General features: G+C 42.5%; 1 protein-coding gene across 1 annotated transcript; it reads left to right on the top strand.

Annotated features, from left to right (window-relative positions):
* Positions 1 to 33,252: 33,252 nt before the first annotated feature.
* On the top strand, positions 33,253 to 60,261 carry POLR1D (RNA polymerase I and III subunit D). Its single transcript, XM_069202211.1, has 3 exons — positions 33,253 to 33,431; positions 55,552 to 55,626; positions 57,132 to 60,261. Exons 1-3 carry the CDS (start codon positions 33,337 to 33,339, stop codon positions 57,406 to 57,408), a joined length of 447 nt encoding a protein of 148 aa, XP_069058312.1. The 5' UTR covers positions 33,253 to 33,336; the 3' UTR covers positions 57,409 to 60,261.
* Positions 60,262 to 72,089: the final 11,828 nt, after the last annotated feature.

The raw sequence follows: 72,089 nt of genomic DNA, 5'->3' as shown, positions 1-72,089 counted from the left end.
CTGGTTGAGATATTATGTGTCACCAGCCAATATAGCAGCTTACCAGATTTATCCCCTGCCTTGTAGATTCGGTGTGTTGAGGCCTTCCAACATTGTTTCGTCTCCTCAAGAGAAACCTGCCGCAGCTCAGCCCTCAGGAGCGCCAGTCGGCATTGCCTCTCCTCGGTATTAGGATGGCGGGGTTGGCACTCCAGGTATTTTATACATTCTATGTCAGTCACCCATTCTCGTTGCAGCTACTCCTGTCGCCTGACATATCCTTTAATCTTCCCTCTCCTGGACGGTTTACATACTGCCCAAAGTGCCATCTTGGATGATACCGAGCCAGTGTTAGCCCGGAAAAAGGCTTGGAGCTCAACTTATATGAAGTTCACATATTCAGGAGCTTTCAGGTGACACAAACTGAAACATCACATTGGGAGCAGGGTCTGTGGTTGGGTGTTCCATTCCATTATAAGTGGAGCATGATCAGAGAAACCTTGTGAGAGAATTCAAACAGAGCTCAGCACCCGGGGGGTCTGTCGCTGGTAGCCACATCAGGTCAATTCAGAGCTTCAGTGTGATGAGCTGTGGACTGATGGGAGTATGCCCTTAGTCCTGGGTGCCAAGAACGCCATGCGTCACTTAGGCCCAAGGAGTCAGCCCAGGTTGATACACACGCCAAGGGGGCTTGCCGTCTGGACTGAGGATCAGCAGAAGTGTCTCGCTCGTGTTCAGGGACTGCATTCAAGTCTCCTCCTGTCATGGTGGTCCCCTGAGGGAGTGCCACCAGTAGGGCTTGAGGTGCTCAGAGGGTGGGCTGTAACAACTGGGGAGGGACATAGCAAGAAATCAAGTTGTATTGCTTGGCAGACGTACGGCCCTCTATCCCAACATACCTCGCTTGAGGGTCTTCATGCTCCTTGCTGGCCGTCATGGGCAAGGATCTGTGCAACATGAGGGCGATTCCCCTTGAGTTTCTGGTAAAGCCCGAGTGAAAGACTCTGTCAGACCCAAATCAGCCAAGAAAGTGGCATTGGATACCTACCAGGTGGGTTTCCTGCAATAGGAATGCTTGATGTAGTGCAACGCTGCTGATCTTTTGATGCAGTCTAGCAGACCGTTAGCGTTCCATGAGAGTACTGTAATCATGGGCAGGGGTAATGTACTGAAATGATGTCTGTGGGAGGTCTCAAGGGGCCTGAGTTGCCTGCGGACAGGGACCCTGAATACCAGTCAAAACACCTATAGGATCATAATGGGGTATTCACTGTATGGGCATGTGGAAAGTAAAAATAGGGTTAGAACAGATAAACCAAATCAACATATTCAACTGAAATCCTACCCTCCAGCTCCCCCCATTCCATATTTCTTCCCCTGAAACATCTGTCACCCCTGACCAAAACATATTACTCTAGGGAGAAAACTATAGTCAACTTAGGGGCGACCCAATGGCAGTGGTCACATCTCATAAACGTATACAATGCCTGACAGCACATAAAGGTTCAACAATCTTGTGAACCAGCAAATTGGTCTGGTGAAGTAGCATGAGACCTAACAAGTCTCTGGTCTCCTTCCCAGGGATCCATATAGTATGGCCAGTGACATATGTTTTCAATACCGGTAGTTTTATCTGACCTCATGCCACCTCATATGTCCTGTTCATCACCTAGATGGTCATTCTAATGAGGCCGGGATGATGTTGAGAAAACAAAAGAGTTGTGGAGTGTCCACAGCGGTTGCATCTGACCCGTCTCCCCCTGCAGCTCCTCAGCCAGTATGATGTCTAGATGGTTGGTCAGCTCCTTCCAAGCGGGCCTCATCGTCCGAAAGTGAGAACATTTCTTTCTCGGATGGAAGGTGAGGACGGGGGGCAGGGAGGCCCCGCTGTCAATGGTTGCAGTACCCTCTTTTTCAGGGGCAGGTCCTGCTTCCCGCCGTCTCCCGCTGCAGAATATATGGTTCTCAAATGCAGGTTGCAGTCAGCTGGCTTCAGGAGATGACCGCCACCTCTAGGGAGATCTGACTTGGTATGGTGGTGCAATGCAGCCCACTACCTGTAGTCCCTCAGGTCTTCGGGTGTTTTCTGGCACAAGCTCCGCCCCCCAGGGAGCTGCGAGAGCTCGCTGGCAGGCTCTTACTGCAGCATGCAGGGCAGTGTTCTTGTTAAGGGTGCCCTCATAGGCTGCATGTGGGAGGGGGGAGAGAGGCACTCTACCGCCCCCTCTCCGGTTCGACAGCGGAACGGATTGATGTGTTTAGGAGGGCCCAGGGCTAAGACCCACCGAGCAAGCCGCTGCGTGGCTGCTCCTCACCTCCTCGTCTTGCGGACCGCATCTAGCCGCCGTCATGCTCCCGGCAGCTGGTTGACATCCTGTGGGGCTCTGTTCTGTGCAGTCCTGGGTCCTGCTGTCACATCACCAGTCAAGGTGACAAGGCTTCATTGTGCCATTTTTGTCACCATTTTTAACGCCTGCTGAAAGAAGGCGTTAAAAGGACACACCCATTGGAATCAACATGCCTCCTTGCACTTTGCTCTACTAGCGCCAGACTTTTTGATGCTAGTGGAGCAAAACACCACAATAGCATCAAAGGTTTTGAAGCTATTGCTCCTGATACTGCCCTGGTGCACCGTATCTTAAATACGGTGCACACGTGGTGGCTTTAGGGTGATACAGGGGAGGGCGCAAGAAAAGTGCCACTGCTTATTCACATCTTAAATTTGGTCCTAAGTACTGTACATCTTTTAACATTCACATTTAGAGAGCTCAGTCTCATAATAGGTTAAATATGCATTGGTCAAATGTTGAGTTTTGGTCCTAGTAAACCTCTACAGAGTGGGGAACAAAAACAGTCAGAGGATGACCCATGACAATGCCTTCACACTGTCAATTGGTGACACCCAAGGCTGAAACTGATTTTAAACAGCCAGGCAAATGAGCGGCTACGGGATCCAGTGTGGCAGAAAAATTGGCCACTGGTCTGTTGACACCTCCATGTAACTGCATCCAAATAGAAAGTGCACAACCATTACGTTCATGGGAAAACATTTATTGTAATCTGGTATTACCAGAGTTGGTTCTCAGCACAGCCTTTCTCTCAGCTCAGTGAAGGCTTTCAAGCATGTGTCATCAAATGGTACCGGATCAGAAATCTCTTTGTGTGTCAATTTTTGTAAGGGCTTGGAAATCATGAAAAATTCTGAATCCATTGACGGCAGTAGCTGACCACTGCCAGAAACATTCTAACATCTCTCTGCGTCACTGGTGGATTCATTTGCATGATTGCTGCAACTCTCCCCTGGGACACCTTCCTTGCTCCCTTCTCTATTTGATGAACCAAATATTTCACTACTTTTTCACAATACTGTAATTTTGTGGAGGAAACGTTATGCCCACCTTCACCTAAATGGTTCAATAAAGCAATGGCATCTCTCTGACAGGGTTCACGTTTGCCTGATGCGACCATCAAGTCATCAATATATTGAACTAAGACTGAATGAAATGGCATGTTCTGGGACTCTAGATTACTTTTCAAGATCTGTTTAAAAATGGATGGGGATTCCGTATACCCCAGAGGAGTATGACACCAGGAATACACACGGCTTCCAAATTTAAATGAAAATAAAAATTGACTTTCCTCGTGGAACAGAAAAGAATGCCGACAGAAGTCAATGACAGAAAACCTTTCTGCCTCACAAGGGATTGTAGTAGGCTGGCTGTCTATGTAGTGTGCAAAGCTAGGCACACTGTGCAGAGAGTCCGTGCAACCACACATTGATTTACAGAGGTAAAAACTAGACCACCTAATGCTCTAATTTTTATGGCAGCTTTGTCAAGCAGTTAGGCTAATCTGGAAAAGTGCAAAGCATTTGTTGTACTTACCGTATCAATAATGTAACAAAAAAATGTTTTGGTCCCTCCAGGGGAAGCATATGACTTAACCTCCACGACAGTGGTTGTATCATAAAGTACTGATAAAGTTGGTGAGTAATATATCACATTTATTAGAAACTTAAATTCAACAATTTAAAGTAAAGTAAACTCCTGTATAACGGCGCTGTGTGAGTGAATGATGTGTTAGTATAAGTGCTGCAGTACTGTTTACATGAAAACTAAAAGCAAACTGGTTGAAAGCATGAGGTATCAAATAAGCACCTATAACCATAGGTACTATGAGCCTGCTGAATTTTTCAAAAGCCAACCCACATTTTCTAATACAATGTCAACGTTTCGACCCCAATTAAAGAATTTAATTCAGACAGGTCATCATCAGGACAGAATATTGAAATAGGAAGCACCCCTATTTGATTGTACTCAGACACATCCTAGTCGTGTTAACAATAAAACTATACCAATTTGACTTCCATTTCATGTAGCCCTGATGTGTTGTTAATAATACCACTTTTTTACTTTACCATCTAATGGCTTCAGGGAGCTCTTAGATCATTCCATGAAATGAGCCAATTGTTTAAAGTCCTTTTTAAAACATGTTTGCGTGGTCCTATGTTAAAGTTAAGGATCTGTAGCCCTGATTTAATCAGGTTAAATGCTTTGGCTGGTAGTTCAGTAGCACACACTTGAGACCAACTTACAAAAATACTTCGGATTTTTGTAAACTTTTTAAGAGCAAGATCATCAAAATCAGGTAAGTACTTTTTAAGCTATGGATTTTTGAAGATCAGCAAAAAAAATATTTTTGTGCGTAGTTACACACCACAGAAATTAATAGAGAAATAATTAAAAAATGTATATAACATCAGGTAATGTGTTTACCAATGTCTCCTTTTGCAGGTACGTCAAGGTTTTGGGTAGGCACTATGGACCAGCTGAAGAAGTTCAGGCGATTCCCGGTTCTGACGGGAGCAGCTGCAGAAAGTCATTGGAACTGGTGCCAGGCCACTGCAGGGAACCACTTGGAAAAGCACTGCACAGGTGGACTTAGAAGTACGTCTGGAGGGTCCTGTTGAAGTGTCGAGGTCGCAAGGGGTGGAGGACCCTTTGGCACAGCTGGACCTACGGTGCAGGGCACAGGGTGGCGGGGTCAAGAGCAAATCGGTGAGCCAGGGGCTGTGCGCAATGGTGCCCTTGGAAGCAGGAGGTAGGTCACTTTGAGGGTCACTTGCAGGTCATAGGACAACTCTGGTGGGAGGTTCCGGTGGTTTCTGAAGTCTCTCAACTGGGGTTTCCTCCTGCTCCTTTTTCAGTCCGGAGTGGACTGTCCTTCTGGATGTCTGACATTAGGTGACAACTACCTGGGGCAATGGTGCAGTTCGGCTGCTTGAAAGTGCAGTGCCACCAAACATGGCACACTTACAGGCTTTGTCTTCATTGTCCGTCTGGTGGAGTTTGGTCTGGCAGTATTGTCCAGTGCCTTGGTCAGCAGCCGGTCAGTGAAGTGGCCATCACTGATTCTTTGGTCTTTGTTGCAGGAGAATGTTGCCCTCACTCTGAAGGGAGATATTTGGTGGTTTTCAAAGTGTAGAGGTCCTTTGTGGGTTTGTAGAGTCCATCCAGTGTCTAAGCAACCCCTCAGTGGCGATTGTCGAGTCCTGGGTGCAGCAGGCAGGGTTTGGCAACCTTTTTCTTGGTGGAGCAGGACTTCAGTTCTCAAGCCCTGGGTCCTCTTTGTTGCTGGTCTTCTTTTGTCCTTGGAATCGGATTTTCTGGTCTAGGGATGCCCACTAAATACTGTATTTAGTGGGTGTTTAGGGGAGTACCCAGTAGTGACCAATGGGTCATCTACCTTAGGGTGGCTACACCCACTAAGTGACCACTTCCTGTGGGCAGAGGTCACTTCCCCACACCTGATTGGCAATTTTTCTTCAATACCAGATAGAGGAAAATAAATGAAGGGGTCACCTCGCATGCAACACCTTAGGAGTGGTGCAAGCTGGGGTTGACCACTCCTCATGCCCTCTGTGTGTTTTCCCACTGTTGCTCCTGCCAAAAGTGGGGGTTTGCAATGGGGTAAGTCATCTGCTGGCAGCAGCAGGCTTGAGGTTTGAGTTTCAAGTGGGCTAAGCCCTTTGAAGCTCTCTAGCAGGGCAGTGCACATTTCTGGGGGGAAGAGTGATAGCACCTCTGCCCAGGAAGAGCTTTTTTCTGAAAGCAGGATCTCTCACCCAGGGTTCCAGAATCTTGCCTCCTGCTGGCAGGCTGGTTGTGACCAGCTAGCAACCATGCCTGGGAAGTTTGCTTTTGCAGGGGGCATCTCTAAGGTGTCCACTGGGTACATTTTGGGATAAATCCAATTCTGGTACCAGCTGGGATTTATCGTTCTGAGTTGTTTCATACCAAACAACCCAGGGTTCAGAGTAGCCATTGTGTAGCTGTGAAACTCGTACTGACCAGTGTCCAGCACATGTATTAAAATTGCTGCTCTGTTCACTTACTATGTTGCATGTTTGGCAGGGACACAGTAGGGGCATATTGCTCATGCATCTATGCCCACACTTACAGTATAGTGCACCCTGCCTCAGGGCTGGAAGGCCTGCCAGAGAGGTGACTTACCTATAATGCATGCAGTATGTAGTGGACAGGGCACACAATCTCTGTGCCATGTCAAGTTTGCTTTTGGGGATTGCATCAGAACACTCAGCCTGCAATGGCAGTGCTGGGTGTATCTGGATGCATGGTCCTTGAGGGTGGCACTATCTGTGCTGCTGCCCTCAGGGGCCCACCCTTACTACCCACAGCCCTGGGTACCTAAGTACCATTTAGTAGAGACTTACAGAGGCAGCTAAAGGTGTTGCTAATTGTATCAATACCTTTTTAATTTTTAGGGAAAGAACACTGGCACTGGGAACCTGGTTAGCAGGATCCCAGTGCATTCCAGTCCAAGCTGCATCCAACCAGGCAAAAAGTAGGGGGGTACTGCAACAGGGTGCCAGTTTCCCGCAGGGATCTGAAATGAAATCATAGCAGGGTGTGGTACCACAGGACAACATGGAACAACAATTGCATTCATTTTTCTCAAATCTTAGACTATGCAGTATTTTCCATTGGGTTTCAGCAGTCCCATAATAGGAGAGTTACACAGACGTCCCATGACTTCCTTCAAAACTCCCTGCTCAACAAAATTTGCTATTACAGGAGTAATTCCTTCAATTACGTCTGGGGTCATATTATACTGAGGGATCTTGGGAAACACTGCATTTGGATTTACTGTTATTGTAACTGGCTCAACACCTCTGATGATTCCGATATCTTTTCCTGAAAAATCCCAAACCTTCACCATCACTGTTTCCTGTAATTCTTCAGGCAAATCATTAATTGTCATCACTGGAAATAATCAAATGAGAGGGTACATCTGATCAATTTTGCTGGGCATCTCATCATCACTATTTGTCTGAACTGCTATTCCATTGTGACTACAACTAATGGAACAGTTTATTTTGCACAATAGGTTGCATCCTAACAGACTCACAGGACTTGAATTGCAAACCACAAATTTGTGCAAATCTTCTAAAGGACCCTATTTTAATTGAAACATGTTCTGCAATTGAATTTGTCAAATGTTGATTTGCTACTCATACCACCTGTACTTTTCTCCATGACAAAGGCACATCTGGAACTTCAGTGGTTCTGACAGTGGAACGTGTTGCTCCAGTGTCAACCAGGAATGAAACATCACGTCCCATCACATTGGCATTTATATAGGGACCATGCTGACCCACCTCTAAGGATGTAGCCTGTACACATTCTTCCTCATCTGAGCTATCACTGTTATATGTTTCTGGGACTTCATCACTGTAATTGATCAATAGATCTTGAGTGATTAACTGATTTACATTTGCATTTGCTCTCTGATTCATATTTTTCTGAGGAACCATCACTTGTTGCATCAGGGCTTGGGGAACCTGTTTTTGCTGAGGGACTTGCATTTGTTGGGGGACCCACGTCTGTTGCGGAACCTGCATCTGTGGAAATCCTGTAGGAACAGCCACATTTTGAATTCAGGGTCTTTGGACTCTCTGAATTTGAACTTGACCACTGTCCACGGTTTGTGCAACACTACCATTCTGTACCAAATTATTTAAATTGCTGTATGGACACTCTCGTCTCCAACGTCCGAGATTTCCGCAAGCATGACATGGAAGCATTTTCTTCATTGACTGCATGTCGACCACATTACCACTCTGATCTATTTGAGCACTGTGTCCTCTACCTCTGAACTGAGGCACATTGTTACCTGCTGTTGTATACCATGCATCCCACTAGTGTTCACTAGTCATAGCGGACTCTGTTTTCCTGCTTGGGCAGATTTGATTTGCATCACCGCCGCTTTCTCCTTTAACGTTTTCTGCTTCAATTCAATTTCATCACTACAGTACCTAGCATATTGCAGCAGTTCAAATCTGTTTATTCTGCTTGCAAATCAAATGCCTCTGGATCATACTGCTAATTTCATGTTTCCATCCCTGCACAAATATGAACACAAAATGACTTGCGTCTTTCGACTCAATAATGTCTGAACCACTGTGCTGTTTAAATATTTGCAGCAGTCTCTCAGTAAGCTTGAATCGACTCCTTTGTTTCCTGTTGTGTCCTGTCAATCCTTTGCCAATCAACATCTTTAGGGGAAACTCTATTCTTCAGGAATTCAATCACTTTATAATACCCTTTCATCACTTCTTCAGATGGCGCACCTCTTAATGGATTTCTCGGTGGTTCACAAGTTGGCCAATCAACACTCCGCTTACACTCAACCCACAAATCAACTGGACCCACAATGTCAAATAAGGTGTTCAATTCTTCCTACAGGCCTTTTTATCAGTTCACAAACCTCTCTGTCTGCTGGTACCATTCTACTGGTTTCTCCCTCAATCTCCGGTAATCATTTGTAAATGACAATGTCACTTCTGCTCCAAGGACCATGGACATAAGCTCCACCTGGTATCTCTCTCATTGGTAGTTTTTTTATACTCTCCTCGGTTTGTGTTGCTCCAACTGGAGGCAATTTCTGCTTGTCTTTCTTTTGCTCTCTTTTCTTTGTCTGTCCTCCTTCCCATTCATATAATGCTCCCCATGTTTGAATATTCGTGATTAACTCTTTAATGTGCATTCTCATGCCAGGTGACCTCATTTTTGCAATGTCCTTTGAACTGAATTCTAATCTGCAACTCCTCTTTTGAGGTTTTGACTTCTCCAATTCAATCTCATATTTCACTGCTAACTCAGCAGATTTCTCAAAAGTCTGTCCTGCTTAGTGTGTTATATCCTTGCACATGAAGCATAGTCATCCTCGGTGCAATTATCTAATCTTTCCAACTCAAGTGTTCCTTCAATTAATTCATTTAAATCTAATTCTAATCTGGGAACATTCTGTCCTATCTCTCTCTGAGGTCTCTTCTGCTCTGACACTATTGTTTGTTACACCTGTTGCTCCACTCAGACTGTCCATCCCCTCAGTCAGTTGCTATGATGAAAATTCCTGCAGACTAATATTGTTTCCCTGTCTCAAATTATGTGGGGTATTGCAGGGTACTCTCATAACCTGTTCTGGTGAGGGCATATGTGAAACTGGAGTTCCTGGAGGACATCTCACATCTATTATCGGACCTGTCCGATCTAACGTCTGGTTGGGACCTGTAATTTGCCTGGGTGTCATACCCGGAACAGATATAGCTAACCTTCCATTTCTGAATTAATTGAGTACGGTGAAACTACTCCAGACACAGGATTTGGGGTCTGTAGGCTACTCCCAGTATTTCTTGAAGCATACAGTGGCGTAACTGGACTTATTGTTATGGGAACTGTCAACACTTCTGGTCCTATCAAATTCGTCTGATTTTGTGGAATCATCATCCCTGCACTTGGTCCTGCCAATATTGTATCAAAGGTCTGTCCTGATTGATTCAGGCCATATTTGGGGTCCTGAAACTGCAGAATACATGGGCATGGTTTGTCTCTCGTTGAGATTCTGTGCAGATGCTCCCACATTAGGTGTTGATTCCATTTGAATCACACCTGCATTTGGCACTGTCTGGCTCACAAGTGGGGCTGTAATATATTGTGCTGTGCTAACAACTGGAACAGCTGGATAAATTGCAAGCACTTTTGTCACTGAACAGGCAGGTAAACTTGGAACTACGAGAACTGGACTTTATGAAACTGGAGCTCTAGGCACCCTCTGGGCTACATTATGTGCTGTCCTTTGAACTGCATGATATAGCTGGGGATGATTCATCAAGGTGTGACTTGTGCAGATGTCTTTCTATTTCTCACCTGCTTTCTGCTCTGTTTTGTCTGTCGGCTTCTTTTTCACTTTGGGTCTTGTACTGTTATAGCTGTTATAGCTGGTCACATTTTTACTCCCTCTAGCATGTCTGATCTCCAAATTTTTGGTTCCTCATCTCATCTAGCTTCCGCTAATGTATTTTCTGTTCTCCTCATACTATTCTCAAATCTCAGTGCTTCCTTTTGTCTCACCACTAGTTCCCAAATAGCAAGAGCTTCAAACTGTGCGTGTCTCTGAGGTGGCTTTAATTTACACAATATTATCCTCAAATATTCTAAAATCCTCAAATTAAAGGTTCTGTAACATGGAAAAGCCAATGAACCCTCTTTCTCAGTAAGTTTACTTGATTCAAATGCATGCCGAAACTCCTCTTGCTTCTATCACCTCATATGCTGGGGATCCCTTGGGCGGTGTTAGGCTCACCCTCCCTAACTGGAATAAACACATCTCCCTTCAGCGCACTTCTTAAAGCTTTGAAAAATTTCATTTTTATACTAATTTCAATTTACAAATATGAATTCTTAATAAACCAGGATGTATTTTTCAATCCTGTAACTGACCAATCCCAGCGTGGACCAAATGACATCACCCAACAGCTGCAAGTCCCTTCGCAACTGCCTCTTATACTACTATGCATACACACTCTAAATGCAAAATACTGCAAGCAATAAGAACCCAAAAACCTGTCTGCTCACTACGGGTAGGACTCACATGCTTTAAAAGCTGTACGGACTACACTTCCGATTGTGGCTTTCAAATTTACACAAGTGAAACTTAACCAGCAAATCTCACCCTGATTGATACAGATCCTCCCCGTGCACTCAGGATTCACCTAATACCAACCAACAACTCACACTCACTCAAGAACAACTACTGGTATTGTCAATGGTACTGGATGACCAATACCTCACTGCAGACAATAAATTAACCAATTGTCTCCATACACTTGTGCGTTACCCCAGAGTCTTAGGCCGCAAGGGACCCGTAAACAACAACAACCACTGTGGACATTTTTTAGCACAAAGTGGCACAATCCCTTCTAGTATGATGACACCACAAACACCTCACAACATCACACTTCACCTTAATTTTAGAAAAAGCACCACAAGAGCAAAACCCTACTCATACAAATACCATACACTTGCAACACAACACTGGAATTTCATCAACCTGACAAACTACCCATAGAACAACCCACAGTGTGGAATACAATCACAACTACCCCTCCCAAGGGACATAACCATCACTCTACTACCAAACGTTGTCACTACTCTTAACACTAATCAAAATGTATGGTTCTCCCATCCTCATGGAACAAAACCATAACTCTGCTACCAAGAACTGAGAGCGCATTTTCTCCTCAAGGTCAGGATTCGAAAACACTTCAACCGAGGTCGATGGAATCGTTGGACCCAGTGAAGAGTGTGGTTAACCATATACAATCATTCCAATCTCAATCGATACAAGAGCAAATTTAAACACCATAACCAATTTGGCCATGGAAACAAAACTCCAATCAATGAGAAGTTTCAAAGTTTTATTACAACACAAAGCCAATGTCATATAAATAGTGCGCAAGACTAGGTTATATAGCTAATTGAAAACCATAGGCTAACCAAATCTGCGAAACAAACAAAGGGGACAAATTACATTGCAATTAATTATACCTCTCACAGCATCAGTATACAATTCAGATTCGTCAGCAGAACACTTCTAATTCAGCAGAATTCATCAGGAGCATCATCAGGGGAAAGCGCAGAACACGAGCGGCATATCGGGAACATGCATGGGACAAATTAACAATGCAATTTTTTTAAGAAGGACTTAACAGTAGAAGCATCAGGTGTGGGTTAAGTAAAGACTTCACAACGTGAGAAGCAAAAAGGGACTGCCTAAAATAATTGCTAGAGTCTCTGCCTAATTAGAAATGACCAAGACATTTCAATTGGTTGATTGAGTATGACCATGTTGTGTAATAGGATAATATCCAATTAAAATTAGAACGCCCATTAGGTTTGCAACATTTCCAGACTCTCTCTTGGTAAGTATGCAGTCACCGCTCCTCCCTTGTGACACCGGCAATAGCTAGTAACTCTGTACATTAGTTGATACATTCCGAAATCTTCCCACTGCTCACAACAGTTCCAACTATTCACGTGGGACCAAAATGATTGAGCAATGGTGTCTGTCTTAATGTTAAAATCTCCAGCTCTTGATGTACCATTTCCAAGGTGAGTGGGGAAAAGACTTACACATAATAAAATAGAACCCTTTGCTAAACATGTGGGACGACCTAATGGAAAAAAATCAGGTTAAAGAGAAAGAAGTGATTCAGCATTTCATTACTGCTACAGATGTAAAACTTCAGGCCTAGTTATGCTAACACAAGAAATTCAATAAATGTATATTTCTATTAATAAAAAACGCATAATATGAAACTTACAAACTCATCTCATTATTAATATATCATAAAATATGCAAAACATTTTAATAATAATTACAATCTTTATTAACAAATTACACTAAATATGACTGTGATGTGCATTTATTTTTCTGCACACATGTAACTTTAAATCAATAACTCATATAACTCAACATGAATCATAATTATTTTTCTACTCATAATAATTCACTCTAATGATCAATTATTCTCAATCATTGTTATAAATCAGGCTAGCATCTTATTAAACATGTTTGTGCACGACTTCTGCCATGGTAAGCACAATGTCCACCAATTGAAGGCACAATGTCCACTAGGAGACAAGACCTGTACACTTTAAAATACATTGTAGTGCATCTCGATGTTGCTTTTAAATGCAAATATAAAGTCACTTAATGCTGACTTCTATGCCACTAAAGCATTTACCAAAATTTCGCTCTAACAGTTGTCATGGTTACGCAGAGATTCCACTATTCTGGCACTTGGAGGGAGATGGGCTGATCTTGCCTTCTGCAGAATTCTCTAACACCACGAGCCTCAGAAGTAGAACAAATGCTGTCCCGGGCCGGACTCACTTTAAGAGGAATGTTGTGGAAAGCCTATGCAGGATATACTGGCAGTGATCTCACAGAGCCCCACCAGGCTTCATGCAGCAGAGAAGCAGAGATGGGTCAACAAATAAATTAACAAGGAGAGCCGAGCTAAGAGCCTTTGCAAGAGCTTATCCTGAAAATATCTGTCATCTAAATAATGCACCAAACGTGATGTAAAAATCTAACAGTCTATAATCTTGACAGCTCACAAGTGTGTATTTCTTTTAAAAATATGGGCCCATATTTATACTTTTTGACGCTAAACTGCGCTAATGCAGTTTAGCGTCAAAAAATTTAGCGCCGTCTAACGCCATTCTGAAGCGCCATGCGGGCGCCGTATTTATGGAATGGCGTTAGCCGGCGCAAGCAGACCGGCGCTGCCTGGTGTGCGTGGAAAAAAACCACGTAGACCAGGCAGCGCCGGCGTTGGGAAAAAATGACGTTAGGGCGTCTTAAAATGGGGCAAGTCAGGTTGAGGCAAAAAAATCGCCTCAACCCGATTTGCGCCATTTTTTTACGACGCCCAGACGCCATTTCATGACTCCTGTCTTAGTAAAGACAGGAGTCATGCCCCCTTGCCCAATGGCCATGCCCAGGGGACTTGTGTCCCCTGGGCATGGTCATTGGGCATAGTGGCATGTAGGGGGGCACAAATAAGGCCCCCCTATGCCACCCCAAAAAAATAAAAAAATATAAAAAATTATACTTACCTGAACTTACCTGAATGTCCCTGGGGTGGGTCCCTCCATCCTTGGGTGTCCTCCTGGGGTGGGCAGGGGTGGCAGGGGGGGTCCCTGGGGGCAGGGGAGGGCACCTGTGGGCTCATTTTGAGCCCACAGGCCCCTTAACGCCTACCCTGACCCAGGCGTTAAATAGTGGCGCAAATGCGGGTTTTTTTGACCCGCCACCTCCCGGGCGTGATTTTTGCCCGGGAGTATAAATACGACGCATTTGCGTCGCCGTCATTTTTTTAGACGGGAACGCCTTCCTTGCATCTCATTAACGCAAGGAAGGCGTTCACGCAAAAAAATGACGCTATTTGCCCATACTTTGGCGCTAGACGCGTCTAACGCCAAAGTATAAATATGCCGTTAGTTTTGCGCCGAATTTGCGTCTAAAAAAACGACGCTAATTCGGCGCAAACGGAGTATAAATACGGGCCATGATGTCTTTAAAATGCAGAACTGTTTCCTTCATCCTAATACATGAGATTAGATCACTTTGCTGAGAGGCATTTACTTAAAAATATTCCTGCCCCAGCCTTGATGACAATGTCATTAGTAAAATAAGAGGTACGTCAGATGTCATGTATACTATTTGTGATGGCCTAAATTCTTTGCATGCCACCACATTATAATCTTTTAAATCAAATGCAATAGGTTTTTGTTTTGCACACATATCCTGAACTAACTCATTTTAAAGCTGATAGACATTTTCGTAGATCTTGACTTTGTACCCGTGTTGCACAGCATTTTAACTGCTGGTAGCACATGTACACCTGCTATAATGACAAATTGGTGCCTGACCCATTGTACTATCAATTTTTGAGCCACAGGCTTCGTTAATGGCCTTGCAGAAGCATGGTGTGGCTAACACAGCTGTTTCAATACAACTTCTAGAACTTCTCTCTTTGCTGTTAAGAGTAGTTTTGTTATTTATCTCATTTCATGGATTTCCCTGCTTGGTTTTCCTGGCGATAAAGTGCCTCTTGAAATGTCACATATGCTAGCGCAGGTGTTTTAATAAAAATAAATTAATGAGAGTTCATGTATTTTGAATGATGGATTTGTGTAGAAAATGTAATAACGTAGAAAAATAACGCACACATTTGAAAATGTGATCACGATGAGTGGCTGCCAATGTTCACAAAGTATACTTATTAATAGCTTATTAATATAAAATGTTGAGTATATGTTAGACTAATGTAGTAATATGTCATATTAAGGTTATGCATTATATATTAGCTTTATTAATTGTAGGCCTCACCTAGTGGAGGTCCTGGCCTAGCTGCCCAGCCTCATGTCAAGCTGTATTTCTTAATGATTAATAAAATGGCTGTCTTAGAGAATTAAACTGTGATTTTCCATTGTACTCTCTAAATGTAACATTATGAGTATAATGTGTGTAAGACTGACTTTCTCAGGAGGAGCACAATGAAGACACTGACTGGGGTAGAGCTGCAACAATATTGTTACCTGATGAGCCAGATGATGAGGACATTGCAGGAGAAGCCAGTCAAGCAACATGTGAATGGAGTAGTGGTAGAATTCATAGGTTTGAAGTTTTAGTTTTATTGGACAAAGTGTAAACATGCGATCCCTTGGCCAATGGGGACTTGGGAAGTAGTTTTAGGGAATTTAACTTAACAGGACTGCATCAAGAGAAAACAAGCATTCTCTCAAATTTTCTTGAGGGTTTGCCTTTATTCTTTCGAGTTGCTTAAAGACTATGGCCCTCATTACAACCCTGGCGGTCAAAGACCGCCATGGCTGTTTTGGAGGTTGTACCACCAACAGGCTGGCGGTACAAACTTGCATATTCTGCCACGGTTGCACCGCTGGGACCGGCTGTTTTCCACCACGGTGGTCCCGGCTGATTTAATCCTCTAGGGCAGCACTGCTTGCAGCGCTGCCCAGGGGATTACGAGTCCCCTTCCCGACAGCCTTTCCATGGCGGTCGAAACTGCCATGGAAAGGCTGGCAGAAAGGCGAGTCGCAGGGCCCCCTGGCACAGGCCCACACAGCTTTTCACTGTCTGCATAGCAGACAGTGAAAAGTGCGATGGGTGCAACTGCACCCATCGCACGGCCGCATCACCGCCGGCTCCATTTGGAGCCAGCTCCCATGTTGCGGCCCAGCTTGCATGTCATAATGGGCACCGCGGTTACAAAGTTGTAATGAGCCCCTTTGTGTTTTCTGAACTGTGGTGCAGAATCCTGATGCCTTCGTGAATGACATGATGTCCTGATGACGAAGATTATTTTAGCTTGCTGATCCAATTGAGGAGAGGTATTCTTGCACCCATGTGTTTGTTATGCCTATTCGTTATTTTTTTCTAGGTACCAACCGCATTGTTTTATAGAGCCATAGTTAGATGTTTTCCAAATCTGTGTTTGCTAAATTGTTTTGCATGAAGCCCAACATGCTAATCTGGCGTTAGTTAAGGATTCTCACTAATGAAAGTCTGTGATAGGGAATAACATTTGATGCTTTTCTTTGCTGAATCTAAATGTATGCGATATCATTTGTGCAATTGCTCTTGTTATTAATTTGCACTGTAACCTTAGAATGTGTAGTAGTTCAAGCTTTGATTAGATTGTGTTTCTTTTGCTTGTTTGGACAGCTAGTATGGTTTCTGTATGTGTACCATTTAATTTTGAGATTACATGACTTTAGCATTGTTAATATAGGGAAATAAATATCCTTACTTTTACTAAAGGTGTGGTTATTCATGGCTGAGAGGTCATGGTGTGGGAAAATTACTGACTCCCTTGATTACTAAAATTATTGATTATTACTGATTGTTGATGATATTGATTAATTATTGACTATTGATCTGCATGTACTGGAGTTATGTTGGGACATCTTAATTGCGAGTCAAAAGGTTCATCGACCTATTTGCGTCCCCTTGTAAGTTTTCCTATTAAGGTCAGACGCGCTAACAGAGATGCTAGCAGAGATGGTTGGTTTGTCTCCTTAAGAGCCCATCATAGACGTCCGGTACAGAGTAACAGGTACTAACAGAGAAGATAGCAGAGACTGATGGTTCGTCCCCTTAAAAGCCCATCATATGTGTTCCCAGAGATGATAGTATCTTGATGATTTGGTCTTTTGAGAGGTCATTATTACTGATATTTAGATTTTATTTTTCAATGATGTTAATTGGAGAGAAAATGTTCCCCAAAGTCCAGAAATGACTTGCCCAGAATTTCGGATCTTGCTAATGGTTGTTTGAGGATGTTATCGGCGTTCTAGTGATAGTGTGAATGAAGTAGGGTTTTGCGCTTGCACAGCTTATACAAATTGCAGGTGAATTGTGAGGTTGTGAGGGTTTAGGGAGTTTGCGTACTCCAAATTAAGTTGTAGGAGTGTGCGTACTCTGCAGTGTGAGAGTGGGGAAGTCAACCAACTTCACATGTGTGTGGTGCTTTGTGCAGAAAAATTGTCCACATGGTTGTTGATGTACTGGGCCCTGTGTGGGCTGAGACTCTGGAGTATATTGAGAAGTGTAGGAGATACTTGGTTTACTGTTGTAATATGTCTTGTTTACTAGATTGAACGGGCGTGGTCGACAGGTCAGAGTGTGAGTCAAAGTGAGGGAAATAATTTTTTGAATGAGATCTGACAAGTCCTATGTGCACCAGGACAGACCCACTGACCAGTTGAGAGTAAAATTTGCAGGTCGAATTTTGCTTGCGAATCAGGGACACTGAGAAAGAAGAAGTAGCTGTTAGAGCGAGAGCCGTCAATGAAAAATCTGTAAAGTTTATGAGGCAATTGTGTTACCTTTCCTGTAGTAAACCAGCAGATTTTGGTTTTTGGTTTTGATTAGTGCTCACAATCTTTGCATTCGTTTTGTGTGAATCGAAGTTTGGGAGGACAAGCCCCAAGACTTTGTCAGCCGCAGTACGTGTGAGTGTGACGTCATTAGAGCCGTGCTGGGATTGGTTGGTTAGTGAACAGGGTTGCGCACGGATTGGCAGCTGTCAGTGAGAGGCAATTGGTTGAGAAAGTGGGTGAAGAGAACTCTGGGATTAAAGGTCCCTTCCTGATTTGATTTTGAATAACAAAAAGGTCGAAAAGATGACATTTTTCAAGGCTATGAAGAGTGCTTTAAAGGGAGATAAGTATAATACAATGGGTATAGGCGAGGCTACACTGCCAGAAGGTACACCGGCTTACATTTTAATGGAAGAGAAGAGTGTTGCGCCCTGTCTTTGGCTAAAACAATGGTGCAAAGTGACAAAGAAAGATGGGAACTTAGCATTTCCTACAATGGGATGTTCAAATTGAGGGTTTTAGCGCATTTAAGGATGGTGCCATATGAATCGAACCCATTCTGAGACCACCACAGTTCGAGGCATTAGAGATTTAGGCGTTAGTAGCCACACAGCAGCAACAACAGAAATTCGAGAGGAGAATGAGAAAGGCAGAAAAGACTTTAACAGAGGCTAGATGGGATAGTGCTCAGAGAGTTTGGAGGATGGAGACTTTGAACGAAATTAAGTTGTTTCCTGCGATTACGCAGGAGAATGAAAAGGAAAGAAGGAAAGCTACTAGAAAGACTAACAGACACCCACCTGAAAGTAGGGAGGCTAGAAAGTCATCAACAGTGGAGGAAGAATCAGTTGATGATGATTTCATTTTACAGTCATTGTGAAATCACCCACCACCATATGCAGCACATGAGAGTGATCTGAGCACCAGTGCTGATCCTTTAGCTCCGACACAGGTTAATGGGATAGCGAGTCCATTGCAGGTTACTACTAGCCTTACACAGAGACCGATGAGGGGTAGTCTTAACGCGCCTACTACTCCAGTAGTACACAATCAGGTGCAGCCACCACAGGTTCAGAGAATTTACCCTGATGTGCCCGTTATGGGAACAACTTCGAACCTAATGATGCCTATGGAACAGGATTACCCGAGACCGATGTTGGTTCAGACACAACCAACTCAACTTTTACTGCCCCAAGGGCAGCTATAAGTCATGCCGAGATTCACTCCAGTAACAGGGACGCAGTCAGATATGTCTTCAATGAAGAATCAGAACATGAGAGTTACTCTCTCACAGAACTTAAGTACAAGACCAACCCCAGATGCTCTATCTTTACCTATTACTGTTGGTCCAGCCGTACCCCTATTTGCACAGAAGAAACCTAGTGTAGGTGAACAGGGTGTCATGACACAGAATGTAATGGGACGAGGACATAACGAAAACACTTAAGCAAAGCAGTCTCTCCTATGGGATAGACTTTTGATGGATCATGATCACTGTTGGACCTTAGTCCATTCGGAGTACTGCCAGATACTATGGTAGGGTCAAACATTAGGGAGTTACAGATTAGATTTCGAGACTAACGATTTTGAACACATGAGATCTGCCAGAATGAAGGCACACCTTAGGGAATTGCTTCAAAGTGCCCAGACCTGGGGAGCATTGGACAAATGGGAAGGCAGATGGGTAAAGAAAAGAGACAAAAGAAAAAAGGGATTCTGTGGAGCTGACTGCTAATGTGCAGCACGCTCAAGATCCAGTAAAGATCCAGTAAAGATTTTGCCAATGAGAGAGGTTCCAGGAGAGAATTTTATTCATGTCCCTTGGAGCAGGAGAGACATTCTATCATTTACAAATGTTTATTCAAAGTTGAGAGAGAAGCCAGTGGAGTGGTATCAGCAGACAGAAAGGTTTGTGAAACTTGCAAAGTGCCTGTGGGAGGACTTGAATACCATTTTAGAGATAGTGGTCCCAACTGATCTATGGATAGAGTGTAAAAGGAGTGTGGATTGGCCAACAATGAACCAGAAAGAGATAAAAGTACAGGGGCACCGTCTCCTGAGGTCATGAAATATTACTATAAGTTGATTGAATTTTTGAAAACAAGAATTTCACCCAAGAATATTAATTGGCAGAGAATTTACAGGACAGCTCAGGAAGCAAAGGAGTAAATACATGCGCATTATAAGAGATTGTAACAAGCGTTCAAGCATTACAGTGGTACAGAGACAATAGAGGCAAAGGACATGATTCATTTTGTGTTCAGATTTGTGGAAGGATTAGGACCTGAAATCAGCCAGATGATTAAGAGTCATTTGATTTGCCGGCAAGCAAAGCTGATTGATGAGTGTTAGACTTTTCATCCTTGGCGTGGTCTCCCTTAACTTCTTGCCTGTATTCCCCATGTGGTTGATGTGTGCTGGACTCTGATTTTGCTGTTTTTGCTACTCTGGTCACTTTACCACTGCTAACCAGTGCTAAAGTGCAAGTGCTCCTTTACAAAATGTGTATGTAATTGGCTTATCCATGATTGGCATATTTGGTTTACTAGTAAGTCCCTAGTAAAGTGCACTAGAGATGCCAGGGCCTGTAAATCAAATGCTACTAGTGGGCCTGCAGCACTGGTTGTGCCACCCACATCAGTAGCTCTGTAATCATGTCTCAGACCTGCCATTGCAGTGTCTGTGTGTGCGGTTTTAACTGTAAATTTGACTTGGCAAGTGTACCCACTTGCCAGGCCTAACTCTTCCCTTTTCTTACATGTCAGACACCCCTAAGGTAGGCCCTAGGTAGCCCCAAGGGCAGGGTGCAGTGTATGGTTAAGGTAGGACATATAGGGGGTCATTACAACATTGGCGGTAAAAGGCGCTTACCGCCGTGCAGAAGACCGCCAATACACCGCCGCGGCCGCGGAATTCCGCCACAGCTATTATGACACACATCTCGGAAAACTCCAAAATTCAGACACCCACACAACTCCGCCACACCAAAGCTCAGTGTTAAACTGGCGAAAACAAAACATCCACCTCCACGCCAACAGAAACACGCCCATGCTATTACCACCCACAAATCCACGCGGCGGTCTTTCAACCGCGGTATTCCATTGGCGGTACACACCGCCGCGCTCAAAATACACACACATCTCCAAAACACCGCCACATTGGACAATTCCAAATACACACACCTGATACACATACAAACACCACTCCCACACACCCATTACTATATAAAACACACACCCACATCACACACAAACCCTTACGACCAAAAATTAGTCACGAAGGCCAGAGAGACAGCACTGATTAGACAATCCCACGACACAGAGGCACACAACACCATCACCCACACACCATCCATGCACAAAACACCACACACCACTACACATCACTACACTCATCACCACATACACCACCCAACACATCACACACACCACCCCATGGCACGCCAAAGACACCCCCGCTTTTCCGAGGAGGAGCTCAGGGTCATGGTGAAGGAAATTGTACGGGTAGAGCCACAGCTATTTGGCTCACAGGTGCAGCACACATCCATAGCCAGGAAGATGGAGCCATGGCGCAGAATAGTCGACAGGGTCAACGCAGTGGGACAGCACCCAAGAAATCGGGAGGACATCAGGAAGAGGTGGAACGACCTACGGGGGAAGGTGCGTTCAGCGGTCTCCAGGCACAACATCGCGGTACAGCGGACTGGCGGCGGACCCCCACCTCCTCCCCCACAACTGACAACATGGGAGGAGCAAGTCTTGACCATCATGCATCCAGAGGGCCTCGGAGGAGTCGGTGGAGGAATGGACACTGGTAAGTCAAATCTTAACAATCAGATCCCCCACCCTACCTGCATGCTATCACACACCCCCACCCTCACACCCTCACCTATCACTCCAACTCCTCACTAATGTACTAAAAACACAAACCACCCATCCCAACACCAAGCCCTGCATGACACAACTAAGCATAGTCACCCCTCACCAAAGCATGCTCACTGCACATACCCAGAACAACCCCCTAACCATCATCACACAAGCCCCCACACAGGAATGCTAGCACCGGGGTACACAAACACCCACCCATTGCACACCATGACACACACAGATGCAATAATCATGCTCTTATGCTCCTGCAGGATCACGAAGGACCGTCACCACACCGGAGGGTCCAGACATCTCCACTCCACCCACAGAAGAGGCCCACAGTGACGATAGCAGCTCTGCCCTACTGGAGCCTGATGACCAGCCCGGACCATCGTGGGCCTCGGGACAGCCGGTTCCCCTTGCACAGGCACAGCCCAACACTGACCTTCCACCCTCTGGTAACACCAGTACAGCACCCACCCAGCGGGCCCAAACCTCCGTACCCAGGACAGGTCAATCAGCGGTGTGTCCACCACTACAGGGAACCCAGGATAACCCACCACCCCAACAACAACAGGGACCTGGGGGCAGTGGTAGTGGGCACACGGTCCAGGGGACGGAGGCACAGGAACACAGGGGAACTGGGAGGGCTGCTTTGCGACAGGGGGCGGACAGGCCAAGGGAACCCACTCTCCACGAGGCCCTATCCTCCATCATGGGAGCATACCACCACTCCCAGGAGACGATGGCGACGGTCCTGGTCAAGTTTCAGGAGACCCAGCGCCTGCAGGAGGAACAGTATTTGGGCTTCAGGGAGGTGCTCAGGACCATCAGCTCTGCCTTGGGCACCATTGTAGGGGTGCTGAAGGACATACAGCAGACCTTGAGGGACACCGTGGCACTCCAAGGGGCCACTGACACTAGCCAGGATGATGAACTGCCCACCACCTTCGCCGGCGCTAGTGGACAGGACGCCCCGCCACAGGACCACTACACCAGCACCCCACCCCCTGCAGACGGACAACCACCACGCAAGCGGTCCCTGAGATCCAGGAACAGGACAGAGCAAGATTCCAAGACCCCGCCAGGAAATGAGACCACCCTGATTGTCCCCCCACCGTCCCACTTTGTTACCCTGTCCATACTTTAACTGCCCCAGCTCCACTTCCTATGCCCAGATGGGCAGTGCACCTGTGAGACTAATAGACTGGACTCTGCCATGGACATTCCTCCACCATCACCCATCACCATTTTACAACCCCCCTCCATTTTTTAGCACTGAAATAAACACCCTTGAACCACAAAACATTCTGGAGTCAGTCTATGATTTTGTAAAATGTATTATCAATGAGAGTGTCAAAATGCTTTTTTAGTTGTTAAGGCAACATACCAATGTCACACATCACAAGTCCTTGAAGGATGCATGCAGATGTCACACGTTGGTAACCACACCTGTGAAACCGTAATGGAAAGGAACAACTCAGTTACCAAATAATCCCATTAAATTACACACAGGATAGAGTAAGACGTGTGACAATGAATGTAATGTTAAAAATGAAAATGTTCTCACCTGTGTGTCACTGGAAATATTGTTGTATGACTGACTCCCTGTTGTCGTTGTCTTCTTCCTCAGCTTCCTCCTCATCACTGTCCACAGGCTCCACAGGCTCGACAGCTGCCACAACACCGTCATCTGGACCATCCTTCTGCAGAAAAGGCACCTGGCGTCGCAAAGCAAGATTCTGAAGCATCGAGCAGGCGATGATGATCTGGCACACCTTCTTGGGTGAGTAGAATAGGGAACCACCTGTCATATGGAGGCACCTGAACCTGGCCTTCAGGAGGCCGAAGGTGCGTTCGATCACCCTCCTAGTCCGCCCATGGGCCTCACTGTAGCGTTCCTCTGCCCTGGTCCTGGGATTCCTCACTGGGGTCAATAGCCAGGACAGGTTGGGGTAACCAGAGTCCCCTAATAGCCACACACGGTGCCTCTGGAGTTGACCCATCATATCAGGGATGCTGCTATTCCGCAGGATGTAGGCGTCATGCACTGAGCCAGGGAACATAGCATTAACCTGGGAGATGTACTGGTCTGCCAAACAGATCTGTCAAAGTGTCAAATCTGTACATTCATGGAATGATAACTCTTCCGGTTCCTGTACACCTGTTCACTCCTGTGGGGGGGGGACCAGAGCTACATAGGTCCCCATCAATAGCACCTATGACGTTGGGGATATGTCCAAGGGCATAGAAGTCACCTTTCACTGTAGCCAAATCTTCCACCTCAGGGAAAATGATGTATCTCCTTACGTGTTTCAGAAGGGCAGACAACACTCTGGACAGCACGTTGGAAAACATAGGCTGGGACATCCCTGATGCCATGGCCAATGTTGTCTGAAAAGACCCACTAGCAAGGAAATGGAGCACTGACAGCACCTGCACGTCAGGGGGGATTCCAGTGGGATGGCGGATTGGTGACATCAGGTCTGGCTCCAACTGGGTACATAGTTCCAGGATTGTGGCACGGTCAAACCTGTAGGTGACGATTAAATGTCGCTCCTTCATTGTCAACAGGTCCACCAGCGGTCGGTACACCAGAGGATTCCGCCATTTTCTCAAATGTCCCAGCTGACAGCGCCTAGGAAGGACAACGGCGAGGATCGAGTCAACTTTTTTCCAGGTATGTACCCACAGTTAAACAGAAGACGACACCAAACACAAAACCCTTCCTGTATGTGTGTTGAGTGTAGGCCCAAAGTCCTCCTTTTAAACATGTGGCCGCTGCAATTAAATGTGCGAAAATGGAATACTGAGGCAGTGTAATACCGAAGCCATCTCAGGCCTTTTCAATGATTTTAAAGCCACTCCCTGCCCCTTCAGCTCACTCTTGCAGCTTTCTGTTTTCTCCCATCGTGACACTATTTCGTTTTTCTCTTCTTTGCTTAGCACCGGAAAAAACAAGCACAAATTAAGCACTGGTGAATGATCAAGTACTGTTAAGTAGTTTTAGAGGAGAAAGTGTCCAGATTGAAGGCAGAATGTGTGCACCAAAGGTGAGGTGTGAGATGTGTGTGTGGTCAAGGCAATGTAATGACGTTGTAAACAGAGAAGAAAATACGTGCATAGAGGACAGCAAGTGTGACACAGGGGGGAAATGTGGCTACATTTTTTAGACGTTTAAGAATGAGAGGTTGAATTGGAGGAGATGTGGTCTAGCAGGGAGGAGGAAAAATAAAAAACATCCATGTTATGCTCGTGGATATAATTAAAGTACTCCCGAGGCTGGGCTTACATCGCCCACCCGAAAAAAAAAAATAACATACTGTGGAGCCGCGGGCAATGGCAAATATAGGTGAAGGGAGCTGCGGGTCGAAAAAGTTTGGGAACCACTGATTTAGTAAAATGAAATGAGTGCAAAGAAAAGATGAATTATGGGTTTCAGGAGAGGGTCAACTGGTTTTGCCTAATATTCTGTTGTTTCAAATGGCTAGGTATTATCATGGTCAAGCACATGTTGGAAGGGATGCCATGATTTGGTTGTTCAAACATGATTGCTTCAACCCAAGGTTTAGACAGGTTGCTGAAGCAGTTTGCCATCGTTGTGTCATTTGCCAGCAGATGAATACAGAAAAAGGGACAGTGGTTAATTTGAGCCACATTAGAAGAGCAGGAGGTCTATTCAGCAGAATGCAGATGGATTTTATTGAGATGTCTGTGTGTGGCGGTTTGAGATATGTGTTGGTGATTGTTTGTATCCTCAGTGACTGGATTGAAGCTTACCCTACACGGAGGAATGGCAGTCTCACAGTAGCAAAACTGCTGCTTAGCGAACTGACACTACATTTTGGGTTTCCGATCTCTTTAGAATCAGATAGGGGAAGTCACTTCAACAAAGAAGTAATTAAATTACTGTGTGCAGCATTGAACATTGAGCAGAAGTTGCATGTAGTTACCGCCCTGAAGCATCAGGACTACTGGAACAAATAAATGGTACCTTGAAGTCAAGAGTTGCAAAAATGTGTGCGTCTATGAATCTGAAGTGGCCTGACGCACTGCCTTTAGTTCTGACAGAAAGACAGGATTGTCGCTGTATGAGATTCTTATGGGTCGAGCCATGAGGTTGTCAGCGGTGCCTGCAAATGCACTTGTCAACATTACAGATGATATGGTGTTGGACTACTGCAAAGGTTTGGCTGATGTGGTTCGCTGTTTCTCTCAGCAGCTGGAGGCTACCACACTGCCACTGATACATGACCCAGGGCACAATCTGAGGGCCGGTGACTGGGTTGTGGTCTGGAAACACGTGAGGAAAATATGTTTGGAGCCTCGTGGAAGTGACCGTTTTAGGTAGTTCTGACAACTACCACAGCTATGAAGTGCGCTGGAATTCCTAACTGGGTCCATGCCACTCACACAAAGAAAGTGGCATCTCCACTGGATCATGCAAAAGAGTTATTGAGAGTACCAAAAACAGCAGAGCAAGTCTCAGGGCCGGAAGAAGAACAAAGAGGAACTGAGATCGGATCTAAGCCCATTAGGGACGGCTCAGTCACTCCAGTGAGAGACGAAGGAGAAGAACTCCAGGAGGGTGACAGAGAACCTATCTCAATTGAGGCAGCAGGAGAGCCTAGTCAGAGGGGGGCTTTCCCAGAAGCAGATGATCTTGAGAGACAAAAAGAGAAATTGCCAGACCCTGAGGGGAAAGGAGTTGAGGTGGATCGAAGTCACTGTGGTCTGACTCCTCCTGAACCAGTTGTAGGTCCGTCAAGAGAAAACACTGTAGAGCAAGGAGAAGTTACAAGTTCGACTCTGAAAAGAACATTGACCAAAGGTCCACTGAAAGGAGATAAGTGGCCAGGGTCACACGTAAAGAGGAAGGAAGCAGTTGTTGAAACAACAATTGAGGAAGACATGGATACAACAAGGAGAGAAGATCTACGTGAAGGAGAATTGAACGGTGATCGAAAGTTGAAAAGAATGAGAATAGCAAGTCGGAGATACGCAGGTCCTGAATGGGCGTATGCATCTACAAGTGAATGGCACAAGAATTTTTGACTTTTTGTTTTGATAGAGACATTCTGGGTCAGTATTTTGGCACTTGAAGGAAGCTGATGAACTGAACTGTTGAAACAATTTGAGGACATTTTTGAGAAATAGACTGTTGAAGAGTAACTGGAAATGACATTGATAATCTGAATAGACTTTTGAAACCTGATTTTGACAAGCAGCTTACTGATTTTTGACAAGGGATCCTGTGAGTGAAATTGAGAGCTGTAAAAAACTGCTGAAAGAAGATTTTTGTTTTTTATTTTGCTGCAGTTTTTCTAAAATGTCTTCTGCTTTCTGATTCTTTACAGATCATGAGTAACATTAGCCAGCAGGTTAGGAACAAAAGGTGCTGTAACTATATGAGTACTGGTTTGGCGATTGTATGTGGGATATTGTTTGTGGTATTGATTGTGGGTTTGCCTGTTCTTGATAAAAGTGAAGCCAACCATACTTCTGCTTTTGAGACGACTACTGTACTAACGGCAATAAAGAAATTTAGGTTAGATGAGAAGTATTTGCATGAGGGTACTAATGCGCAAGGAGAACTTTCTTCTAATGTTTTCTATCGCTTATTGAGTGAGTATGTTAAGACGATGGATGCGAGGAATTGTTATGTGTGTACGCAGATTCCTTCATCAGTTGATGAAGAAGTTACTTACCATAGTCTGCCTCCAGCCTGTGGAATAAGTTGTAGTCTGCTACTAACAAGATTCTATAACCAAGAGTACATTCAGTATTTCTACTCCAATTATGATATGGTGTTTCTGTTTGTCCCTATAATTAGATATTTTAGTAGGACAGCTAAGGATAATGACATAGTATTAGAGGTTTCTTTGAACCTACATTGACATTTGGCACAGTTTACGCACACCGCAATAATCTGACATGCTTGCTTATACCTTTAGAGAATAGCTTCTTAAATCACACAGATGACAGGAGAAAGGCGTTGAAGGAGAAGTTAGAAAAAGGCTTAGAGAAAAGGATTTACAGGAATGATTATGCTTATAGTACAATTAAAATGCAAGGGAAATTAGCTCTAGATGCACAACACGTAGGGAAACTTTGTATATATAGGCCTAAATCACACGCTGATACTTTGTTTGTGGGAACAAGTAAATGTAGACATGCGTTTTTGTTTCAGAGTAAATGGACATTTATGTTGAATGGACAGGACCCAGCTATTCCTGGGATACATTACATCTGTGGTCCAAATGCTTATTACTGTCTTCCAAGAGGATGGCATGGGACATGTTATTTGGGAATAGTTTTCCCCCAAAAAATTCAAATGGATGACTTAAAGAAGTTTTCAAAAGTGACTGAATTACATCATATGAGACAGAGGAGGGTGTCTCATTCTGGTATAGTGGGGGATATATTTGGAGCAATAACTTCTTCAGTGGGAGTTGTTCTAAATTCTATAAAGAATCGAAAGTTGTCTTCTATTGTGGACAACACGCTGACAAATTTTTCAGGAGCCATACTCCTGATAGATACTGAATTAGCTGCTGAAAGGGCTATGACGCTTCAAAATCGCCTTGCTTTAGACATTCTTTTAGCGAAGGATGGTGGAGTTTGTAAGATGATTAATTCTAGGCATTGTTGTTCATTCATTCCTGACAATAGTAAAGAAATTAGAGACTTAGGGCCAGATGTAGGAAGCCGTTTGCATGGTGCAAACTGCAAAAATCGCAGTTTGCGCCATGCAAACAGCCAAACGCGATGCTCATTCACAAATTGCGAGTCAGTACCAACTCGCAATTTGTGAATGCGACTCGCAAATAGGAAGGGGTGTTCCCTTCCTATTTGCGACTCGCATCGCAATTCAGAATTGCTTTGTGACAGCGAATGCGGTCGCAAAGCAACTCGCAGTAACCACCAGTGTCACACTGGTGGTAACTCATTCGCAAAAGGGAAGGGGTCCCCATGGGACCCCTTCCCCTTTGTGAATGTCGACAAAAATATTTTTTCAGAGCAGGCAGTGGTCCTATGGACCACTGCCTGCTCTGAAAAAACGAAACCAAATGGTTTCGGAAGTTTTTTCATTTTGCAACTTGTTTTCCTTTTTTAAGGAAAACAGGCTGCAAAATGAAAAAAAAACTGCTTTATTTAAAAAGCAGTCACAGACATGGAGGTCTGCTTACTTCAGCAGGCCACCATCCCTGTGAGTGCAGGGACTCGCTATGGGGTCGCAAAATCCGACCCACCTCATTAATATTGATGAGGTGGGTCTTTGCGACCCCATAGCGAGTCGCAGACGGTGTCTGAGACACCGTTCTGCATCTGATATTGCGACTCGGAAATTGCGAGTCGGACAGACTTGCAATTTCCAAGTCGCAATATCGGACTTTGCTACATGTGGCCCTAACTTACTAACCTGACTATTGAAAGTGCTGATTTGAAAGAATTAAAGGAAACAGGTGTTCGGGAAAAAGTTGGCAAGGGTTTTGTTTCAGTGGGAAATTGGCTCAGCAACCTTTTTGTTGAAAATTATACAGGGGATATTAATTGTTGTGGTTTGCCTAACTGGAATATGGGGAATAGGTAAATTGTGTAAAAGGATTGAATTGAAAAAGTCAAAGCATGATCAGAGGAGGGAAGAAAAGAAAAAGGAAAAATTGTCTAGGGAACATTTGAAAAGAGAACAAAGGTATGAAGGGATTGAAATGACAGAATTTTAGCTTATGCAAAAATGTGTGAGTGATAGAGTGCTAATTTGTTGTGATGACACATTTAGTCATCAGAGGAGGGTTTGCTAGTGCAGGTGTTATAATAAAAAGAATTTAATGACAGATCATGTATTTTGAATAATGGATTTGTGTAGAAAATGTAATAACGCAGAAAAATAGCGCACACATTTGAAAATGTGATCACGGTGAGTGGCCGCCAATATTCACGAAGTATACTTATTAATAGTTTATTAATATGAAATGTTAAGTATATGTTATACTAATGTAGTAATATGTCATATTAAGGGTTATACATTATGTATTAGCTTTATTAATTGTAGGCCTTAACTTAGCAGAGGTCCTGGCCTAGTTGCCCGGCCTCATGTCAAGCTGTATTTCTTAACGATTAATAAAATGGCTGTTTTAGAGATTTAAACTGTGATTTTCCATTGTACTGTCTAAATGTGCAAATGTACCATTATGAGTGTAATGTGTGTAAGACTGATTTTCTCAGGAGGAGAACAATGAAGACACTGACTGGAGTATAAGCTGCAACAATATTGTTACCTGATGAGCTGGATGATGAGGACATTGCAGGAGAAGCCAATCAGCGACATGTGAACGGAGTATTGGTAGAATTTATAGATTTAAAGTTTTAGTTTTATTGGACACAGTGTGAACATGCGATCCCTTGACCAATAGGGACTTGGGAAGTAGTTTTAGGGAATCTATTTAACGGGACTGCAGCAAGAGAAGACAAGCATTCTCTCTAATTTTCTTGAGGGTTTACCTCTAATCTTTCGAGTTGCTCAAAGACTTAGGCCCTCATTACAACCCTGGTGGTCGGTGTAGAAGTGGCGGTAATACCGCCAACAGGCCGGCGGGAAAAAAATGTAATTACAAGCATGGCGGTTACCACCATGCCACACCACCACTTCTACACTCTGACCACCAGGGTGGTAACGACCGCTGGGCTGGAGACATCGGTCTCCAGCCTGGCGGCCGTCACTAGACCGCCGGCGGTATCACGACCCTGCATACCGCCATGGATTTCATGGGGTTTTGTACCGCCACAAAATCCATGGCGGTAGGCACTATCAGTGCCAGGGAATTTGTTCCCTTGCACTAATAGGGGTCTCCTCCTCCCTCCCCCTTCCCAGAGTCATCCCCGCAAACCCACGATCCCCCTACCACCTGCCAAAAGTGGCAGGACCCCCTCCCCCAAAAAACATTGATACACACCCCCCTCACCGCCCCTACATGCACGCTCACACAACTACTACACATACACGCAGACATACACACACACATGCACACAGGCATATACGCACACATTTCCCATACACACAACACCCCCCATGCATACACACACTCACACACCCCCTCTACACACTCCACGCACACCCCCATGCACGCACACAACACACAAACCCCCCCCCCCCTAACGGACGATCACCTTACCTTGTCCGGTGATCCTCCGGGAGGGAACAGGATCCATGGGGGTTGCTCTGCCGCCAGCTCCCCGTCACCAGAACACCGCCACACCGAATCCTGGGTTGTAATTCGGTGGGCGGTGCTCTGATGACATGGCGGTGGGGGTGGAGCAGCCTCCACTTCACCGCCGACTGCCAGTATGGCTGCTGGCGGCTTTCTGTCCGAAAAAGGGGGGAGGGCTGCCAGCAGTCATAATACGCTGGGCGAAAGACTGCCTGCACTGGCGGTCTTCAGCCCGAAGGTACCTCAGCGGTCTTGGAAAAAGACTGCCGAGGTCCAAATGAGGGCCTTTGTGTTTTCTGAACTTTGGTGCTGAATCCTGATGCCTTGCTGACTGACCTGATGTCCTGATGACGAAGATTATCTTAGTTTGCCGATCCAATTGAGGAGAGGTATTCTCGTACCCATGTGTTTGTTATGCCTATTAGGTTTTTTATTTCTAGGTACCAACCACACTGTTTGATTGAGCCAAAGTTAGATGTTTTCCAAATTTGTGTTTGCTAAATTGTTATGCATGAAACCCAAAATGCTGCGCTAATCTGGTGTTAGTTAAGGATTCTCACTAATGAAAGTCTGCGATAGGGAATAACGTTTGATGCTTTTCTTTGCTGAATCTAAATGTATCTGATATTGTTTGTGCAATTGTTCTTGTTATTAATTTGCACTGTAACCTTAGAATGTGTAATAGTTCAAGCTTTGATCAGATTGCGTTTCTGTCGCAGGTTTGGAGAGCCAGTGTTGTTTCTGTATGTGTACCATTTGATTTTTAGATTATTTTACGTGACTTTAGCATTGTTAATATAGGGAAATAAATATCCTAACTTTTACTAAAGGTGTGGTTATTCATAGCTGAGAGGTCATGGTGTGTGACAATTACTGACTCCATTGATTACCAGTGCTTAATTTGTGCTTATTGTTTCCAGTGCTGAGCACCGGCACTTATTTTTGAGGGCAGGGGCTTATTCTTCTGCCTCAAGCATTTGCTGCGAAAGACGGAGGAAGGGAAAAAGGAAAAAGCGTCACTAAGGTAGAAAGCAGAAAGCTGCCAAAGTCAGCTGAAGGGGAAGGGAGTGGCTCTTAATGGATAGAAGAGGCCCGGGATGGCTTCAGGATTACGCTGCCTCAGTATTCCGTGCTTGCACATTTAAATGCAGCAGCCGCGTGTTTAAGAAGAGGGTTTTGAGCACTGGCACGTTTTTATTTACAAATTAAGCACTGTTGATTACTAATGGTTTTGATTATCATTGGTTGTTGATGATATTGATTGATTATTGATCTACATGTACTGGAGTTATGGTGGGAACATCTTCATTGCAAGTCAAAAGGTTCATCGACCTATTTGCGTCCCCTTGTAAGTTTACTTATTAAGGTCAGACGCACTAACACATACAGGCAATGGAATGTCACACATAAGTATGCTGAGACCCTGGAAATGTGTAGATAAGCACTTTGAAAATTTGCCAGCTATACTTAAGCTTTAATGGGCGGAATAAAAATGTGAACACAATAAAAGACCAATGAAGGAAGATAGCGAGCAGAAAGCTCCTATAAGTATATTATACATATAATTTGGCATTGGCTAACGCCAGACCTTGTACTTTTAGTAAAATCATGGCTAAATAATCACCCTATGACTCTGACAATGCATTCTTTGTTTTCAGCACTGCTTGTCGTACGGCTTACAACATTTTTTTTATTTTATGTACAGGAGAAACACACCAGCCAGGTGAAGGGGTAGTATTTATACAAAAGTGTCCATCTGCATTTTTTGGTCTTATATTCGACACCGGCTGACTTGTGTATCTCTTCTGCTCAGAGACCAGCAGAACGTATATGCTATAGTCTCGCATGATTTACGGGCTCTCTCGGACTTCGTCAAAATACAGACAGGTAGTCATCCTATTTCTTAGGATTTTATCATCCCACCTACCACTCCCTCAAAATGTTTTTAAAAATTATCTTAATTTTCGTCACCATAATATTCCCTGTGTCTAGAGTCTAAAGTTCGCCAATAGCCAGAGACACAGAAACCCTCCAGACCTAGCTCATTCTATCAGCTCTGCTATGTCCTTGGCCATCTTGCAGCGGAACAGTAGCATAAACTATAAAGATGAAACACTTAACATCAGAACTTAATGTCAGAATAAGTAACATTTTTTCAGAATTTAAACAAAGCGTCGTTGAAATACATTCTCCACATAGCATCTCTATCTGTAGTAAAAGGTTGAATAGCATTTTAGAAATACCACATACTACATATGGTGTGTGTTTATGTCTAAAAATCGCAAAAATATTTTCCATTGTGGATTAAATTTACAACATTCCTAACAGCTGCTCTCTGTAAAACACCGGCTGCTGTCGTTTTAAGATGGCCGCTGCATTAGCGAAGACCTAGCTTTAGTCCTCTTTTTCCATTCGCATGTTGCCGGTTCCCGGAAACTAACAGGGGATTTCGGCGTTCGCCGTCATCAGATAACTTGTCCGAGGCACAGAGCGCCAAGGTGTCCAATGTCTGCAGCCAGGAAGAAACCCTCTCCTGCCCCCGGCAGAGCGCCCGCTAGAGCCGCGGCGCCCGTCTCGGAGTTGGAGGCAGAGCTGGAAAGGTAAAGGTTAGGGCGTCCGTAATGTCAAGGAGGGGGGCAAGCGGTAAAACGCACACCACCATTGATTCCGCAAGTACCACGTTTGCCGATCCTGCTAGCCGTTCCAATTCTCAAAGAGCAATGTAAAGTAGCGAATTAACAATTCGGATGCATATTCGCTATTCTCCTCCCTAAAGCCGTCTTGCCCCGTGGTCTCAATAGGTAGCTGGAACCTGTCATTCCATGTCATATAACACTTTTGCGACATGTGGTGACCGAGCTAGATCCAGACAACTCCATTCCCCCACTCCCTCTTCCTCACTTGAAAGTTATAAAGAGGAACGTGTAGCAAGTATTACTCGGGTGTATTCTACATGATTGTTTTTAGCGAGCAAAAAAGAAACGCACATCTAGAATTATTTCACTGTTTAAGTTTAACCGCCGTTAGAAGACAGGTTTTAGTAAGACACATACTCGAAGGTCAAAAAACAAATCTTTAATAACTACATCATACCGGTGCATCACATAGAAATACAGAAGTACTGGTACTCAGTAAACCAGAATACCTGTTTGACACTTGTGGTAATGCTGTAGTAGGTAGATAGTAGAATGTAGAGTCTAGATAGGTAATATAATGTATAGTTGGGAATGTAGAATGCGGCTCGTAGAGGAAACTGAACCGCAGAGAAGTGTGGACGGTGTCGCTCCTTGTATGTGTGATCTTTCACAATAAACGTCACGAAGATCCCACTGCGATGTACTCCTTTCCCACTAAAAGTACTGAACTCGGCGGCTGAAAAGTGCAAGTACCATGTTTGTCAAATCAAAGAAGTGCAGGTACTCAGTCCATGACAAACCGACCCTTCTAAAGGTGTAATAGGAGCTGTACAGAACTACGTCTGTTTATGGGTAGAGTCATCCCTATTGCGCAGGACTTCCCTCCATTACTCTTTAGATGCTGTTATCACTTGTGCTTCAGGGGCAACACCACATAGCTCCCTTGTTTAGCTGATAACGGATCTGTCCATGACTACAGTGAGTCTTTCAGGGGTTAGATGTGACAACAGGAGTGAAAGGAGACTAGCACAATTAAAGCAGAAGTGTGGCCAAAAACAGTGAAATGGTGCATGGATTGGGAGATAGGGGAAAAGGATGTAGTACTGCTTGGTGGACTACTCGGGACAAAATTCTCTGGTGTGGAGTGCTGTTCCAGGAGGTTTTCAAAGTCTGTATCCTCTTAATCAAATGGCAGTGCTAACGCGTCCCTTTATAATAAATTATTACACATTGGGACTTGTTTTAGGCCAATGAATCTTTTGACCCTGTTGAGAGACACCTTAGGACGAGATAACTAATCTACATGTCAATCAATACGTCAATAATATCATCAATATTTATGACAACAATGCATTTCACGTTAGTCAAAGACATTAATCAACTCAAGACACCACCATGACCTTAGTCATGAATAACCACACCAGTTTAGTATGAATTTTAGTGATATTTATTCCCTATTTGTTACAAAACTACTAGCAAGTTTATTAATCTCAAAACCAATAAGCACAATAACATAGTCACAATATGGCAACTCTGATAAGATTTCATCAAAGCAAAAATCACAAACATCAGAACATAGCAAAGTGTGAACATAGGCTATCCTTAGCAAAGTATCGTCAACAAAGCATTGATTTAGTCATTTGTCTATTTGCGTCAGTTTAGTGAACCCCTCTCAACTAACCTCTAATTAGCATTTGGCATGTTGGGCTTCATGCAAAACAATTTAGTAACACAAATTTGGAAAACATCTAGCTAAGGTCTCTGTCAAAAGAAAAGCAGTTGGTACCTAGAAAGGAAAAGCAAACAGGCAATCGCAATTTCATTGTCATATAGTTATCCTCCAAGTTTGGGTCAGCACTCAGGTTCGGCCTTCGTCTTCAGGACAACAGTTGATTCGCCATCAGTCAGGAACTCAGCTCTCGGGGGGGAAAAGGGGAGCACTTCCCTCATAAGGAGGTAAAGTGTAAATGGGCAATCTAAGGGCAAGAACGGTTCTAACTAAATCAGCAAGTCACCAATAAAAATGACAAAGTCTCTGGCTCGAATAGCATCAGCATCTCCCCCTCTCCTAGTCTCCTACTCCCTAATCTCTAATTCTAATTCACTTCCTGGTGACAGGGGTTTTTATCCCCTTTTTGTTGTACATTCCCCTAAAATCTGGTTGGACAAGGGTTGCATCCCACTATCTTTAGCCAATTAAATTTGCATTATGTCATTGAATCTTTCACCCCGCATCAGTTCTCAGGCATTTTATTGGTCCATATGATTGACGTCTTTAGAGGTAGAATGTCTGGTATGATTTCATCCTTTTGTAATTCTTTGCGCATCTTCGGTCAGTAGCTCCATTGTCTGTACTGGTTTGCGCAACCTTGTGCATAATACTAATCTACACTGTTGCATTTAGCTAGTACATTTCTACAAGCAATATGAATTTCATGAAAACGGATCTACTATAGTTACATTCAGCTTCTAGTTTGGAAAAAAACAAGAGTTCATGTCCTTTAGCAAGTCAGCACACTGCACGTTAGAAAAACACATTTAATATGAGAGCCAGGCAGCTAGGCCTCGACTCATGCTAACTAAGGCCTAAAAGATTTATTAGCAAATCTTTAATAACATAATCATTAATAATTAGTATAAAACCATTTAAATGCAATAATTCATAAACATTAGTCATTTTCATTAGTCCCCGTATACATTGGCGGCCACTCCCCGTGGGCACATTTCAAGTGCGCATTTTAGCAAAACATATTAATACAGTTTCTATGTGGCATTATTGTACATTAGTTCAAAAACATTTCATGTTAATATAGATTATATAACTACGCTCTCAGTCCCTCCTCTGATGACCTTTGTCATCACACAAACCTTTCCCTTTCAACCTTTCACTTTCAATTTTTCACCTTGTGCATAATGCGCATTTCAACATCTTGCCCCTTGTGTGAACTTTCCCAAATTTCATTGAACATTTTCTCCCTTTCATTTTCTTCATTTCTTTTGCTTTGTTTTGTCAAATTTCTTTTAATTCTTTCATTAATTTTGCATGCTCCCCATAAACCCAATAAACAAATCAGGACAATTAATAGACCTCCTTATATTTTTGCAAGAACCCCGTTCCAAATATTACTAAACCAATTCCCTACTCTGGCAATTCCTTTCCCAACTTTCTCCCAAACTCCAGGTTCCTTCAGCTCCTTCAAATCTGCACTGTCTCTTGTTAGGTTAGTAAGCATACCTCTAATCTTTTTGCTATTATCAGGAATGAATGAGCAGCAATGGCGCTCTTTAAGCATCTTACAGACTCCGCCGCTCTTTGAGCATCTTACAGACTCCGCCGCTCTTTGCTAAAAGAATGTCTAAAGCAAGCCGGTTTTGAAGAGTCATAGCTCTTTCCGCAGCAAGGAACTTGTTTCAGTCGCAACGAGCCCGGCCATTTGCGCAATACTTGCCCCCCTCTACACCCTCTAGAGACCTGCCATGGGAGGTCGCTGTCACAGCATGCTCAGTCTGTACTGAAAGCTCCCTACACCTCTAATACACCTGATAACTTGTTAGGCCAGAATGGTGAGGCAGTAAGTTTACAAAAGTTGACTAAATTGTTTCAAGCATTAGATAAAGAGGGCATGAGAACAATTCTGGGAAAGCATGATTGGTCGTTTGCAGAAGTTATTAATGTTCTGGAGTTAGAAATAATGCCACAAATTGGGGGAGTTGTAGTAGGCGCGAAACACACTGAGCAGCTCTCTGACCTGCACCCAACACACAGAGCTACATTACATGAAAAGGTTACCATCTCCAGTGACTATCTCGTAGTCTCTCTGTTGAGAAAGCTTAACAGTTTAGTTCAGTTGGCCTGTGGCTTACTGATGGATGGTCAGGGTCTATTAGAGAAAATGTCCCCAGCCCATACAAAAATACAGTCCAAACAGCCTAGCGACTGTCCTGATGCAATAACTATGGGAGCATCGCCACCTCATGCCTCTGCTGACTTTCTGCATGATGATGGTTTGCTCGAAAGACCTACCTCATCTCAACATTTTTAATTTTATCTTTGGCAGCAGCACTGAGCACATATTTCCCCATTTCTTTGGACAATTTAAATGAATTGTGATGTTAACATAATTAAAAGATATCAATGCCTTCATTTTAGTTATGTAGGGGGAGATTTACTTCCCCATTAATGCTCACCACAGGCTCTGGGCATTGCGCAGACACAAAGCCATCAATTCTCACAGTATGCCTTGACAAGACAAATACATCTGTACTGTGACAACGATAGACTGGTAGCTTAGTGGGTTCAGCCTCTGTTCTCGAAAGTGAAGAATGGGCCACAAACGTACGAACTGGATATTATTGATGCCTAAAAAAAATGTGGACTTTCTATTTTTTTTTTGTTGTTGTTTAATAATGCTTTATTGAATAAGTTAGCATACACTGGTACAATAAAATAAATACATTGTAACCAGAAGAAAAAACAATAAAAAAAAAGAATCATAACCATAAAGATAATTATAACTATAAGAAACCATTTGTATACACAACCAGACTATAATATTGTACCGTAGAATAATAGCATTTTTTGTTATGTTTTAGTAAAGAGAAGAGAGAAAAAAGAAAAATTAAAACAATGCAAATTAAACATCACATAGTTACAATAAAGCAATCATTAAGTATTAACAGTATTATGAAAGGAGGTCTTGTGTTGCGAAAGGAAAGAGGTGAGAGGAAGCCAAAGCATGTCCCTTTTAATTAACAGTTGAATAGTATTAGCATTTGCTTGATCCATTCTGTGATTATAACAGATCAGATTCCACCAAGTTACAACAGATATTCTTGTAGTATCTTTCCAATTAGAAGTTATAATTTGCAGTGCACTAGCAATGAGCAAATCCACCAATTTACCAAGCAGTGGTTGGGAATACCAAATAGATGAAGTACTACCCCAAAAAACCATGTAATAAATTGAAAGGTACATTGATGGAGAAAATCTGATTAACTTTATCCCAAACTTTGAACTGCAGGGCATTAAAAAAACATGTGCGTATAATGACTGTTTTCTTTAGAGCACGACCAACACTTGCTATCTGTAGTAAGTTTAAATTTATAAAGGTCTACAGGAGTATAGTACAACCTATTATAAAAGTAAAATAACGTTTGGGTTGTATGTGTATGGAGTTTTGACCATATTTTTTTCCATGTAGATGTAGGAATGTTTTGATTGAAATCCTGCTCCCATGCTAATTCTATTTTAGATTTTGGTCTCACAAGACTGGTATGTGTAAGGGTTCTGTATATAAAAGACGCTGGGACTTGTGAGGAAAAATTATAAGGTTGGGAATTAGGCTGGGTAGAAGAGGGAGCCCCCAAAGATTGAGACAATACGTTATAGAGGATAGCAAAGAGAGTTTGATATTGCACAGCGTAATAAGTGGAGATATGAAATGTCAGTTGAATATCTTGAAATTCAAGTACTACATTATCTAGAATTAACTGATCTAAAGTTATGCCTTTGTGCATACACTCTTTCCATACTAAAATTCTGTTATGAAATTTAATATCATTATTGTACCATATAGGAGTTTGCCTAAGGTTCTCATATGAGGAGTGAGAGGCAAGAAGTAATGGGCTGGTAATAAAAATAGAATGAGTTATTATCGGAGAGAAAAGAGATTTAGGAGGTTTTGAAAGCCGAACTGCATCTCTAAATGTAAATGGTGTAATTTGTGAGTGTTCCCATTGACTCCATAGAGAGGTCCCTTTATGAAAAGTGGGAGAGAGGGACAACCATACTTGTTTTAAAACAAATGCAGAGTGATATCTTCTAAGGCATGGAAAATTTACACTTCTATTATCTCTAGATTCCTGCAGTTTAACTAGAGATATACGAGATTTACGTTTGTTCCATAAAAATTTCATAAATAATGCATTTATAGTTTAAAAAAAAACTAGAAGGAAGTTTAACTGGGAGCATAGATAAATAGAAATTTAAAATGGGCAACAACATCATTTTAATTGTGGCCAGTCTTCCCCACCAAGTTAAATAAAGAGGATACCATCTGTCAAGTAATTTCACGATCCTTGACTCTACCTCTTTGAGATTAGTTCGAAGAGTGTCTTTAAGAGAGTTGGAATAGGATATGCCCAGGCATTTGATATGCTTAGCGTTCCACGTAAACCCAGAATCTTTAAACATGTCTGGTAGACAGTAAGCATTAAATGGCAAAACCTCTGACTTATCTACATTAAGCTTATAACCTGAGTCACTTGAGTATTCTTGTAATAATTAAAAAAAATTCCGGAATAGTTTTGTGAGGATTAGAAATAAAAAGTAAAATATCAGCATAAACTGTGAATTTAATCTCAGTGTCTTTATGCTTAAAACCATAAAAATCAGATGACCTACGTATTTTCTCCCTAGAAGGGGCTCAAGGGCTAATATAAATAACAGAGGTGATAGGGGACAACCTTGTCTAGTACCTCTGTGCAGGGGGAAGTAATGGGATTGTTTACCATTGACTAAAATTGATGTAGAGGGTGAAGAGTATAAAAGTCTAATACGTTTTTAATAATATAAGGACTAAAACCATGCCATTTTAATGCTCCAAACATAAAATCCCAACAAACTCGATCAAAGGCTTTTTCAGTATCTAGAGTTTTGGCAGCTATAGGATCCCTGGACTTAGAGGCAAGATGGATAATATTGAGAAAAGTTCTACAATTATCCGATATGTATCGCCCCTTAACAAAACCTGACTGATGAATGTCTATTAAGTCTGGGATAAAATGATTAATCCGTAAGGCTAGGACTTTTGCAAAGATTTTACAGTCAACATTAATACGGGATATAGGTCTGTAATTGCCACATTTGGATAAATCCTTATCCTTTTTAGGAATCAAACACAACATAGCTTCAGAAAAAGTGCCCTTTGCTTGATCTTTTGATATGAAATATTGTATAATTGTTAATAGCTTTGGAACTAAAATAGATGCAAAAGTTGAGTAAAATTCTATTGAAAAGCCATCTGGACCAGGAGCCTTATCTTTAGGAAGCTTGGTAATGGCATTTTTAATTTCTGTTTCAGATAGGTCAGAGTCTAATGGTGACAAATCTACTTTTTGTTTCAAAGGAATAGAGTGGAAGAAGGTATCTACTTCAGTCATATTAGGAGTATTTTCGGGAGTATATAATGAGGTATAATAATTGGTAAAGCATTCCAGGATTTTTGAATCTTTAGTGTGTCTATTTCCAAATGTGTCTGTGATAACAGTAATTTTTAGACTTTTGTTTTTTGATCTTTAAATAATTTGGCAATAGTTTACCCGCTTTATTTTTCCCCCCGTAAAATTTGGAATTAATTTTTAGTAGAGTTCCACATGCACTTTCCAAGGAATGCTTATTGTATTGTAATTTAGCATCAATCAACCTGGATAAGGTGTCAGGTCTGTTAGATGAGAAATATTCATACTCTAGGCATTTTATTTGTGTGAGCAGTTTAGAGGAAACTTTAGATTTTTCTTTCTTTTTAATGGCAACATAATCTATAATAAAGCCTCGAGCAGTAGCTTTAAATGCATCCCATGTAAAGTTCATCTGAGTATCAGAAGGTACATTGTGCATAAAAAAATCTTTAGAAAACATTGTAAATTGTTCAATAAATAAATGATCTTGCAATAAAGTGTTATTAAACCTCCAGCGATTAGAAAAGGAGGAATTTCCTGGAAGGTTCATGTCAATTATTACTGGGGCGTGATCTGATAAAAGAATAGACCCAATATCAGCATGTGAAATTGTTTGTATAACACTTTGTGTAGCAAATATATAATCTATTCTAGAATCTGAGTGATGTACTGGAGAATAAAACGTGAATTCTAATACATCTGGGTGAGCAATTCTCCATACATCACGTAAACCTCTGGAGGTTTTTTGCATTTTATTAGGGTTGTAACGAGTTTGAGAGCGACGATCTATAAAAGGATCCATAAGTTGATTGCAATCACCTCCTACCACAATATTTTCTAAGTTGCAAGATAATACTAAAGAAGAAAAGTTAACCCAAAATTGAGGCTCTACTCCAGTTGGACCATAAACATTGCAAATGGAAAACAGCATACCATTAATCTTAACTGTCAGTAAAATCCATCTTCCTATATCATCCTTAATCTCCTCCACAACTTGTATTTGTAAGTATCTATGAAACCATATTATTACCCCATTCTTATTATGAGCTGCAGAGGAACCAAAAACATGACCAACCCAATTTCTATTCAAACGTTTAAAATCCTGCTCTTTAAGATGGGTTTCTTGTACAAGAGCAACTTGACAATTCAATTTAGAGAGATGTTGGAGCACTGTTTGTTTCTTAACTGGATTACGTAAACCCTTAACATTCCATGAGATAATACGAAGACTGGTCATTTAACTAGTAGAAGACATGTAGACAACAGAACCTTACCGAAACCTAAGAGACAAACAACATGTGAATCGTAGAAGAAGGTGGAAGGGAAACTTAAGAACATATATCTAAGTGAGGTTACGTGTTGATGCCAATCTTGCACTGTAGGACATAAAAAATAATAAAGAAAAGTAGAAAGAGAAAAAAACAGAGAGAGAGAAAAAGAAAGGGGTAGCAAGAGCACCCCATTGATAAAAGAAAGAAAAGATGACAAAAAGCCAAGAAGCTTCAGTCATAATTGTCTTAAAGAAAAGAAAAATACTTTGCGTGGGAGAAAGGGAGGAGCAAGAAAAGAAAAAGAGGCCAATCGGCAACAGTACCCCTGAGGAACTACAATGATTGGATAACAAGAGAGGAGAGACGAGGAAACAGAATAAATACATTACAATATGAACAACTGACGACATGACTTACCAACAAGGGAAAGAACACTATGATGTCGAGATATACAGGAATATAGACACAATCGGAAAGGGGATTTTCTCAACCTGAGATTTCAATGGTTTCAATATCTGTAAAGAAGAAATAAATAATTTAAGAATTTCACATTAACCAATCAAGTCTTGCTGAGTTCCATTGCCTCCCCTTTGTGAGTATATATAAACTGTTTCAGATCAGAGGGATTTTCAAAAGTAGTTGTTCTGTCCATAAAGGTGACCCTAAAGAAGAAAGGGTGAATAAGGCCAAGTCTAGCATTCATAGATCTTAAGGCTGGTCGGAGATCTAGAAATTCCTTCCTTCGTTTGGCGGTCGCCGTTGCCACATCCTGGCTAAAGGAAATCTTTTGGCCCGACCACAACATTTGTTTACGTTGTTTGGCGGCAGTCAAAACAGTCATTAAATCTGAGTACTGTAGGAAGTAGGCGATAATTCCTCTTGGTTTTGATGTAGAAGAGGGCCAATTCGATGGGCTCTCTGGATGTTAAGAGCAGTAGTATTCTGAAGACCAACAATCTTTGGAATATGAGTTTGTAAGAATGTTATAAAATCTTGGCCTTCTGAGCCTTCCGGAATGCTATAAATGCAAAGATTATTTCGCCGATTGCTATTTTTCCAAATCTTCTGTCTGTTTTTTAAGTCGTACAACTTCCTTAGTCAAGTTATCAACTTTAGTAGTAGTATCTTGTGTATCACTGATCCTCTATTCCACCTCAGAAAGTCTAGAATCCAGACGTGACCATTTCTCCTCAATTCGCTGCAACGCAATATTTGTCTCCATAACAAAAGGCTTTATTAGCTTAAGCTCATCCATAATGTCATCCAGTGTGAGGGGCAATGGAGACTTAGTTGGAGAGGATGGGTCTTTTTTAACTCTTTTGTGGCCCCGGAGACTTCACAACCATTAGAGTTAGAGACAGAGGATACAGATATTTTGGACGTGTGAGGGGCTTCTATTTCAGCCACACAGTATATATTTAATACAATAGTTTAGTTAATATTCCTGCAACGTCGATTAAGTAACCTCCGAGGACAAATATTGAAAATTATAGTAGAAAATCCAGAATAAAATGACTATAACAGCTTCAAGGATGGCATCCAAGAGTGTCAAAAAAGTATTAAGTTCTCCACATTAATTAAAGTAGCCAAAAGCCAAAAAAGAAAATATTTTTTAGGAATAAAAAAAGAATCCTCTCAAAATGGCAGCCGCATTCCTGTCAGAAAGGGAGCAGTAGGTTGAAAAGATTAAAGTCTGTAAAATACCAGAGTTTAAAAAAAAGAAAAAACTCACCATACTGCTCCCTGCTTGTTCCAACATAAAATTCTGGGAAAAGAAATAGCCAGCTATCAAAAACGCTTCCCTCCGATAGAAAAACGTCCTTGGCAGCTCAGGAGCGTCGTTATCGAGCGGCCATCTCAGCTGCTCCGGCGCGATCTCCGGACTTTCTTAATTTTAAGGTTTGGATGATTTTGTTACACAGTGGACGCAGGGGTCTGTTTGTGTATGCATTTATGCATATATGCATATATATATATATATATATATATATATATATATATATATATATTTTGATGAGTAAAATAACCTGATGGTGCAAAAAGGTTTTCCCTCCACGTATTTCCTATGTTTTAGAGCATGGTCATAAACATATGTTGTTCATATATGTGTGTTCATAGTTCTGTTTTACGTTGTTGTTATTGTTTATGGGAGTTTTTGGGGCATATCTTCATATATCAAATACAGTGACATGGATTGCCTCCGTGTGTCAGCGGATAACCACACTATACTCGCTATACTGCCCTTGGCTATTGAAAATACCTATGTTTAAATGTTCTTTCTGTCTCATTCCCCACTTTTTTGTTCCCTAGAACTAAGAATACTTTAAATGTGTAAATGATACTGAATATACTTGCATGTGTAATTCACACAGGATAGGGTGAGTGGAGCATGATGATTATTTGTTCAAGTGAATGACAGCCTTGTGCCACATGGACTTTGCAAAAGAAACATAAGGGTTTCGTAGTACACAAAGAAAGCGGTGTGCTGGAAAAGGGGATGAAACTAAAAAAAGTTTTGTCAATGAGACACAAAAGCAGCTGCAGCATGATGCAGCTAATATATCAATATGGACTACGCACTGACTATGCAATGACAGTTAGCTCTTCACAATGATAGTGATTTCTTTTTAAATTCTCTAACTTAATTTCCTTTTCAAGTTTTAATTAAAGATGTTAATGTTTCAAATGCATCAGGCAATTACCATATTTTTTTTGTATTTTCTTACACAAATTACTGTCATGCTTTAAAACACCTTGTTCTTCCAAAATGATGCAGCAATGAAGAGAGGGAGCCTGCTCCGATCCCACACCTAGATGATTTCCATTATTTTGAACTGTCTTAGATGCATGTCTCCTAGCACCACTTCACCCCACAGAGTAAAGTTACAGGTTTCCAATATCGTACAAGTATGGTTTACAATGATAACAACTGTGCCCTTAATAAATGGGCCATGACTGAAGAATTATTTTTACCATCCTGACCACATGTAGTTGAAAGGAATTGTCCCAATAAGGGTGATGTTGAAAGTTAACATGACTTATGTTACACTCACTTTTAGTATAAATACTAAAGACTCATTACCAATCGTGTGAAACAACTTCATGGAAACACTCATGTTAAAGAGAAAGAAATGACTTGACTTTTTGTTACTGCAATATGAAAACTTCAAGCCTAATTATGCTAACACAAGAAATTAAATTAATTAATATTGTCATTGATACAACACACATAAGCAAACTTATGAATTCATTAATATCATCAAATTATGCAAGAGCATTTCATTATTAATTGCAATCTTTGTAGAAGCATTACATTAGATATGACAGATGTGCATTTATTTTTCTGCACACATGTAACTTCAAACTAATAAATCATACATCATTATAAATCATATTCATTTCTGCTCATAATAATTCATTCTAATAATTAAACTATTTCAACATTATTAAATCCTGTTAGCACCTTATAAGCTCTGGTGGGCACAATGTCTACCATTGTAGGCACAATGTCCACCACAAATTAAAACATATATATTTTTTTTAAATACATGTTAATGCAGTTACCTACATTGGGTTTTTAAATGTGAATATAAGGTCGCCTAGTGTGAACGTCTGCCACTAAAGTAGTACTAAATGTTCGCTCCAACAGTCCCAGCTCTGATGTCAAATTATGCTGTCACAAAAAAGAACATTCTCATTTATAATGAGACACAACTCAAAGCCTAGTTGTTTGATAACATAAGGGCCTTGGTCTACTGAAATGCTCAGTTTTTTTCAGATTCTTGTAATAACTGCTCCTCATTTTCTCCATTTCATTAACTTCCCTCCTTTGTTTATTCTTAGCAATTATATATCTTGTGAAATCCAAGTGCGACAAAACACATACAGTCGCAATAGACAAAGTTCTCAGGATCGTTCTCGCAATTCCCTGTCCTAGATCTCCAAACCACGATCCAACATTCGAAAAGCCTTTACCTGTTATTTCCCAGATGCTTGTATCCTTAAGGTCTTTTAGATAATTTTTCAAGTTTGTCATGTTTCATATAGATCTCCTTAGCTCCTGTTAATGTTGTGCCTATAAGACTTTGCAGACTCCGCCTTCATTCGCCAATAAGATGCCTAACGCAAGACGATTTTTCAAAACCATTAATCTCATAGCAACCATTTCTGTATCTACCAGAAGCATGGCTCCTGCATAACCAGTTGACATCTTATCCATAATAAGTGACAACTTTCTTATCTTGATGTCATTCATAGTCACAGCGACTGATTGAATCAAGGCACCAAAAAATTTCACCAGTAATCTCTGCTGCACTAGCTCCTCCTTTTGCTCTGGAATTAAATCTCCCTTTCTAAACTGGATTGTCAAAATTGCCCACGCAGTAGATTTTCTGAAAAACTGCCCCTAATTAACATGTACCATACCATCCTTTTGGCATTTTGTAATAGGCATGTTCCCCGTAAATTACATAAATACCTAGTATGGCAGGGTCTTGTCCATTTAACATGAAATTCCAAACACTTTTAAACGAAAATACATGTCTACTTTCACTAGTTCTTACAAACTTATTATTAGTCTTTGATTGCAGTGTGTGTGTGTGTGTGTGTGTGTATGTATAATTAATAAATATATATAGAGAGAGAGATATTCCCTGCATGTTTCCAATCTAAAGCTAAGCTTCTTTGTGTATCACCACCCGCTAAATGTGTAGACTCTTTCTGCCATGCCTGTAAAACTATTTCCTTTTCTATTTTTGTTTTCATTGCTTTTCTCCTGTCATCCATTTGGCTACTGAAATCTTTCTCTACTTATGTGAGAATGCAGTTTAAATTATTCTTGGGAGCATAAGCAGTGCCAAAGGTTAGTGTTGTTTCAAAGAAACCTCCCACTATATCAATATTGTTAGCTTTAGCAGTACTACTCAGATGCTGGTTAATAAGCACAAAGGAAAAGACAAGATCCATATTGGAATAAAAACACTGAATATACTCCTGATAATATAGTCGTGTTAATGGCAGACTGCAACTAATACCATAAGTCAAAGGCAGACTGTGATATGTAATTCCTTCCTGTAAAAATGAAATAAACTGTGTACACACATAAGCCATGCACATTCGCATTTTCAATGTATTCATACAGTAACCTATAATTTTACATTAGAAGATAAGTCTCCCTTTGAGTTGTCAGGAGGAAGCAATCTCTATACTAATGGACAGTATGGATAATTGCCCTTCCAGTGCCCAAAACTACCGCAAGCATGACATGGGCTCAGCTTCTTCATTGACTGGACATCAACCACATTACCACTCTGATCTATCGGAACACCCCTCCCTGTACCTCTGAACGGAGGCACGTTGTTAACCTGCTGTTGCCTCCTACTAGTGTTCACCATCACTTGCAGACTGTGTTCCTACCTGGACAGACTTTATTTATATCACCAGTGCTTTCTCGTTAATTTTTTTTTCTTCAATTCAGTTTCCTCACTATAGTACCTACCATACTGCAACACATCATCAATCGGTTTATTGTGCTAACAAATCAAATGATTCTAAATCATTCTCCCAAATTCAGGTTTAAATCTTTGCACAAATCTGAACACAAAATTACTCTTATCAATAACCTCAGAACCACTGTGCTTTTTGAGTGCTCGCAATAATTTCTCTTAATAAGGATAAATTGATTCCTCCTTCTCCTGTGCTTTCCTGTCAATCTTTTGCCAATCAACATGCTTTGGGGAAACTTTGTTCTTCAGGAACTCAATCACTTTGTAGTACCCTTTCATCACCTCCATAGGTGGAGCATCTGTTACTGGACCTCTTGGCGGTTCATGAGTTGGTCAATCAACACTCCATTTACTCTCAACCCACAAATGGACTGGAACCACAATGTCAAATAAGGTGTTCAAATCGTTCCACAGACATTTTAAAGTTTAACAAACCTCTCTGTTTGCTTGTACCACTCTACTGGTTTCTCCCTCAATCTTGGGTAATCATTTGTGAATGAGAATATGTCACTTCTGCCCCTAGAGGCGTGTACATACCCTCACCCTGGAATCTCTCTAATGGTAACTTTTTTTTACACTCTCACCAGCTTGATTTGATCCAGCTCGAGGCAAATTCTGGTTTGCTTTCTTCTGATCTTTTTACTTTGCCCATCTGCCTTCCCATATATCTAATGCTCCCCATGTTTGAATGTTCAGAATTCGTTAATGTGCATTCTCATGCCGGGTGATCTCATATGTGCATTGTCTTTGGAACTAAGGGCCATATGTACTAAAGCATTTTTCCATAGGCACAGAATGGGTAAAACCCCTTGGTACATCTGGCCCTAAATTCTAATCTGTAACTTTTCTTTAAGGTTTTTGATTTCTCTAAATCCACATCATATTTTTCAGCCATTTCTACTCATTTCTCAAAAGTGTGTTGCACAGTTGTAGCATCTTTGCACATGAAGCACAATTCTTCATAATTTTAAGTATCCAGTATGTCTAAAGCATTACTAAATTTTCACACCAACAGTAGACAATGTCACCTATTCGCAGTCCCCAGCCAGGGGACTGGGCCCTTGCCAACGCCCAAACAAGACGTCACTGCCTGCAGCCTGGTGGAAGGGAGCATTACAGGTACTCTCGATAACGGTTAGGTATGAGGGGCTGACCCACTGGACAGATGGCTCTCACGCGAAGAAGTTGACCCATCACTGGAGCAACAAAAAGGACCAGGGGCACCAAATTCAACTCCTGCAGTTCTGGCTGAAAGACCTTGCTACAACATCCGTTCTAAAGTACTTGTTGTGTAAGTGCTGGTAACATCTGGCGCAACAAAGAAGGTAATTTTGAAGGTTCTTTTGAAATTCTTCTCAACAGCAACGTCAGACACCTTTTCAAGGCTCTTCAAGAAATGTCAGTGGGAGAATAGTAAACATGTTTTGGGGGGAAAACAATCATATTGAATTGAAAGAGAAGTATGATACAGTGTTAGGTCAGTTTATGTTTGCACACACCTGCTGCAACAGTGCCTAGTAGAGAATAATTACAGAGTGGTGTATCACATCAACTTTACCAACTACAGCTATGAAGGAAATACACCGACATGTCATCAATAACAGTGTCTTATAGAATTCCCAGTTTTGTGCTAATAATAGGAGTGGGTTCTTCTAAGGTTCAGAATAGATCAGCAAGTAGTGGTCCAACTATGCATCCCAGGTTCCTGGTGCACAAAGAAAAAAAAAAAAATCCTCATTCCACACAACAGATCGCTCATGACTGAGTTTCGTTATGAGCAAAATGTCCCATGTGCAACATTTGTCAACACGAAATAGCAGTATACTAGGACAGCCACCAAAGACTGACCTAGATGTACTAATATTAGTTAAATACAGCAAAAATAATTATTACCCAGGGTAGCAACGGCACATATGCCAGACACAATGTCTAGATCTAAACACAGATGGATACAGGACGGTGCAAGGAGAATTAGGAACACTGTGACATTGACTGTCAGAGGATGGAATGTAGAAACCCTTTTAATTTGATATTCAGTAATAAGGCCTGGCCTTTAGAACGTTCAGAACAAGTCCTATGCCCTAAGGTTGAACTTAAGGTCTTTTATCTTAAACAACGACATGTTAGAAATGGACAACTGCTATAACAAGTTTCTGTCATACTTTCCAAGCAGGGAATGTGTCAATCTATGCCCACATATAACAAAGGCTAGATGCCGTAAGTTGATTGCACAGGTATACTCTAAACCCCTGTATTGACACATTTGATGCTCTGCGCCATCAGGATACGTAGACACCGTCTATCACAAGCTGTTCATTTCATTTTGATTGTTTATTCACAATAATACTTGTGTATCTCCTGCATCTTCTAATCAGCAACTTGTCATATATTTGTTCATAATGCTGAAAAAAATCACCTTTCCTGTACCAGGGTAGGATCTGCAACAACACACCTTTATGGTTTTCGCACATAAAATACCTGGTGAAAATTTATAAAATTGGGCATGCTGCTTTGCTCGTATTCCCATGAATCGAGTATAGAGCTGCTCAAGAAACTTGACGTTTGTCAGTGTTTCTTCAATTGAAGTTCCACAGGCACGGCACAACACTGCTCAATTCAATGTGCTCTTCTACTGGCATACGGGGGTCGCCAACTTTGTCCTGCACATGGGCATCAACCTGATAGGTTCAGCAGCTGTTCCTCGCACAGGAAGTCCACTCGACAGGTCTCCACAATGGACCTCACTTCCTCCCCCGCTCTTCTGTTCCTCAGAGGGCACACTGGTCTTGGAAAGCAGGCAGGTGGGCTTGGATTCCATGGGCTATGTCCCTTCACCTAGCAGGGAGACTGTCGGGACTTGCCCCTCTGTCCTGGTCAAAGGCAGAAGTCTTGCACAGCCTCCCTTCCTCACAGTCTCTCCGGCTGCTTGGCAGATGGCATTTTTTAGAATTTTAAACTCTCCTTCTCATAATCCATTTCCAGACACCAAATGTGATTTAGGTTCTGAGTCTTTGAAGTTTTCTGTGGGACATCTGTTTCTTTTGAATAGTCCATTCCTCTGTATTCTCTTCCCTTTGAAAAGCAGTCTGTCACAGCAGGAGTGACTCGAAAGCTGGTAGTCCTACAACAAAGGCCATGGGAGTGACTAGAGTTTACACCTGGATGTCAGCCACAGAGCTATGTCTATCAAAACGTTATCCCAGGGCCTCAGCCTTACTCTTAATGATTCCCTTATCAGCCTCCTCTCCTTCCTGATGTGTGCTTAGGCCCCTTCCTTGTGTCCTGTCACTGAATCAATGAGTGCCCTTTTAAGTGTTCAGGGGAACCTGGCTCTCCCCTCCAGTGCGTGTTATAACCCAGCTTACAGGAATGCAGCAATACACAAATCGGTCTTGGGGCATTTCTACCGCCTCTTCTTACTTCACCATGCAGGCTTGGATTTCCCAAAATGGAACCCAGGGCCCTCCGATCAGAGGCAGACATGTAGCCAGTGCATGTATACATCATACAGCATCTGTAGAAGTTAGTTACAAAGGGCCTAGCAGGTGACTGATAGAATATTAAGTCTCCGAAACATAACACACAAAAGGTGTCCTATCTCATTTCGTACTCCACAAGCAGGAGCTATTGGTCCAGAACCATGGTCTGTCCTACTATTGCACTGCAAACTGAGCCAAGTACGCTTCTTTAGCACTTAGCAAAGGCTTCACATGGATGTAGTGTAGGTCTAGAGACTCAAAAGTCAAGCAGGCACAATGGAGAAGTCACAAGAGACACAATGATTCACTATCCAGTCCAGTGACTCTTATTGAAAAGCTAAGCATTTTAATTTCATAGCAACACAGGACCCTACATGCATTACTGGGATTTAGGTACAGGGCTCTGCAAAACACAGAAATGGGGCTGTAGCAAAGTTGTGTGAAAATTGCACACCCAGATGTACAGTTCTAGCAGTAGTAATAAGGATCACTGGCAGGAATCATGCACAGGTGTGAGCTCTACATTGGTTGTGCAAGCAACTACTCTGTTCAATTCTCTGGTAGTAGTTAGGCTCATAGAAAGAATTCTGCATGTTGGTCTAAGACACTGCTTTTCAGTTTCTGGATTCAGGCTTTGTTTTACCACTTCTGTTGAATGCGGTCTGGCAAAGGGGTTGGTGGTGCACCCTTTGGGTTGCACAGGCAACACTTCAGACAGCGGGGGCACAGTCTCAGGCAGTTTCTCCCCCCTCTTGGGTATTGAAGCTTGATGGAAGACAGCATTGTAGGCCTTTACAGCGGTCACTTGTCTTTGGCAATTGTGGCCTCTAGGCCGCTGGGAATTCTCTGCTGAGGCAGTGCTGTCGGGCCTCACATAGCTCTAAGCATGTGAAGGGCACCAGCAGAACAGGTCCCTCAGATCACATTGCAATGATGTCAGAAGGGCATTCTGACCCCTGGATTTGATGATGATTTATGTAGTTTTCCACATAAACTCCATGGAGAGCCCAAGGCACCCCTAGATGCTCAGATTGGTGCCGGTTACTCTCCTGGCTGGACTTCTTCTGGAAAGTCTTTCCTCCTGCAGGTCCAAGCATACTCCTCCCCCCTCTGAGTAGTCAGGCAGCCTTCCTGGCTCTATGCTTACCCACAGCTCTTGAGAAACTTGTGCAGTCTTCACCTTGTCCTCACAGCTTTTGGAAGACTGACTGTTGGACAAATACCAGCCCTAAATGTAGTAGCTCTTTGACTACTCTGCATAGCACTTCCTTGTCAAGAAAAACCTGGAAGTGCAGGAAAGTGGGATGATTTGGTTCCCAGATGTTTGATTTTACAGACTGAGGGTGTTGATCCACTGTCCAACTCCGTCCTCTCACATTGCCTTGCTTAAGGCTCCACCCTTCAGGAATATAGACAATACACATACACTGATTGGGGAAACCCTTACTCCAACCTCCATCTAGTGATGTATGGAACCAGGGGCCGTTCAGAATGGATCCCTGTGTCCTCAGCAACCACACATCCACATCAATATAGAGTCCTGCTTTTTTCTCTCTGTCTCTCGCCACATATAAATGGGGCTTTAGAAGAGTGGGGCCTCTAGACTGCACACCATCTTGAACGGTCTATGGAGTACCATAGCCCGATAAAGCGCATGCTGCCACCACCGCTTTGTCAGCAACCCAGGATAACTCTGGGCAGATGAATATGCCTCTGTACCGTGCAAAGACACACTCCCTGTCCCACGATTTATAAAATATACAAATTCTCATGAAGCACAAATTGCAGTTATCATGTACAAATTAAAACGGCAAACCTCTGAAATTTGCAAATTATGGTTAAGACCACAATCCATAACTCTCACACCAAATGAAATGCTCTTGATGTCACCCTTAATGTGACGGATGTAATTACAAATGTTGGACATAATCTTACAGATGGGATTATACATCACATTATCCTCACTCGTTTGAAAGAGATGACTTTGTATGTATTGTCTGAATGTGTGTTGTTAATTACATTTTGCTTTTAGGTTTTGTATTGTATAAACACTGCATTTGATTTGCGAGTTATGATCTGCATGACTGTTGTCTGAGTTATGGATTACAGCCCTAACATAACCTGCAGATTTCGGTGTATGTTTTAGTTTTAGTTAGTAACCATAACTGCACTCTAAATGTGGGGTTATTTCAATTTCTAAGGTTTGTAAAACATAACAAAGAGGTGTTACAACAAAGCTAACCATAACTGCATGTTAACTTTTTTGTTTTTTTTCTTGTTATCTATGGCATACAACAGTTTGTGTGCCTAACCGACCTCTGGTGGCAAACCCCTGCTCTGCACAGCCTTTGCCATGCATAGTGTGCGGTGGCCACAATCTGAACACCCTCCCCCTCTCAACCCACTGTGTGTAGGCAGTCCCTGCTGGCCAAAGCCATGCAAGGGTTGGCCAAGCAGAGCTAAAGTGCACCAAATTATTTTTTTGTTTTTTCCAGAATTCATGAATCTTGTGCTGGATTTCTGAATCCTGGGAGCCAACGAATGTCTGCAAAAATCATGGAATGTCTACGATTCTGGAATCAAGCACAGGATTTGCAAAATCCTGCAGTAAAATTATTTCTTTAACATCAGTTTTATTGCTGTGGTTCGCTATGGCTGCCCCTTAACTCCCACACATGGGTCTGGGGCTGAAGACAGGTTCACCTTGCCCCCTTGCACCTCTTTTTGTTTTTCCCCAATATGGTGCTCAGTGCAGTCTGCTGGTTAGAGGAAGCAACAGAAATTGTTCTACCTACCAGTCTACTTACTGCATGATCTTATGGTATCCAAAGTTAGTGGATACCAAATTAAGGCAAATCTGACGTTTTTGAGTAGAAATAAATGGAATTTGAATTTATGGCTGTGAAATTGCGGACTGCTTTAAAAAATAAAAAAGGCCATCAGAGCAGGGACTCCGAGAGCAAAATGTCAGATGCTCAACAGCCTCTGGGACAAAGGTACTTACCACTGTACCTGACCTAAAGTCATGCAAACGCTCCCAGAGTACACTTACATGGGTTGAAGCCTGTGCTCTTTGAGTGGTGGCATTAAGCTTGTATCCTTGGCCAGGCTTTGCCCTCAGCGCCTTATGAGAGAGGCTGCAGTAAATGCGTGACCGAAGGGATGTAAAAGGGATATAGTTTTGTTGGAAATGTTCTAAGTGTTTTTAAATATTTGGAGGAAGCGGTTAGAAACATTCCTCCCTCATAGAATAAATCAATTATAAAAAGATGCATTCATTATTACACGTTGTTTCTTTACCAATAGATATTTTGACACTCTGTTGTTCCATTCACTACATAAGATATATGACTGCACAAAATGCTCTGTGCGGTCATCTGGTGCATAGTAAATCCATCAGGGTTCTTTCCGTTGAGCGTGCCTATGACACTTTGTATTTGGCTAAAGAAACTGACCGTGGTATTCCCCCACAAGGGTTATCTTTTGGAGCCTTTTTTTTATGTTTTTTTTTTTTTTAAGTCTATGGCAACTGTGTTGAGCCTCCGCTCTAATTTGATCACACCAAGTGACTAGGGAGTCTCCCCTTGCTGTCCTGAAAGGACCCCTTTTGATGATGAGGTGTAACATCCATACGCCGGGTTGAAATGTCAGCAAAACGTTTGTCCACACAATTCTGCTGGTTACAACTAATGAATTCCAAAAACCGAATCAGTCAAAACTGATGCATATTATAGATGGACAGACTTGAACAACTACAATTGATTGATTGAACATTGTACCCATCTATTCTCACGCACTTATCCTCTGCATGAGCACTTTTCACACTTCGCACGGAGCAATTTGTGGATTCAAATAACTTATGTAGCGAATTTGAACTACTGAGTCACTATAGCTCATAGTAAAGACACCTGATTTTCATCCGTGTGTGAATGAATTAATCATATTATAATTTACCTACACTTTGAGGGGGGACTGTTTCTGACTGACTCCTTCCAAATGTTTAAAAACAGAGCATTTCCGAAGGAACCTTTTCCTTTTTACATGAACCCAGGTTCTGTGGAACACTGGGTAAACCCAGGGTTGCAGGGCATGGGGAAAGGCTAGGTGATGCAGTCTGAATACGTGGGTACAGGCAAATAAGCTCAGTGACTTCAGGCATGCAGGCATCTCAGCAGCTTCAGTGATCTGCTTGATGATGTCACTGTCAATGTAGACGTTATGTCTGATGTCCCACAGTAAAGACCTTTCTGTTGAGATAATTTGTAAGAGGTGAGCGGGTTAACGTAACCTGTTTTGAGCCTCTTTCTCACTCTTTCTCTGTCTCCCTTCCTTTCTTACCCTTCCTTTTCCCTCTGGTATTCAAAGCATATTTTTCATCTTTGAAATCTCCTCTCAACTTCTAGACTATTTTTGAAGGGTGCCGTATACCACATAACGTCTCCTAGTAATCTATTTGATATTGCTCCCAATTTCCTTTTCAAACTTGGCGAACCCATATTCAATATAATAAAGTTTGAAAAATATATTGCAGTGTTGGTTTACTAGTACCTGTACATTACACCTGTGAATTTTTAGCTATTTTTAAAATTTTAAATAAAGTGTAACATTTCTACTTAACATTAAAAGGTTTGTGTTCTCATTATGTTTTTAGGAAAGCAGTAGATGAGCTTCTAACTGAGGCCAAACGTGGGAAAACAAGAGCTGAGACTATGGGACCAATGGGCTGGTAGGTTAATATTATGTTATACTACAGTGGTTCTTCTTATTTGTGAGATTGTGCAAGTAAACAAAATATAAATCACTCACAAACTGTTCTTCCATAAACTGAAATATATATTTGAGACGGTCATTGCAATAAGTTGTACGAATCCATGTGCTATCATGAACGTGATCAAATGGGCAACATAGAAAGGTTTTTTTATTTCACTTCATATTAAAGTGCTGCAATGCAGGCAGCATAATGAGTTTTTTTTTTTTTTTCTTTTTTTTTTTTTTTTAAGTAGAAGTGGGTTGGTAGATGAAGCAACACGGAGGATGGGAGAAAAGGATTAAATTGGGGGGAGAGGACACACAAAAGACCATTGGTAAGCACATAGACAGTGGAAGGTGAGCAGGAATGGCTATAGATGGAAATGGAAAACAGAGGGTGCATGATAGGGGATGGGGAAGCAAATGGACAATGAAGGGTTTGTGGGAGAGGATAGGGAAGCAACAATGGAAGGTGGGGGAGAGGGGTTGGAAAAGTAAGCTGACAATGGAGGAAGGGTTGGGAGAGCAAGCTGCCACCACAAGGTGAGTTGGTTGTGGCTGTGGAAGCAAGCTGGGAATGGGGGAGGTGGGTGGTAGGAGCTGGGGCAGCAAATAGACAGTAGGCAACTAAAAATGTGCCTGAAACTTGTACAGGGCTTTTACAATCTGACCTGGCCCAGCCCATTTATTTTGCTAAGTCAGTAGTGATTCCCTCCACATTTAATCAGGGGCGGCCCCTCTGCTATGGTGGAGGAGCGTTGCCCCACTGACAAGAAGCAGAAAAATTAATGTATAATAACATTTATTATCCCTTGATTTTGCTGCCTTCGTGGGGCAGGGCGGGGCCCGCCTCCTCCACGTCAAGTGCAGGAGTGGCATGTGCGCTTCCAAGCGCAGTGCCCCATCTTACCCCTCAGCAGCATTTCTGCCTGCTCAGGCCAATTGCAGCACTTCTTTAAAAGCGTTGTGATTGGTTGGGGAGAGAAGATGAGGCAGCTGGAGTGGAACAGCGCATCACAGAGAGGCAGTTAAGTTTTAATTAACTGCCCCCTCGCACACCCACCCCTTCCTGGTAGCAGCCGCAACTGCATTTAATGAAACATTTAAAGACGAATCAGTGTTCTGTAGTGTTTTTTTATTTATTTTTTTTATTTTATTTTTTATGCATCAAGAAAGGACATTACATTGTGACATAGTCTTTGGGGTTTATGAGAGTTATAATTGAGAATTACCAGCTCCAGAATGCTGGAAATTTAAGACGGGCTTTGTGAAACCTAAGAGGGGTAATTCTTTTTGTTATTCTAAATTCTTATCTGCCAGTAGTTGGGTTTTAGTTTGATGTTGTATGAAACAAGTTATTGAACACATTTTAAAGAATAAAAACCAAAAAAATAGTGTGCCTTGAAACGACTGTGGGTGGCATGCAAATAAAGCTTAAAGCAAATAATTTGTCATCTATTTATTTTGTTTCTTTTTCTTCAGGATCAAATGCCCGCTTGTTGGCTCCAACAAGCGGTTCCTCATCAACACAATTAGGAACACGATCCCCTCACAAAGACAACATCGTGAAAGCTCAAAAGAGGACAAGGAGGTTTCTGAAGAGAGCCACAGCCAGAAAAAAGATCACCCGCAGAAACATAGAAGCCACCCTTACGACCGCAGCGCTCACTCTGGGAGTAGAAGGGACCGCAGCCACTCGCCTTCCAGGAGCAAAAGCACGAAGGATAAGCATGATCGAAAACACAGAAAGCGGGACTGAGCAGTGAAGAGGAGTGAGTGTAGGGACTAGAAGTATACCTTCTCTCGGGTTAACGATGCCGGCCCTTTGCTCGTGTCTTTCTCTAGAGAAAGGATGTGTTCTTGGAGGATTTTCTTGCAAAACCCCGCAACCTTGTTTTTTGTTGCTGCTGTCAGGATACTGTTTGCTGTGACCAAACTTGGCGATGGTAAACCCTTAAGTTTTAAGTTGCTTCTTTTCTTTGAAGTAGGAGTACTTTGCTGTGGCGCATTTTGGCAGCTGTGCACTAAAATATCCATTTATGAGGTTCTACTGAAGTGTATAATTTAACACTCCAATGCCTCCGTATATGGAACAAGAACCTGACCGATTCACTCCATTTATAATTTCCTTTCTCTGGCAGCAATCTTTGTGCATATGGATTAAATGTGTTGCCGGACTAAACCTTTATTTTCAGGTGAAGTTCTTTAATCGCATTTGAAAGATGGTGTTCATTTTCTTCAGTTACTAAAATCTTTGAAACGGACAGAATTTTCACTCCTTTTCTGGAAATGTGGTATATGTTTGCAAACCTCTTTGTAGAGAATCTTGTCTTCCTGGATTATGGCGAGATCATTTCACCAGAAGAATGGGCCATTCGCTTTTCTTCATCTTCCAGAGAACTGCTATTTTAAATTTCGCTTTCAAAGGTCAAGCGAGGCTTGGGTTTTGACCCTTCCAGCTAACACAGATTTTCAGTCTGAGGATGGGCTTCCTTGCCAGGACGAAGTACTTGAGTTACTGATCTGGTTTACCGGAGCATAAAGTGAGCTGCTTAATAGGGCACTCCGACAGTTTTTAAGATGGTGTATTAGTCTGGTTTGGAAGTCTTTTACTTCATTCGACCGCTGTTTGATATTCACTTTGAACAGTTGATGGGGTTATCTTAATGCTGCTATTGCACATGAAGCAACAGTTTCAAATTATCCAACTGCGCATGTGAGCAATATCCAAGGTTTGCAGTTTTCGCCCTTCCAGTCTCACTATCACGCTTTTTGAATAATTAAAATCCAGATTGGAGGTGCTGTAAAAAACGTTATTCTGTTTGGTTCTTATTGTACTAGTCTGCAGCTTTCAATTTTACTTTCTGTGGGCGCCTTCAGTGAATTAGAGACATGACTTTGTTCATTTGTATGTCCTGGCACAGTTCTTTTTTAAATGTATCATTCTTTTAAAGTTACTTTTGAAGGCCATTGCCAAATTAAGCCATACTACCAGAGGGCATTGTTTATCAGGTTTGTCAGTGGATGAACAAATCACATAAGTAAAGTCCTTAACTAAATAATAACAGCTAAATTGTGGCTATTGATGAGGTTTTGATCAGAAGGCAATAGACTCACTTTTTGTTTCCAGGCAGTGTACGTGTGAAAGGAAATAAGAACTATTCGAACACACAGACAAGATAGTTGTGTATTAATTCGAATTAGTTCTCTTTATTAAACGTTTGGTAAACCTCTTGCCTGGTGGTGATATCGTTTTTTGTATGCTTGCTTACAATACCTTTTGGTTTTCCTCTTTCCAGTCAGATCGAATGTTTCACTTAGAATGTTAGATTTTGTTTGCGTTTTGTTGGTTGATGAACTGTGCTTTAATTTAGTCTTATTTCACCACCACTTTCACTTTACACTTTTCAGTACGTTTTTTTTTCTTCAATGCCAAAAAAGTCAGTTAACTCTCCTTCATACTTTTTACAGACAGGTGCTGAAGTACTCTGTTCTTGGGAGGAGGATATGTTTTTTCACATTATACTGGAGATTCTTCGTGAATAGAAAATGCTGAGCTGACCTTTTTCTCCCTTTTAATGATAGTGAGGTGTGTATATATAGGTTGCCCTGCCTTTGGTGAAACATGAATTTATGAAATGTTTTCTTTGATAGAATCATCCAGCACATATGATATGAAAATAGAAAGTATTACTCCTGAAGCTAAATTGGAATTAAACTATAATGTTGTCCTATATTCTTACTTATGTGCAGCATCATGTTGAACACTAAATAAAAGGTTTTCAAATATTTGAATAATTTTAAATAACTCCTAGTAGAACCTGAATAGCTTTGCAAGAACATTAACCATTATTGCAATGCATACAAAGAGCTAATGCTTTCTGAGTTTGTATTTAGACTTCGACAAGAATCTGCCTAATGGTAGTTCTGTGTGTTGAGCTTGGCTCCACCTATTATAAGTGTCTGATTTGTGCCATAAGCCGTCACTGCACTATAATGCAGCAATGATGCTCCGTTAAGTGAATGCCCCCTCTCATATAACACATTAAAAAAAATGCCTAACTTATCTTTGTCAAGATGTTCATTTCTTGCAGGGAGATGGCCCAGTAGTCATCTTGGGAGATGTCACAGCAATCCTATTGTATTGAAATTCAGTTCTTTGATTCCCAATCGGAGTGTAAGAAATCCCAAATAGATTTTTGAAATTTTGTACCCAGCATGTAATACGTATGAAGACTTGAGGATCAACTCTACATCAAAAAATGGTCTGGCAGTATCCCTGGCTGGGCACTAAACAGAGGCTAGGATGAGCAGACCATGAGTCCTAGCAGAGCAGAATGTGAAGACCAGTGCAGGAGTTAAAATCTAACAGCAAAAGCAGTCCTGTGTGGAAGCAACAACAACTTGCAATATATGGTATGCAGTGTGTAATGCTGATCAGTTTTTTTTATTTTTTATATGAATCCGTGTTTGTAGCCTTTTATGGATTTATGTGATCCGAAATAAAGGTTTGATTTCAGATATTTGCTCAGGTTATAAGTTACAACTAAATGCTACGGAAATTGCTGTAGTTGTTCCAAGCCCTAATTAAAGAATTGCTTTAGTTCAGCCATCTTGACTCAAATATATATTTTAAACTTTCTTGTAATTCCAATATACTGATCCAGCGTTAAATCATCAATTATTGTGCTAAGATTCATTAGATCTTATAATCCTAATGTGCTGTTTTTAACAGTTGACGCACTACAATGTCTACATATGGCAGGACCCCAAGTAGTATTGATTGCTTTAGTAAATGGTTAAGTGTGCTAGAAAGGTAGATAACTTCAAACCGGCTCATATTTGTTTCTAGAACCAAGAATTTATTCTCCAGCGCAAACGTATTTAGTGCAAAAATGAGCCAGTATCCTAGATCTCCATCTTACTCATGCTTTTATCCATTCTTTTTTCCATTCTCAAGTCGTCCCATAAGTAGTAATAACATACAGGTAGTTAGTGGAAAAAAGGTCACGGTTAAGAGCAATAAAGTAAATTCGGAAGCTAAAATTACCGTGCATTTCAGTTCACATCCTGCCACCCAGTGCTATGTTTGGTAAATGGGAAAACCTGTTGACTTTTAGTTCATAACATACATTAAAGTAGTTGACAACTGGTGCTGTTGATATTAAATAAAATTTAGGAAGATACCTAAGTAGCAAGCATTGGGAGAGCCAGTATGTTTTGCTTTTCAAATGCATTATCTTTCCGTTTGGTTTTACCAATGAGTGTTGCTTATGTCCTCCGTAACAAGAAAAACACTTGTTACTGTTGATGCTGAATAGCATTGGAACAAGGGAAATATGGGGAGGAATGGCCGGGCCCAAGCTTCATGACTTATTTGCTCATGTGCCAATACGCATGTACATGTAGGTGTCATGACATTGCTGAGGCTATTTTGTTTACTTTGAAGTTACTGTTACTAGGTGATGGACAGCAGTCTTCCAGCGAAGGAGGAGGGAAGAGAAAGGGTTAATGCCACTAAGCAGTGGGTAGCAGTGGAGGAGCTGGTGAAAGACAAATATGAAGCAAAGTGGAATGGGGTAGGTTGGGAAAGCAGTGGATCAGCAGGGGGACCAAAACGGACAGAGATTATAGATGAAGTACTCGGAAGGACACAAGTTATCCATTCAAACAAATGGTAAAGACGCTACGTTTTAAGTGAGGAACAACCAAACAAAAGACAGCCATTGAATAAGAAGCAAGCAAATGAGATTGACAAGAAAGCTATCCAACGATAATCAATAGGCTGATGGAATTCCCTTTATAAGTATTAATATCGTACACTATCTTTCAACAGCTGAAGAGGAGACCTAAACATGAGTTCTACATATGACACTAAGATACATATCCTGTGAAATCAGGACCCACGTAACCTCACGGCTTCATGTCTACTCCAGTATTATAATTTTCCCTCAGACAATTAGCATTCATTCACAAACACCCACAATGTCAATGCAGAGGCAGCAATGGCAGATAAGGTAGTGGCAAAAAACATTCGATAACTTCATCAGTGATTTGGACAAAAGTCTTAATTAACAGCTGTTTATATGTTTGATTTAGCATCCAAATCTTTTACTTACTTTACAGGACGTTTAAAAGTTTCCTTCCAAAACTGTCAGGTTTTGAAACTGCTAAACAATTTAACTTAACCTAAATTTGTTCAAAAGCTGTCTATCAAAATAAAAGTGACAGCGCTTTTGATTTAGTGAGCATGTGTGCAAATCACGAGAACTGGCACTTTCCTTGATGTTGTGAATTTGGGTCAATTGCTTTCAAGGTTTCATGGTCACACAGCCTCGGTTGGTTTGTGTTGCCAAATCGAAGGACCGGATAGAGACAGGTTGAATTGCTCTCAGTTGCATTGTACGTCCAGCAGATAAATGCCTCTTTGTGTGGACAGTATTCCGTTTATTTTATATGTTTATAGGTAACGATTAAAGGCTTCGCGTTACGTCAAAAGAGTATGTGTTAAATAAACCAAATACCTGGAAATAAGTGCATGATAAAAATGGTCAGATAAGTAATCGACTGTATATGTAGTTGATCATAATAGGCCGCTTCATGGTGGAAACTAGTGAATCCAATGTTGCGAAATGACTGTAGGTAATGAACTTTCTTTAGCCATATGGTTTACCAACCTGTTTTACCTCTACCTGTTTATTATCGAGCTACGGAAGTAGTGAATATCTATGAGGGCAGATGTTTTTCTTTGTTCTTCAAGGGTAGTGTGATGCTAATTCTTAATTAAAGCTAGTGGAGTCGGACACATACACACATTTTTCATTCAAGTGCGCTTCAACTAAAAAAAGAAACGTGTATATATAAGTAAAGAGCAGGTCATACTGCATTGCCATTCAAATGGAAAATACCACCTTTTTTGCGCAGAATAAGCGTTTTCAAGACCAGAGGGTGGTAATTAGGGGTATCAACAACCAGGAAAACGCATTCACTCAATTGAACTTGATGTTAAAATGTATTATCTCACACTAAAGTGCTGAAGAAAGATACTGAGCATAAGGCTGTACTTAGGAGGTAGAAGTATTATTTTTGACGATTTACCATCAAATTTGAAGGATTCCCAGAGGAAAAGCAAGGAGAAGTCCATCTATCTTTGTCTGGCCATTACTTTTCTTGACCGTTAAATGAAATAAAGATATCTTTATGCCCCCAAAAGTTGATATGGTGCTTAAAATCGCAAACAGAATTAGCTTCCGCCTTGCTGTTGCACTCCAAACTTCAGCTGTACTATGAAGACCAGGCAAAAACAAGTCTCGAGAATAGAAAGTACAGGGGACCTACCCTGTGGGCTGATTGGTGAGCAAAGTGTGAACGGTGTGTGAGTGACGGGAATGGAGACTGGTGGCATGGATTAAGAAGGGCAAACTATGGAATTAAGTTTGAAGTAGGAAATTATGTGGATGGGTGTTATGATGTAATATATTCTGCCTTTGAATATTAATGGCATTATGGAGACTGAAAAGACCATTAATTGTACTTTAAAACATTAAGATGTGGTCTGACACAAACAAGAAGTTGGTGTTAAAAAAAAAAAAAAAGCACAGTTTTTTAATTGTTTTTAATGAGGACACTCATTTTAATCAACCACTAAGTAAGCCCCTCTGCATGGTAATTTGTGATTGCTAAACCTAGAACAGAGAAATGTATCACTATGCTGCAACATTTGTGATCAAAACATTCACATAGTTCATGTACATGCTGTCAGTATTCTTTCAAGATTTTTTTTCGACACTTCTTGGTCACTGGGTGTAGGAAGTTGGCTCTGTATGTGCTATTTCAAAGTAAGGAATAGCATGCACAGAGTCCAAGGGTTCCCCTTAGAGGTAAAATAGTGGTAAAAATAGATAATACTAATGCTCTATTTTGTGGTAGTGTGGTCGAGCAGTAGGCTTATCCAAGGAGTAGTGTTAAGCATTTGTTGTACATACACATAGACAATAAATGAGGTACACACACTCAGAGACAAATCCAGCCAATAGGTTTTGTATAGAAAAATATCTTTTCTTAGTTTATTTTAAGAACCGCAGGTTCAAATTTAACATGTAATATCTTGTTTGAAAGGTATTGCAGGTAAATACATTAGGAACTTTGAATCATTTCAATTGCATGTATACTTTTCAAGTTATTGACAAATAGCTATTTCAAAAGTGGACACTTAGTGCAATTTTCACAGTTCCTGGGGGAGGTAAGTTTTTGTTAGTTTTACCAAGTAAGTAAGACACTTACAGGGTTCAGTTCTTGGTCCAAGGTAGCCCACCGTTGGGGGTTCAGAGCAACCCCAAAGTCACCACACCAGCAGCTCAGGGCCGGTCAGGTGCAGAGTTCAAAGTGGTGCCCAAAACGCATAGGCTATAATGGAGAGAAGGGGGTGCCCCGGTTCCGGTCTGCTTGCAGGTAAGTACCCGCGTCTTCGGAGGGCAGACCAGGGGGGTTTTGTAGGGCACCGGGGGGGACACAAGCCCACACAGAAATTTCACCCTCAGCAGCGCGGGGGCGGCCGGGTGCAGTGTAGAAACAAGCGTCGGGTTTGCAATGTTAGTCTATGAGAGATCAAGGGATCTCTTCAGCGCTGCAGGCAGGCAAGGGGGGGCTTCCTCGGGGAAACCTCCACTTGGGCAAGGGAGAGGGACTCCTGGGGGTCACTCCTACATTGAAAGTCCGGTCCTTCAGGTCCTGGGGGCTGCCGGTGCAGGGTCTCTTCCAGGCGTCGGGACTTAGGTTTCAGAGAGTCGCGGTCAGGGGAAGCCTCGGGATTCCCTCTGCAGGCGGCGCTGTGGGGGCTCAGGGGGGACAGGTTTTGGTACTCACAGTCGGAGAGTAGTCCGGGGGTCCTCCCTGAGGTGTTGGTTCTCCACCAGCCGAGTCGGGGTCGCCGGGTGCAGTGTTGCAAGTCTCACGCTTCTTGCGGGGAGTTGCAGGGTTCTTTAAAGCTGCTTCTTGAAACAAAGTTGCAGTCTTTTTGGAGCAGGTCCGCTGTCCTCGGGAGTTTCTTGTCGTCGTCGAAGCAGGGCAGTCCTCAGAGGATTCAGAGGTCGCTGGTCCCTTTGGAAGGCGTCGCTGGAGCAGAGTTCTTTGGAAGGCAGGAGACAGGCCGGTGAGTTTCTGGAGCCAAGGCAGTTGTTGTCTTCTGGTCTTCCTCTGCAGGGGTTTTCAGCTGGGCAGTCCTTCTTCTTGTTGTTGCAGGAATCTAATTTTCTAGGGTTCAGGGTAGCCCTTAAATACTAAATTTAAGGGCGTGTTTAGGTCTGGGGGGTTAGTAGCCAATGGCTACTAGCCCTGAGGGTGGGTACACCCTCTTTGTGCCTCCTCCCAAGGGGAGGGGGTCACAATCCTAACCCTATTGGGGGAATCCTCCATCTGCAAGATGGAGGATTTCTAAAAGTTAGTCACTTCAGCTCAGGACACCTTAGGGGCTGTCCTGACTGGCCAGTGACTCCTCCTTGTTGCTTTCTTTGTTCCCTCCAGCCTTGCCGCCAAAAGTGGGGGCCGTGGCCGGAGGGGGCGGGCAACTCCACTAAGCTGGAGTGCCCTGCTGGGCTGTGACAAAGGGGTGAGCCTTTGAGGCTCACCGCCAGGTGTTACAGCTCCTGTCTGGGGGAGGTGTTAGCATCTCCACCCAGTGCAGGCTTTGTTACTGGCCTCAGAGTGACAAAGGCACTCTCCCCATGGGGCCAGCAACATGTCTCTAGTGTGGCAGGCTGCTGGAACTAGTCAGCCTACACAGACAGTCGGTTAAGTTTCAGGGGGCACCTCTAAGGTGCCCTCTGGGGTGTATTTTGCAATAAAATGTACACTGGCATCAGTGTGCATTTATTGTGCTGAGAAGTTTGATACCAAACTTCCCAGTTTTCAGTGTAGCCATTATGGTGCTGTGGAGTTCGTGTTTGACAAACTCCCAGACCATATACTCTTATGGCTACCCTGCACTTACAATGTCTAAGGTTTTGTTTAGACACTGTAGGGGTACCATGCTCATGCACTGGTACCCTCACCTATGGTATAGTGCACCCTGCCTTAGGGCTGTAAGGCCTGCTAGAGGGGTGTCTTACCTATACTGCATAGGCAGTGAGAGGCTGGCATGGCACCCTGAGGGGAGTGCCATGTCGACTTACTCGTTTTGTCCTCACTAGCACACACAAGCTGGCAAGCAGTGTGTCTGTGCTGAGTGAGAGGTCTCCAGGGTGGCATAAGACATGCTGCAGCCCTTAGAGACCTTCCTTGGCATCAGGGCCCTTGGTACTAGAAGTACCAATTACAAGGGACTTATCTGGATGCCAGGGTCTGCCAATTGTGGATACAAAAGTACAGGTTGGGGAAAGAACACTGGTGCTGGGGCCTGGTTAGCAGGCCTCAGCACACTTTCAATTGTAAACATAGCATCAGCAAAGGCAAAAAGTCAGGGGGCAACCATGCCAAGGAGGCATTTCCTTACACTGGGTCTTTCATTGATTCAAATGTGATTTTTCCCGTCCCTTGTTTCAAAACAGCACAGTCACGTGTGCTCACTTATCATTACTTCAGCCATAAACTGTTTTTTTATTCTCTACCTATTTTCGTGATCCGAACTCTGGCAGATGAGGTTAAGAGATGTTGAGCTCCAGTGCCCAGTCCTACCTATAAGTAGTTTTATTATCTCATATTTTCTACTGCATATAAGGAACACATTTTCAGAGCTCTCTCTTCTCAGATTTGAGGTTTTTTTTTCTTGACACATTTCTCGTCAGTATTTTATCTGAACGTTTCTTCACGTCCCCAGTTTCAGCATTTAAGTTGCTTATGTCTGTTTTTGGGAGTCCCTCTTCCTGGCATGTGGTACCGGTGGAACAATGAAGCCCTTTCCTGATGACCCGTATTCAAAATGTTTGTTTTTTGTCCTAATCGTTCTGCCAAAAATGTGACATCTGCAATACATTTATAGATGTCAAGAATAAGGCCAGGCGCAGTCCAGGTCTCGCCCTAAATTCCACTGCGCAACTCTGCGGCGCTTTATGCGCACCACTGGTCATCCCCGCTTGTTCCAAGAATGGCCATCAGCGTCATTTGCTCTGTGGTAAAGCTCACGTAGCTGCAGGTTCAGGGCATTGGTGTTCAAGATGCACTTATCAATGTTTTCCTATGAAAGGACTACATTTCCCATGTTTTTAGAGGCAGCGGCCATCTTGAGGTGTGGCAGGCCTATAAAGCCCAGCCACACCCAAGCACGTTGCTCACCATTTTGAAGACTTCGATGCAGCCAGACCTCATGGAGTTTTCTCTGGAAAAGTCCAGAGTTTCTGAATGGCATAGTATCGTCTAACCAGAGTCCATGGTGCATCTAAAAACGAGTAGGCCGTACTCGTAGCGATAAGGCCTTGCTGAATCCAAGTTTGGAGGAAGGTAATACTTCCAAGAGGTAATGTGCTTTGTGTGCATGTGGTTCATGGTTTTTCAGTTCACAGATGTAAAACGCTCTTTTGTCTCCGTGATTCAAGGCGTTTCAGTTCACAGAGAAAACGCGTTACGTGCACAAGTAATTCAAGGTGTTTCAGTTCAGATAAAAAGCGCTTCCTGGTGTTATTAAGTAAGGCGCTTTAGGTTTTCATTAGTAAAACCTTTTTGTCAGTTATTATGAATGTGAAAGTATTTTGGAGATAAAACTAATCAAAGTTTTCATTGAACTTTGAATAACTTAAGATATGAAAAAACATTTAAGTCTTTGAGATTTTCTCTAAGTCATGATCAAAGGTTTATGATGTGAATACATAAATGTTACAGGATTGATATTGTGTGTAAAAACATAGTTCAATGTTCTTGCCATCTCTTGAATCTGAGGTTGTTTTCACAAGGAGCTTCCCCCCCCCCCCCCCCCATTTTAGAAGAAGTCTCCATCTGATATCTCGGAGACCCATTTAGTCAAGAGTCTTTAAACGATTTACGTTTTTCTATGAATGAGTAAATGTATATTGTTTTAACCTTTCCTTTTCAGATCTCTCTACCTGCTGTTCCCTTCCCTAAATTCCCTTTCCCCGACTGGCTTCACCATAACTCTGTGCTTTAATAGCTTTCTGAGTTGGTGACGCCGGGAGGTGGACCTTTTGTTCAGCAACATGCAGATCCCGAGGAAAGGACCCTGTGACAGTAGACAAAACCATGAGACACTGGAAGAGGTGCTTGTGGTTATCCTTGAGTAAACCTTATCAGGCATGCGCCAGTGAGTAGTGCTGCTCTAAACTCTGGGTCTGTGTTATAAGGAAGAGCAAGCTCTAGTTAATCTGCTCTAGAGACCCTGTCGGGGCCTCTTCTGTTAAGATTGTCTACCTCTCTCGGAAAACACCTTGCTACTGCTGTGTAGGGACAGATATCTAGTTTGGGAGAAAACACGGGGCGAAGGCAAAAAGAAATTGACTCTTTTAAAGTGTATGCCATTAAAAGCACCATCATTAGTACTCTGGTAACTTTGCCGTGAAAAATATAGTGTGCCTTGTGACTCTGAACCATAATGTTTGCATTGCAGTATCTATGAACAAGATTTAAATTGTGTGTAATGACCAGAAACTAGGATTGTTTCATCTTCCTTTACTCCAATTATATAACTGCCAACAGTATCCATAATGCTACTCTTCCCATGAAGCCCATTAGAAATAACTGCAAAATGCGTGGTCTGAGAGGCATGTTACTCGGTTGGTTCCTGGATGTCAGTACGCTTGGGTCTTTAAGCACCATACTTGCCATTTGAGCATGGCAGGCTCTCCTAAAGATAAGGACTCCGGTTGCCTATTCTGCCTCCACCCCTGCCATGCCATATGAGCAGGTTTAGTGGTTTTATAGGTATCCGCACTTCTAAAACAACCAGTGAGGGTCCTGTTTTAAGGATTCCCTTTTTGCTATTAATCCTTGTTCTGCTCTACTGATTTTTCCACATAATGACATTTGCAGAGGACTCCCTTCCATCTGGGTTTCATCTGGCCCTTAATTAGAATGTCACACTAAACTCATTGTGGTAAGCTACTCACCTGAACTCCAGGTGGTACTGATAGGGTGACGATAATCCTAGAATCGCAATGAGAACAGACAGGGCAGCAATGACGGACACACTGCAACCCTAGGAGTTTCCAAGGGGAAGTGGGAGAGAGAGAGAGAAATAACAGGACTTCTGAGTTCTTCAATTTCGCTACTCTGGGCACTGCTGGGCTCAAAGAGATCTGGATTCTGGTTTTGGATTCAGGATACTGCAATCAGGATTATTCATATACAAGGGGTCTGGAATTTGATTTCCATGTAATGAAACCACACTTTAAAACATAAAAAACTAAACCGATCTTTGGCATTAATTAACATCAAATCAACATACGAATAATTCACACTAGAACCATTCCCCAATGTGATTCAAGAATTATCCAGGAATTATCATGAACTGGAATTATCATGTATAAGGATTTCCACTGAGAGAAAATAACTGGATTAATCACAACAAAACTACTTTAAATTCTTCAAGAGTTCAAGGTTCATATGCAAATATGCAGTGGCAATCTGATGATAGTTCTGAATTGTCCCAAAAGTCTTTAGAACCTCAACATCAAATTCTGATCGAGAAAACAGATTAAAAACCACCTATGACGCACAAGATCCAGGAAGGTGCGGTTATTACAAAAATACAACTTTTCTCTAATATCTTTTCAGTCACAAGATTGATCCGAATATGTAGGAAAGTACCCTTTTTCTTGCCATGGTTACCCCCATTTTCTGCCCGATGTCCGTATGCTTGACTGTGTCTACTGGGATCCTGCTAATCAGGACCCCAGTAGTCCCACACTCTCCCTTCAGATTAGTTGTTGGAACTGTGAACACAGTATTTCATCCACAAGTGGCATACTGGTACCCCGTATAATTCCCTAGTAAATTGTCCCTTGTTACCCAGGGCGTTGGGGTTCTAGGGGATCCCTATGGGCTGCAGCATATATTTTGCCACCAATAGGGAGGCCATGCAAAAGCTTCTGCAGGTCTGCCATTTTGCAGCCTGCATGAAAAGGTGTGAGCACCCTTTCACTGCCATTTACACTACACCAGGTAACTTATAAGTAACCCTTATAGCAGGCCCTCCAGCCCTGAGGGCAGAGTGCAAAGTACCTGTGTGTGAGGGCACCCCTGCACTAGCAGAGGTGCCCCCACGACATCTAGGACCATTTTCCTGGACTTTGTGATTGCAGGGACGCCATTTTATGCTACACAATGGTAACTCCGAATATAGGCATGTTTGGTAAGCATTGATTGTATGATTCCATGCACTCTGGGGGCTCCTTAGAGGACTCCCAGTATTGCCATTACAGCCTTCTGAGGTTTTCCAGGCAGCCCCAGCTGCTGCCACCTCACAGACAGGTTTGTTCCTTCCTGTTGCTCGAGCAGCTAGATCCCAGGAAGGCAGAAAAAGAGAGTTCCTTTGGGAGAAGGCTGTTACACCCTCTCCCTTCAGAAATGGGTGTTACAGGCTGGGGAGGGGTAGCCTACCCAAGCCACTGGAAATGCTTCGAAGGGCACAGATGGTGCCCTCCTTGCATAAACCAGTTTACACTGGTTCAGGGACCCCCAGTCTCTGCTCTGGCGCAAAACTGAACAAAGGAAAGGGGAGTGACCACTCCCCTGTCCACCACCACCCCAGGGGTGGTGCTCAGAGCTCCTCCAGGGGGTCCATGGGTTTTGCCATCTTGGATTTAAGGTTAGCAGGGAACTCTGGGAGCATCTGAGTGGCCAGTGCTAGCAGGTAATATCAGAGCCCTCCCCTAATAGGTGCTTACCTGGTTAGGTGACCAATCCCACTTTCAGGGCTATTTAGGGTCTCTCCTTTGGGTGGTTCCTCATATTTTGGATTGCAATACTCCAGTAGGAATCCTCTGCATCCTCCACTTTGACTTCTCACTGAAGAAACTGCATCTGGTCCCTCCAGGAACTCTACAGACTGCAACATTAAGCAAGACACTTTCTGCAACATTGTATCTTCAGATCCTGGAAGCAACTGTTTCCCGGTCATGCATCATCTGAGGATAGCCAGTCTTCAGCCTGCACCAGAAGAACGAAGGAATCTCCCTTGGGGTGAAGGAATCACTCCCCTGCTTCAGCAGGCACTGACTGCGATGACGACTGGCTGCGTGGATCCCCTCTCCAGCTCAGCTGAGAGGATCCTGCATCACAGGTGGTGGACTGAAGTGCTCCTGACAGTCCTCCTGTCCAACTTTGGTGAAGATAAGAGCTTGCCTCCCAACGCAAGACAGTACCCCTGTGCACCACATGTTTTGCAGCCGCCAAGGCTTGTTGGCATCCTTCCACGAAGTTCTGCATACATCTTGCAGCTCAGACCCCCAGCACTCTATCCTACGACGCACAGCTTCCTGAGTGGTTGTCCACCAGCGTGGGAGCCTTTGTCTTAATGCTGCTTGGACCTCTTTTGCATCTTCCTTGTGCCCGTGCTGTGGGACTCCTGTGTGCGCTGCCTGGTTTTCCATGGGCTCTCTAATTTGCTGAGAGCCCCTTTCGACTCCCCCTCCTGGGTAGAGTCCACCTGGTCTTTTCTGGTCCCGGGCAGCTCCATTTTCCGCTAACCACAAGATTTGCATGTGCCAAAGCTTGTTGGCAGATGCCAGTGACGCAAACCAGACTGCAATCCTCCATCAGGCGTGGTACATCATTTGCACCAACGAGAAATCTGACTCCGTCTCCTTGGGTGCAGTACTGACTGTTCTTCTTCACTGGTGATTCTTCTTTTGCACCTTCATCCGGGTTAGCAGGAACTCCTGTTCTCCCTGGACTCTTGTGTGCTTCTTGGACCCCTTCTTCCACAGGTCCTCAGGTCCAGGAATCCACTGTTGGTGTCTTGCAGTCTCTTCTGGTTCTTGCATAATCCTTCTTTTTGTTTCTGTGTGTGCTGGGAAAGTACTCTCTTTTAGTACTGCTTTCCTGGTCACTGGGTTGGGTTCTGGTACTTACCCTTGGGTCTTTCTAGTACTCCCAGCTCCCCTATACACACTACACTTGCCTAGGTGGGAGACAAACATTCACATTCCTCTTTCTTAGTATATGAATTGTGCTCCCTCTAGGCCCATTTCTAACTATTGTGATTTTCACTAATTGCACTGTTTTCTCACTGTGTTTATGCCTATTTCTGCATACTAGTGTATATACTTTGTGTATTACTTACCTCGTAAAGGAGTATAGTCTATGGTACTTGTGGTGTTTGTGTCACGTAAATACAATACCGTTATTTTTGTAACAGAGTATTTTCTTTCATGTGTGTGAGTACTGTGTGAATACAGTGGTATTGCATGAGCTCTGCATGTCTCCTAGATAAGCCTTGGGTGCTTATCCACAGCTACCTCTAGAGAGCCTGGCTTCTAGACACTGCCTACATTTCAC

This window comes from Pleurodeles waltl, chromosome 8 (genome assembly GCF_031143425.1).
Source record: "Pleurodeles waltl isolate 20211129_DDA chromosome 8, aPleWal1.hap1.20221129, whole genome shotgun sequence".
NCBI classification, from domain to species: Eukaryota; Metazoa; Chordata; class Amphibia; order Caudata; family Salamandridae; genus Pleurodeles; species Pleurodeles waltl.
Note: the sequence above shows the minus strand (reverse complement) of the source record. Positions and strands in the feature narration are given on the sequence as shown.

Bases quoted from the DNA above. Each gene is read 5' to 3' on its own strand.
- POLR1D (XM_069202211.1), top strand. From the start codon at position 33,337: ATGTCTGCAGCCAGGAAGAAACCCTCTCCTGCCCCCGGCAGAGCGCCC. The intron at 33,432-55,551 runs GTAAAGGTTAGG...TTATGTTTTTAG, and splicing joins TTGGAGGCAGAGCTGGAAAG to GAAAGCAGTAGATGAGCTTC. The intron at 55,627-57,131 runs GTAGGTTAATAT...CTTTTTCTTCAG, and splicing joins ACTATGGGACCAATGGGCTG to GATCAAATGCCCGCTTGTTG.